General features: G+C 47.4%; 2 protein-coding genes across 2 annotated transcripts in view; one reads left to right on the top strand and one right to left on the bottom strand.

Moving 5' to 3' along the window:
* Positions 1-2,989, bottom strand: part of NDUFB8 (NADH:ubiquinone oxidoreductase subunit B8) — a 5,130-nt gene extending 2,141 nt beyond the window's left edge. Inside the window, exons 1-3 of the mRNA XM_032778259.2 lie at positions 2,877-2,989; positions 2,027-2,153; positions 613-712 (exon numbers count right to left, since the gene is read on the bottom strand). Of these exons, the coding sequence (XP_032634150.1) occupies positions 613-712; positions 2,027-2,153; positions 2,877-2,973 (324 nt within the window). The 5' untranslated portion in view covers positions 2,974-2,989. The remainder of the gene's footprint in view (positions 1-612; positions 713-2,026; positions 2,154-2,876) is intronic.
* A 30,219-nt stretch (positions 2,990-33,208) lies between these two features.
* On the top strand, positions 33,209-51,995 carry HIF1AN (hypoxia inducible factor 1 subunit alpha inhibitor). The gene is made up of 8 exons (XM_032778251.2): positions 33,209-33,447; positions 36,895-37,145; positions 39,823-39,971; positions 41,031-41,176; positions 45,901-46,007; positions 46,452-46,515; positions 48,064-48,174; positions 49,553-51,995. Exons 1-8 carry the CDS (start codon positions 33,268-33,270, stop codon positions 49,595-49,597), a joined length of 1,053 nt encoding a protein of 350 aa, XP_032634142.1. The 5' UTR covers positions 33,209-33,267; the 3' UTR covers positions 49,598-51,995.
* The last annotated feature ends 19,648 nt before the right edge of the window (positions 51,996-71,643 follow it).

The following is a 71,643-nucleotide window of genomic DNA, read 5'->3' as shown; positions in this document are numbered from 1 at the left end:
CTCATGTCATCAACCAAGTGAAATAATTATGGTTCAGTTTCAATCACCTACAGAAACCCCACATTCTCTTACCAGCAAGGAGTTACTAATCATTGGGAGTTGGCTCTTCTTAAGTCTCCTTTTCTAGTGTCAGAAAGGAAGTTTCAAGCAGTTTCTAGGGAAAAGGCCACCCAGCACCTATTCCATTGAAAAGCAACCCCAGAACCAGTGATAGAAGTGGCAGGACCCACTCGGCTGAAGGGGCATGAACTTCTGTGATCTAGCAGAAAGGATGGTTTAGTAATGCAGACATCAAATCTGAAGCAGTTAAGACTCTTCGATACATCCCAGTATGGTTGACTCAGCCCTTCATCATGCTAAGATACAGAGGCCCTCTCTCATCTGCATGGACACTGAAAATCCTTTGACCTTGTTTGGGATTGATTGGGGGGCGGGGGAAACGGGATGGCAGAATAGGGATTTACCCTGACTTTCTTAGCCTAAGATTTCTTTTTTAAACATCAGTGTGAGATGGTAAAGTATTACATAAATATTATTCTAGTTGAACATTAAAGCTCAGTATGAACAGCACTAATGTAGCAAGTTAGAGGCAAAAAGATCCACCATCCCTACCGGCTCTCCCCAGTTTTGTCTCAGACTGGGGTAGTCCCACTGATACCAGGGGTCTCTCTCATGCTGAGATCGGTCAGGAAGTTTGGGATAATCACCATACCTATTGGAAACATACAAATAAAATACAAATAAAAAAGAAATTATTTATATCCATTGTATGGTACAGCTCATTAGGAAAATCTATTAAAATAGAATAGCAGAGCAAGAAAATTATTAGCTGTAGTAGCTCTTGAACCTACAGTATTTTGTAAATACATTTTAAAAACATGTTAACTAACATGGCATTGCTTGCCTTCATACTGATGACTTTGCTTATATGGTGTATCCTCTTCCTCTGGTTTATGTATTTTGTCTTTATACAAATTGCAAGTGCTACTGGAATATGCACAGCTTCTCCCCCTCTCTCCCTGTGACTATCTCAAGCCATCCCTCCCCACAGGATCCCTGAGGGGGCCATTTAGGGATCTGGGGCAAAAATCTGTCAGAGATGGTACTTGGTCCTGCTAGTGAAGGCAGGGGGTTGGACTTGATGACCTTTCAAGGTCCCTTCCAGTTCTACGAGATAGGTATATCTCCATATATTATTTAACTTGAAAGGCATTTTGCAGTTGGATCACCATTAACACCATATTACAGGTATTTGTGTCTCCGTTGTCTCAGGCTACGTCTTCACTACTCACCATATCGGCGGGTAGCAATCGATTTCTCAGGGATCGATATATCGCGTCTCATCTAGATGTGATATATTGATCCCCAAATGAGCTCCTGTCGACTCTGGAACTCCACCAACACGAACGGCGGTAGCAGAGTCGACAGAGGGAGACGCGGACGTCGATCCCACGCCGTGAGGACGGTAGGTAACTCGATCTAAAATACTTCGACTTCAGCTACGCTATTCACGTAGCTGAAGTTGCGTATCTTAGATTGATTCCCCCCCCCCCAGTGTAGACCAGCCCACTGAAACCGAGCACCTCAAAAATGTTAATTTAGCCACATAAGACCCCTGTGAAGAAGGGACATATTATCCCCATTTCACAGCCAGGGAACTAAGGCATGAAGAATGACTTGCTCAAGGTCATACAGTCTCTGGCAAAGCCGGATACTGAACCCAGATCTTTTGGATCCCAGTCCAGTGCCTATACGACCATCCTCCATCCCAACATTACTTTCTCCACCCCCCATAATGTGTTGCTCCAGTGACTTGTTTTTATTTAACGTTTTAGATAACATTGCCTTTTTGGAATGTTGACGAGTTCATGAAGTGTTTTAATAATGCAGCAGGGTACCTCGAGCACTTTAGTTGTAAGTGTTTTATATACTATTAAATAGATCCTCCCTGAAGCCTGGTACCAGCTGATACCTGCTCTTGCCTTTCTTCAAGGATCTAATGAGCTCAGTGCTTTACGTAGCTCACCCCATGCCATCATCCGGATGTGGCTCATAGTCCTCCACCCTCATGTTGTATTTCTTAGCAGCAGCTGCCCTTTCCTCTGGGGTCTTGGGGTAAGGTCCAGGCATCAAGTGCTTGGGCAAGCCCGAAGCTGAAGGCAGAAAACATAAGTCAAAGCTGTTTGGGAGTCTCAACACAACAGGGTATTTTAATGGAGCATGGGTACATCAATGGCTATTAGCCAAGACTGGCAGGGATGGTGTTCCTAGCCTGTCTGCCAGAAGCTCGGAATGGGCAACAGGGAATGGATCACTTGGTGATTACCTGTTCAGTTCATTCCCGCTGAAGCACCTGGCATTGGCCACTGTTGGAAGACAGGACACTGGGCTAGATGGACCTTTGGTCTGACCCAGTATGGCCGTTCTTCTGTTCAGGGCAGAGGCACAGCCAGTAGCAGCCAATGATGGTTGCACCCCAATACACAGTAGACAGTGAAAGGAGGGACTGCTTCACAGGATCACCCCCACCCCCAGGTTAGGGGGCAAATTACTTGCACTGGTGGCATCAGACACAAGAATCCAAGTCTCTGTGCAGGGGCCGAGGGAGGGCAGCTCCTCCTCCTCACCTGATTTTGCCATTACTGAATCACCGATAAGTATCCAGGAATACACAAGAGACTGTTCCCACTAAAGGGCGCCCAGCCACCTCCCCACCACGCCCTCTCCGCCAATTACCGATCACCCCCTCCCCCGGGGCACCCAAGAGCCCCAAGCCGCCCCCGCTCCACTGAGCCCGGCGCCGCAGACACCCAAGGACACGTTTCCCCCAGGCCTGCCCCGTCACCCGCGGCGCAGGACGCCGCTCGCTCGCTGACCTGCTCGGGCCCCCAGCGGGACTGCCGGGCCCCCCGCCGCCCGTAACAGGGTCACCACCCGCAGCCAGCGGGCACCGCGCACCCCCACCACCGCCATCAGCTCCCCTCCGCCCGCACTGCGCAGGCGCTAAAATGACGGCGGCTGGGCAGGGTCAGTAGAGCGGAGGGCGGACTCGGAGTTACGAGACGAGACGAGACGGGCCGGAGGGGCGGGGAGCGAAGTGTGGGAGGGGGAGGAGAGAGGTTTGGGGAGGGGGCTGAGAGGCATTTGGAGAGGCCGGAGGGTTAGAGGGTTTTACAAGGATTGGGGAGGTGGGGGGCTCAGGGAGGTTAGAGGGGTTTGGGGAGGGGGGCTGAGAGGCATTTGGAGAGGCTGGAGGGTTAGAGGGGTTTACAAGGGTTGGGGAGGTGGGGGGCTCAGGGAGGATAGAGGGGTTTGGGGAGGGGGGCTTAGGAGGTGAGGGATTTACAAGAGTTGGGGAGCTGGGAGGCTCAGGGAGGTTAGAGGGGTTTGGGGAGGGGGGCTGAGAGGCATTTGGAGAGGCTGGAGGGTTAGAGGGGTTTACAAGGGTTGGGGAGGTGGGGGGCTCAGGGAGGATAGAGGGGTTTGGGGAGGGGGGCTTAGGAGGTGAGGGATTTACAAGATTTGGGGAGCTGGGGGGTTCAGGGAGGTTAGAGGGGTTTGGGGAGGGGGATCAGAGGCAGGTGATGGGTTTGGAGAGATGGGGGAGTTAGATGGTTTGGGAAGATGGGGGGCTCAGAGAGGTTTGGGGAGGGAAGTTGGAGGGGGTGGGCGGGGTAGGTGCGTTAGGATAGTGGGGCTAGTGGGGTTTGGGAGACAGGATAGGTTAGGCATGTGGGAGGTCAGGCGCCCAATGGAAGGGACTGGTTAGGTTAGAGAGGCTATGGGGTGCAATGGGGCAGGAAACTCTGGTGATTTGAGGCAAGATGGGGATTTAGGTGAGGGGTTAAAGAGGTGGGGGCCTCAGAGAGGGGATTAAAGAGGCTTGGGTGAACTGATGGCTTTTGGGATGCTGGCTGCACTGCAGCCCTTTCCTGCCCTGGGCTGTTCCTGGTTGGCAGGCATCTTGCAGCTCTGTCCCCCTAGCCTGGCAGTGATGCCTTTCCCTCTCCTTTTGCCCTTCTCCGGGAGCTGGAGCACTTCATTGTCCAGTTGCTCACCCAAATGGCACTCTACAAACCTAATCCTGTGTGGTATAGGGGATGGGCTATTTTATTGGCAGCTCTACAGAGCCAGAGAGAGAATCTGTTTCCAGGCAGGTCATATGGAAAACTAGACCAGCCCTAACCAGTGTGGTTACCTGGATTACTGCCAGTTTTGGGATAACTCTTCCTTGATGCAAACTGCAAAAATCTTCCCTGCTTTCCTGGTACAGCCGTGTCCTGCAGCATTACAGGAGCGGCCATACTTTCTTACCTCTCTTCTGTGTTCTCATTCCCTGTCTCACATCCATGTTGCAATATTGTAAGATGCGTTCTCATTCCTCTAGTTGCACCAGCTCCCCACCATAGCATTACAGGAGCTTTCCTGTTTTCCCATTTCCCCTTTGCCATGCTCTCCAGCTCATACTTTTCCAGCTACTTTACAGGACTTCCCTTCCTTTCTCTTTCTTCCATCCCCTTGGCTCAGAGCTGCAACTTGTCATTACAAGAGCTCACCCACCATTATCTTGTTAGGGAAGGGAAGCCAAGTACGTAGACAAAAACATAGTAATGTTATCAGTCTGATTTGGTAGCACTCCACACTCGCTTTGCCCAGAGGTGACTATGTCAGGTACAATGCAGCCATGGATTGGGCCTGTGGTACTGATAAGAGCTTAGGCTTCAATCCACAATGCATTGTGCATTGGTCAGCACCCACTGATTCTGCTCACATGCTGTTGTTGGTCAGACCAGGCTTCTGGTTCAGTTGGAATGGTTCACATGTGTAGGTCTTTGCAGGATCAGAGCCTTAGTCTGAAATGGGTTTGGGCAACACTGTCTTTTGGTTTTGATTTGTTCATAAGCTTCTCCCAAAAGTTCATAATTGTCTGTATCTGTTAGCAGCAGAGAATCCTGTGGCACCTTATAGACTAATGGACGTTTTGGAGCATGAGCTTTCGTGGGTGAATACCCACTTCGTCAGATGCATGTAGTGGAAATTTCCAGGGGCAGGTATATATATGCTAGCAAGCGTTATCAGTTTATGCCAAAATTGCTTTCCTTTAATAGTGAATCTCACAAATGGGCAAAAATGCCTTAGACCCTAGTCTACACTACAAAGTTTTTCTGGAATAGCCCGTATCGATTTGGTGAGTGAAATAAGCTGTCCCAGCAAGAGCCCTTTTATGCCTGTATAAGTGCACATACACTAGGGCTTTTGCTGCATAGAAATATCACACACACACAAATCACACATCTAACTGACATTGCAATGCTGGCAAAGTGACTAGTATAAACCTGGCCTTAGAGTCTCATTTGACAAGTATAGCAAAGGGAAAGAAATTAGGTGTCAACCCTTTTGTTTCTCAGGGGAAACCTGCCCATTCTGTCACTCAAGGACACAACATACACACTTGCAACTTGAGAGAATTTCATTTTCAGCTTCATCAAAAACTTACTCTCAAGAAGCAAAATCTCACATCTAAAAATATTATTTAATCAACTATTGTTATTATAATATTGACTTAAAAGCTGATACATGAAAAGGGCATGGATGTGATATTCCTCTCTGGACGTCATCATCTGAAATGTGTTAATGAGAATTTATTACAGATATTATCTTTCGAATACAGGGCAGCATCTTATGAAAAAATAAGATCAATACTAAATAAGATCAATTCTGCAGTTGGCTCCGTTATGCAAATTGCCTTTTCTGTAACAGTATCAATATTATTAAAGTTAATACAGGAATGTAATTGTCTTATCTTGGTAGAGCCAGGAAAATATGAACAGCTGAAACAGTATGTTAATTTACTGATGTTATTTTTCAAATGTAGGCCATATATTATTGTAGATAAGATCGATATTAACATTAACGGATTCTACAGTTTACTTCATTATGTAAACTCGGTGGTAGTTGAACTCGTTTTCCTTCAGTTATTCACATCAGCCATAACGGGTAAATGTCTCTATAACCATCTACATTATAAACCTTTGGAGATCAAAACTTATCACAGATAATTTGTCATTAAACTCATTTGTTCTAATAACAACATTAATTATAAACCTACTAATTTAATGAAGACAGTGATAAACTGTATAGATGTATCTGAAATACAGTGCAAGTGCGTGGATGGGGGTGAGGAGGTTGAAATTTGAACCTAGGTACATTTTTTTCAAAGTGTATTGTCTTGTTTAGCTGTTGGTAGCTGAGCCCTGCCAAGTCCTTTGTAGTTAATAAACAAACATGCAGTGAAGTTACTAAGCCCTGGTCTACACTACAGGGTTAGGTCGAATTTAGCCGCTTTAGGTCGATTTTACAATGAATGCGTCTACGCAAGCAACTGTGTTCTGTCGACCTAAAGGTGAGGGGAGTAGTGCTAAAATTGACCTTGCTGGGTCGATTTTGGGGTAGTGCGGACGCAAATTGACGTTATTGGCTTCCAGGAACTATCCCAGAGTGCTCTAATGTGACCATTCTGGACAGTGCTTTCAACTCTGATGCACTAGCCAGGTACACAGGCAAAGCCCCAGGAACTTTTGAATTTCATTTCCTGTTTGGTCAGCGTGATGAGCACAGCAGCACAAGTGATCATGCAGTCCCCTCAGAATCACAAACAAGCTCCAGCAAGACACTGGATGTAATTACTGTATGGGGAGAAGAATCTGTGCAGGCAGAATTCTGATAAAAAAAAAAGAAATGCTAATATATATGTCAAAATCGCACAGGGCATGATGGACAGAGGCTACAACTGGGACACACAGCAGAACCATGTGAAAATCAAGTAGCTCAGGCAAGGCTAACAAAAGACAAAGGAGGCAAATGGTCGCTCTGGGTCAGAGCCCCATACATGCCGCTTCTGTGATCAGCTGCATGGCATTCTAGAGGGGAACCCTACCACTACCCCACCATTGTCTGTGGACACTTGCAAGGGTAGAGTCTCATGCAACACAGAGGAGGATATTATGGATGAGGAAGAGGAGGAGGAGAATGCACAGCAGGCAAGTGGTGAATCCCTTCTCCCCGGCAGCCAGGACCTTTTCATCACCCTGGAACCAATACCCTCCCAAGCTTGGATCCTCGACTCTGAATGCAGAGAAGGCCCCTCTGATGAGTGCATATTTGTAGCTACAGTACAGGGTTTAAAAGCAATAGTGTTTAATGTTTGGTTTGCCCTGGAGACTTGGGATGCATTCGTGGCCAATACAGCTACTGGAAAAGTCTGTTAACATGTCTGGGGCTGGAGCAGGAATCCTCCAGGAACATCTCCATGAAGCTCTTCTGGAAGTACCCTAAAAGCCTTTGCAGAAGGTTTCTTGGGAGGGCTGCCTTGTTTTGTCCTCCACGGTAGGACACTTTACCACGCCAAGCCAGTAGCAAGTAGTCTGGAATCACTGTAGCACAAAGCATGGCAGCGAATGGTCCTGGGTTTTGGTCACATTCAAACAACATTCAGTCTATATCTTTCTGTGTTAGCCTCAGGAGAGGGATATCATTCATGGTCAACAAAGGGAGCGGGTTTGCATCAAGGAGAAACACACACAACTGTCACACTGTAGCCTGGCCAGTCATGAAACTGATTTTCAAAGCCTCTCTGATGTGCAGCATGCTTACCTGTGCTTTTCTAATCTACCTGGTGTCTGGCTGTTCAAAATTTGCCTCAATCTCCCACCCTGCCATAAATGTCTCCCCTTTATTCTCACAGATATTATAAAGCACACATCAAGCAGTAATAACAATGGGCATATTGGTTGCACTGAGGTCTAACCTAGTCAGCAAACAGCTCCAGCAAGCTTTTAAACGTCCAAAGGCACATTCTACCACCATTCTGCACTTGCTCAGCCTATAGTTGAACTGCTCCTTACTACTGTCCAGGCTGCCTGTGTATGGCATCATGAGCCATGGGAGCAAGGGGTAGGCTGGGTCTCCAAGGATAACTGTTGGCATTTCAACATCCCCAACAGTAATTTTCTGGTCTGGGAAGTAAATCCCTTCTTGCAGCTGCTCAAACAGCCAGGGGAGTTCCTAAAAATGTGAGCGTCCTGCACCTTTCCCAGCCATCCCACACTGATGTCAGTGAAACGTCCCTTGTGATCCACGAGTGTTTGCAACACCACTGAGAATTACCCTTGTGGTTTATGTACTGGTTGGCAAGGTGGTCTGGTGCCAAGATAGGGATATGTGTTCCATCTATTGCCCCACCACAGTTAAGGAAACCCATTGTAGCAAAGCCATCCACTCTGGCCTCAGTTTCCCAGAGTCACTAGCCTTGATAGCAGAATGTCAGTGATTGCATTGTCTACTTGAATCACAGTAATCCAAATTGATTCCTGACTGACCGGTAGCAGCCAGGCATTGCATGCTTCCACAGTGCTATCGCCACTCGCTTCTCAACAGTCAGGGCAGCTCTCATTTTGGTATTCCTGCGCTTCAGGGAGGGAGAAAGCAACTCACAGAGTTCCAGGAAAGTGGCCTTATGCATGTGAAAGTTTTGCAGCAACTGGGAATCATCCCATACCTGCAGCACTATGCAGTCCCACCAGTCTGTGCTTGTTTGCCGGGCCCAGAATCGGCATTCCCCTGTATCAACGAGCCCCACTGCTGCTGTGATGTCCCAATTGCCACAGCCCGTGCTTTCAGGAACATCTGTGTCCATGTCCTCATCACAATCGTTCTCATGCTGCCATCACTTAGCTGGGTTCTGCACATGCTGCAGTATAATGCATGAGGTGTTTACAATGCTCGCAACAGCAGCAGTGAGCTGAGTGGGTTCCGTGCTTGCCATGCTATGGCGTCTGAATGGGTAACCCAGGTAAAAAGACACAAAATGATTGTCTGCAGTTGCTTTCACGGAGGGAGGGAGGGGAGAGTGACGACATGTACCCAAAACCATCTGTGATAATGTTTTTGCCCCATCAGGCGTTGGGAGCTTAACCCATAATTCCAATGGGCAGCAGAGACTGCAGGAACTGTGGGATAGCTTCCCACAGTGCACCGCTCTGTGAGTCGATGTTAGCCATGATAGTGAGGACGCACTCTGCCAACTTAATGCATTTAATGGGGACATACACAATCAAATCGATTTTTAAAAATTGACTTCTATAAAATTGACCTAATTTCGTAGTGTAGACATACCCTAAGTCATTTTGGCACAGATTCAGAAAGGTATTTAGGCTCCTAGCTTCCGTTTATCTCAATGGAGGTTAGGAGTCTAAATATCTTTGGATTCTGGACCTAAGTTATTTAATACAGTTGTTATTTTAGGGTCCAATTCTGCACCGCTGAAGTCAGCTGAAGTTTTGTCATTGACTTCAGCGTGAGCAGGATCAAACCCTATGTCTCAGTTCTGAAAACACTAAGGCCCAGATCCTCGGAGATAAATGCCTTACTCCCACTAAAATCCTTGGGAGCTAGGCACCTAAATACCTTTGAGACACCTGATTACCTTAAAGGATACTTTACTTTAAATATATATGAGTAGTTGCAGTGATTTAAGAGGAACTATGACAGACTGACAATATCCTGCATAAACCTTATGGAATTAAGAAAAATTCTGTTGAATGAAGTTAAACCTCATTGAATTAGGTTTAATACCTTTGGGGTCCATTGTATTAAAATTGAAATTGTGTATGAATAACTCCTCTAGGATGAGGGGGATGCTAATGTAATTCTCCAGTTATCCTCTTTTGAAGCTAGAGAGGTTTGCATAAACTAGTTCAAACTGGATTGTCCAGGGACCAACACACAAAGAAAGAATTTTTAGATAAATAGCCTGGTTTTAAACGAGCTCAGGGCCTTCTTTCAGGTCCAGCAAATGGACATGAACCCTGGTCCGCACAAGGCCCCAGTCCTGAGAGAAGGGTTGGAAGGACTGGTCTTATTGAGGCCTCATAAGACTGTATGATTGTTCTGAGCTGAAGCTATGATGAACTTGAAACCATAAGAAAAATGCTTAACTGGAGTATCAAAGGCCTGCTCATGCCAGACTCCGTGTTAGGACTGGGGTGATCTTTGGTAAGCTTGCATGTAGGTTCTTTTATTGTTTGAATATGTTTTCTCAGTAGTGCTTTTATCTTAAGAACAGAGTAGGCTTACATAGAAAGAACTGTGGTAATTTATAACAAGGCAGTCACACTGTTATCAGTCTCTGAAGAGAAAGCAAGCAGGTCTGTTCAGGCAGACTCTTTTTGCTGAGAATAATACCATTAAGGCAGGGAACTGTTCGGCCTTAAAATACCCTGGTGTCACCAGGTCTCAGTGGGTCACAGTTGAGGAAGCCAAATTCAGGACAGACTGCTGAGAAATAGGGCAAATTACAAGATGGTGTATTTCCAGGAGCGCCACCAGCTTTTTTGCCACCCTAGGCAGTGGAAGGTCCAGCCGCCAACAGAGGCGGCGGAAGGTCCGGCCACCGCAGTTGCTGCCCCCCAAATGTTAGTGTCCTAGGCGACCGCCTAGGTCACCTAATGGGTTGCGCTGGCCCTGTGTATTCCTGGGGAACAAGGCTGGAAGCTGGGGTGATTTGGCTGATGCCTTTCGCTGTGTAATTCATGAGCGATTCTGGGAGCATTTATGCAATCTAGCTGGGTGTGGGGCTCCACAGTGCGATTGGTGGCATGATTGCAGCCCATGCAGAGATGTTCCCCAGCCAACTCCTGTAACTATAGCTGTGAAGCTGCAGCTCGAGTAGGCACCCAAGGTCCCATGTTAGCGTTATGGGCTACATGTGCTGCCATCCCACCTCCTGGTTGCGGGGTAGAGAGATAAAGACGACCCCCAATGTCAGTTCTGGGCGGGCTCAGAGTCAGCACAAGGCCAAGGAAGTTCTGAAATGCCCATGTGGTTGTACTGAGTGATAGCAGCACCTGGAAGAGTTTGCTGCTTGTCACTAGCAACGCATTGTGAGAGACAGGCCAGGCTGGAGATCTAAGGGGGCACAGTTGTCCCACAGTCCAAGGCTGCACCCCAGGGATCCCATCACAAGATCATATACATACAATTGATTTTCAGTGTTCATAGATCAGGATCACAGCAGTGATAGAATAAATTGCTAGCTCACAAACAGATTGGGATTCATCAGTCCTTGTTCAAAACAGTCTTCTTAGAAATCCAGTCCAGAGAAATGAAGCAGGAAATGAAGACAAAATGGAGATCTCTCAGGGGTCCTTCTACATCCTCTGCGATGTACATGGAATTTTACTGTCCCAAACAAAGCCTACAGCATGGAAAATTACTGGCCCAAGATGGAATCCAGGATCACATGAGCATATCACATGCCCTTACATGCTTTGATGACCCACAGGACTAGCTGTTACCCATATTCTTTCTGAGGTATCCACAGGAAAGGCTTACTGGGCACGATGAACTTCTTCTATGGCCCATTGTGAGCTGAGTGTCCTTAATGCGCCATCAACACATAGCTGTCTGACCCTAATATAAATTCTATGGGAGGCGGGGAGGGTTGTTACCCAGGAATACAACATATGTGTAAGATACCAGTACATGGCCAATATTCATAACTTCAGAAACAAAAATGATACATGCTTATAAACAGGATAATCATACATAGCTACTCATAATTTTTCCATTGATGCCTGACATGATATACTTTGTACAAGATATGTTGACGGAGACCGTGCTGCCTCAACTCCCGGCACTGCCGGTGCAGGTTATACAATCCATAGGCAAACTTGCCTTACTGAGGCCACCCTCTATGGGAGTTGCTGAGAGGCACCAATCCCACTCTTGGTCCCATAAATGATCTCGGTCCTGGCGCCGCTCACAGTCCCGGCACCGCTCTCCATCGCGGTACCGGTCGCACTCGCGACACCACTCAGCCTCCTGTTCGCCTGCCTGGTACACCCGGTACCGATCCGGCTCCCAGCACCATTCACGGCACCGCTCATCTCACAGCCATTCTAGGAGAAGGCGATCGAGATCCCGGTTGACCTCCCGACACTGCCACGGTCGTAGGTCCTGGTCTCGCTCATAGCACTGTTACAGCTCCTGGTACCACTCCCCGGTGCCATCCCAAGAAAGACCAGCTCAAGATGTGGCTCCTCCTCAGGGTCTCTCAGCACCCTCTTGGCCATCGAGACACACCTTGGTGTTGTCTCATGCTGGGAGTGCTTATGCACAGGACCGCGACTCGGACATGCCCACCCACACATTCCCAAAGAGGCAAGGCCATGAGCAAGGTCCCCATTAGTGGTATTTCTGGACACCTTGGGCATACCACCAAGCTGCACCACAGTCTGCCCCATCGGAACATCATGTGCCAGAGGCAACTGTAAACTTCCCCACCCCCGTGGGTACGGATGAGGCTTCTATACCACCGGCAGACACACAGGCCCTACCTGAGCCTGATGCTGCCCCTCAAGAACAGGAGTCCCCACAGGACCCTCTTGTCCCTGGCCTCTCCTCTTCCTCCTCACCAGATGAGGCGATGGCAGGGACATCCTCCTCCGTCCCTCCCCCAATTGACCTGAGGGCTCATCAAGACCTTCTGCGATGGTTGGCGCAGAATATGAATCTGCAGGTGGAGGAGATCCCTGAAATAGAGGACCCAGTGGTAGATATCTTATCAGCAGACACCCCTACAAGAGTGGCCTTGCCTTTTATTTGCACTATACAGGCGAACGCTGATATCATCTGGCAATCCCGAGCCTCTATTACTCCCACAGCCAAGGGAGTAGAGAGGAAGTACATGGTGCCTTCCAAAGGGTACAAATATCTGTACGTGCACCCTCTTCCTTGCTCCCTAGTGGTGCAATCGGTCAACGAAAGGGAACGTCATGGCCAGCAAGCTCCTGCTCCCAAGTCTAAGGAGGCTAGGTGCATGGACTTGTTGAGCTGTAAAATATATTCTGCAGGGGGCCTCCAACTTAGGGTGGCAAACCAGCAAGCTCTCTTCAGTCGCTACAATTACAATACATTGGCTTCTATGGGGAAATTCACAGAGCTGGTTCCCCAAGGCTCCCGCCAGGAGTTTGCAGCCCTATTGGAAGAGGGAAAGAAGGTAGCGAGAACCTTCCTCCAAGCTTCCTTGGACGCAGCTGACTCTGCGGCCAGAACTCTGGCTTCAGGAGTAGCGATGCGACGAATCTCCTGGCTCCAGGTGTCAGGCCTTCCACCTTAATTACAGCAGACTATACAAGACTTGCCCTTTGAAGGCCAGGGGCTATTTTCTGAAAAAACTGATCCTAGGCTGCAAAGCCTAAAGGACAATTATGCACTTGCTGGGGATGCACACACCAGTGACTCAATGCAGGTCCTTCCGCCCCCAACCTCACCGCACTTACCACCCACCTAGGCCACGACAGGACTTCGCCAAAAGACGTGGCCGGGGGAATCACAGGAGGCAGTCTGGCCCGCAAGAGGGTCAAACTCAGGGCCCCCCTAAACCACCTGTGGGGCCCAAATAGAACTTTTGAAGGGGTGCCCGAGGACGGCGCACTAGTTGTTTTCCCGGATCCTTCTCCGCCCTTTTACAACCGCTTCTCCCATTTCCTCCCTGCTAACATCGGATCATTGGGTTCTGCGCACAGTGGAATTGGGATACCACCTTCAGTTTGTTTCACCCCTGCCTTCCCACCATCCCTCCTCATCCCTCTTCAGGAACCCCTCTCACGAGCAATTCCTCTTACAAGAGGTCTAGACACTCCTAACCTCAGGAGCTATAGAGGAGGTACCGAAAGATTTGAGGGGCAAGGGGTTTTATTCCCGCTAGTTCCTAATCCCCAAGGCAAAGGGAGGTCTAAGACCGATCCTAGACCTGCGAGCACTCAACAAATTTATGATTAAGTTGAAGTTCCGCATGGTATCTCTGGGGACCATTATCCCGTCATTGGATCCCGGAGACTGGTATGCCACCCTCGATATGAAGGACGCGTATTTCCAAATCCAATTACCCACCACAAAGACAGTACCTCCATTTTGTGGTCAACCAACACCATTTTCAATTTACGATCCTTTCATTCAGCCTTTCTACGGCCCCACGAGTATTCACAAAATGCATGGCTGTAGTCGCCACCACCCTCCGTTGTCGTTGGGTACACATCTTCCCATATCTCAACGATTGGCGCATTCAAGGGACCTCCGAGACACAAGTGAGATGTCATGTGGGCATCGTCAAAGATGTCTTCAGGCGATTAGGACGGATGATCAATATAGAGAAGTCCACTCTGGTTCCCACACAGAGAATAGACTTCATTGGGGCAATCCTGGACTCCAATCTTGCCAGAGCCTGCCTACCACAGCCTTAGTTTCAGGTGATGGTAACAATTATTCAAGGCCTCCAAAACTTCCTGACAACATCGGCTCGCACTTGTCTCGGTCTCCTAGGCCACATGGCTGCCTGCACCTTCGTGACCAAACACGCCAGACTACGCCTCTGTCCACTCCAAACTTGGCTCTCCTCAGTATACCAGCCAGGACGAGACAGCCTGGACACTATCCTCACTATTCCCACGAACATCTTAGGCTCCTTGACCTGGTGGCTGACTCCCACCCTAATCTGTGCAGGGATACTATTCCACCCACTGCAACCTTCGATAGCCCTAACCAAGGACGCATCATCTCTGGGTTGAGGTGCCCACCTCGAGGGTCTCCGCACTCAAGGCCTCTGGTCAGCTCAAGAACTAACCTTACACATCAATGTGCGGGAGCTGAGGGCAGTTCGTCTAGTGTGCCAGGTGTCAAGAGCATCTCCAAGGCCGTTGTGTATCAGTGTTCACGGACAACACAATGGTCATGTTTTACATAAACAAGCAGGGCGGAGCACGCTCCTCTCTCCTTTGTCAGGAAGCCATTCAGCTCTGGGACTTTTGCATAGCCCACTCGATCGATCTGGTAGCGTCCTTTCTCCCAGGAGTTCAGAACACCCTGACGGATCATCTCAGCAGATTCTTCCTTCTCATGAGTGGTCGATTCATCCGGATGTCATTCATTCTGCTTTCTGGAAGTGGGGCTTTCCCCACATAGACCTCTTCGCCTCTCGCGAGAATCGGAAGTGCCACGTGTTCTGCTCTTTCCAGGGACATTCCCCGGGCTCCCTCTCGGACGCATTCCTGATAATGTGGAAAGACCATCTCGTCTATGCCTTTCCACCGTTCCCGCTGATCCACAGGGTCCTGTTCAAGGTCCACAGAGACAAGGGCCATCTGATTCTGATTGCTCCGGCATGGCCGAGACAACAGTGGTACACCGCATTGTTCGACCTGTCAGTGACCCAACCCCTTTGGCTGGACCTCATTACTCAAGACCACAGCAGACTTTGCCATTCAGACCTACAGTCCCTTCACCTCACAGCATGGATGCTGCGTGGTTAAACCAGTCCGAGTTACGTTGCTCCGCCTCGGTCCAGCAGGTTCTCCTGGGTAGTAGGAAGCCTTCCACTAGGTTGACATACCTGGCCAAGTGGAAGCGTTTCTCCTGTTGGTGTGCTCAGCATAATACTGTCCCCACACAGGCACCAGTTCCTACTGTCCTGAAGTATCTCTGGTCCCTAAAACAGCATGGCCTAGTGGTCTCATCCATAAAGGTTCACTTGGTGGCCATCTCTGCCTTCCATCCAGGGGAGAACGGGTGCTCTGTCTTTTTGGACCCCATGATTTCCAGGTTCCTCAAGGGCCTGGAACATTTGTACCCACATGTCATAGTATAATTCCCCACCCTGAACCTTAGCGTCCAAAAGATGGGGTACCAGCATGAATTCCTCTAAGCTTAATTACCAGCTTAGAACCTGTAGCGCTAGAACCACCAACCAGAATTCCAGTGCCTGATACCTCTGGTCCCCCCAAAACCTTGCCCGAGGACCCCCAAGACCCAGACCCTCTGGATCTTAGCACAGAAAGTAAACCCTTTCCCCACCGTTGCCTTCTCCAGGTTCCTCTCCCTGGTTACTTTGGAAGATACTGTGATTCAAACTCCTTGAATCACAAAACAGAGAAGAAAATTCACCTTCCCTCCTCCTTCTCTTTCCTCTCCCAGACTCTCCCTGAGAGAGAAAGAGTAATCCTGACACAAAGAGAAAATTAACCTTTCTCTCCCCTTCCCTCCTTTTTCCCCACCAAGTCCCTGGTGGATCCAGACCCAGATCCCCTGGGTCTCACCAGAATAAAAAAAAAAACAATCAGGTCTTAAACAAGAAAGCTTCTAATTAAAGAAGGAAAAAGAGTAAAAATTATCTTGTAGATTTAAGGTGGAATATGTTACAGGGTCTTTCAGCTATAGACACTGGGAATACCCTCCCAGCCTAAGTATACAAGTACAAATTAAAAATCCTTTCAGCAAAATTCAAATTTGACCTTCTTCCAGCCAAATACACACTGAACTTTTTCAGCCATGCACATTTGCAAACAAAGAAAACAAACATAACCTAACTCGCCTTATCTCCTAGTACTTACTATTCGGAACTTATAAGAGCCTGTACTGGAGAGATTGGAGGAAACCTGGTTGCACATCTGGTCACTCTCCGACCCAGAAGACAAAACCAAATTCTAAACAGCACACACAGAAACTTCCCTCCCTCAAAATTTGAAAGTATCCTGTCCCCTGATTGGTCATCTGGTCAGGTGACAGCCAGGCTTACTGAACTTGTTAACCCTTTACAGTCAAAAGAGATATAAAGTACTTCTGTTGTACTAACGCCTACTATCTGTTTATGACATCACAGATTTGACACCCATCCCTGATGTGGGACCTCAATCTGGTTCTATCCAGGCTCATGGGTGCCCCCTTCGAGCCGTTAGCCACCTGCTCGCTGCTGTACCTCTCCTGGAAGACCGCCTTTCTCATTGCCATTACATCAGCAAGGCGGGTATCCGAGCTTCGGGCCCTCACAGCGGACCCCCCGTATACAGTGTTTCACAAGGACAAAGTACAGCTGTGTCCTCACCCCACCTTCCTCCCTAAGGTGGTGTCTGCCTTCCACGTTAATTAGTACATCTTCCTCCTGGTCTCTTTCCTGAAACCGCATTCATAACGTCGGGAGCAGCAGTTGAATTCCCTGGACATTTGTAGGGCTCTCACCTTTTACATCGAAAGAACAAAGCCCTTTTGAAAGTCTCCCCAACTCTTCGTAGTGGTGGCAGACCGGATGAAGGGCCTTCCAGTCTCTTCGCAGTGAATTTCATCTTGGATGACATCTTGCATCTGTGCCTGCTCTGACTTGGCTCATGTCCCAGCTAGCCAACACACCGCCCATTCTACTCGGGCTCAAGCTTCATCTGCTGTCATCCTGGCCCATGTACCCATCCAGGAGATATGTCAGGCAGCTACTTGGTCATCTGTGCATACCTTCGCGTCACACTACGCATTGGTACAACAGTGCAGAGATGACACGGCATTTGGTTCAGCAGTGTTACATTCTGCGACATCTCACTCCGACCCCACTGCCTAGGTAAGGCTTGGGAGTCACCTAATTAGAATTGATATTAGCAGGCACTTGAAGAAGAAAAGACGGTTACTCACCTTTGTAACTGTTGTTCTTCGAGATGTGTTGCTCATATCCATTCCAAACCTGCCCTCCTTCCCCTCTGTGGAGTAGCTGGCAAAAAGGAACTGAAAGGCCGTTGGGTCGGCAGGGGTATATATCCGGCGCCATAACAGCGCCACTCCAGGGGGCAACCCAGCCGACCCACCAAGTGTTGCTAGAGTAAAAATCTTCCGACGATCATGCACACGGCGCACGCACATCTAATTGGAATGGATATGAGCAACACATCTCAAAGAACAACAGTTACAAAGGTGAGTAACCATCTTTTCTTAGGGCTTGTCTATACTGGCACTTTACAGCACTGCAACTTTCTTGCTCAGGGGTGTGAAAAAACACACGCCTGAGCACTGCAAGTTTCAGCGCTGTAAAGTGTCAGTGTAGACAGTGCATCAGCGCCTCTTGCAAGGTGGGTTCTTTTAGAACACTAGGAGAGCTCTCTCCTAGCACTATGCCATGACTACACAAGCCATGTTAAAGCGCACTTTCACGATAAAGATATTGCACTGCAGTACTTGTATGAGGTGAATTGAAAAATACTATTTCTTTTGTTTATCATTTTTACAGCGCAAAAATTTATAACTGTTACCATATTCTTTCTGAGGTATCCACAGGAAAGGCTTACTGGGCACGATGAACTTCTTCTATGGCCCATTGTGAGCTGAGTGTCCTTAATGCGCCAATCAACACATAGCTGTCTGACCCTATATAAATTCTATGGGAGGCGGGGAGGGTTGTTACCCAGGAATACAACATATGTGTAAGAATACCAGTACATGGCCAATATTCATAACTTCAGAAACAAAATGATACATGCTTATAAACAGGATAATCATACATAGCTACATCATATTTTTCCTTGATGCCTGACATGATATCTTTGTACAAGATATGTTTGACGGAGACCGTGCTGGCTCAACTCCCGGCACTGCGGTGCGGTTATACAATCCATTAGGCAAACTGCCTTACTGAGGCCACCCTCTATGGGAGTTGCTGAGAGGCACCAATCCCACTCTTGGTCCCATAAATGATCTCGGTCCTGGCGCCGCTCACAGTCCCGGCACCGCTCTCCATCGCGGACCGGTCGCACTCGCGACACCACTCAGCCTCCTGTTCGCCTGCCTGGTACACCCGGTACCGATCCGGCTCCCAGGCACCATTCACGGCCACGCTATCTCACAGCCATTCTAGGAGAAGGCGATCGAGATCCCGGTTGACCCCCGACACTGCCACGGTCGTAGGTCCTGGTCTCGCTCATAGCACTGTTACAGCTCCTGGTACCACTCCCGGTGCCATCCCCAAGAAGACCAGCTCAAGATGTGGCTTCCTCCTCAGGGTCTCTCAGCACCCTCTTGGCCATCGAGACACACCTTGGTGTTGTTCATGCTGGGATGCTTATGCACAGGACCGCGACTCGACATGCCCACCCACATTCCCAAAGAGGCAAGGCCATGAGCAAGGTCCCATTAGTGGTATTTCTGGACACCTTGGGCATACCACCAAGCTGCACCACAGTTTGCCCCATCGGAACATCAGTGCCAGAGGCAACTGTAAACTTCCCCACCCCCGTGGGTACGGATGAGGCTTCTATACCACGGCAGACACACTGGCCTACCTGAGCTGATGCTGCCCCTCAGAACAGGAGTCCACAGGACCCTCTTGTCCTGGCCTCTCCTCTTCCTCCTCACCAGATGAGGCGATGGCAGGGACATCCTCCTCCGTCCCTCCCCAATTGACTGAGGGCTCATCAAGACCTTCTGCGATGGTTGGCGCAGAATATGAATCTGCAGGTGGAGGAGATCCCTGAAATAGAGGACCCAGTGGTAGATCTCTTATCAGCGACACCCCTACAAGAGTGGCCTTGCCTTTTATTTGCACTATACAGGGGAACGCTGATATCATTCTGCAATCCCGAGCCTCTATACTCCCACAGCCAAGGGAGTAGAGAGGAAGTACATGGTGCCTCCAAAGGGTACAAATATCTGTACGTGCTCCCTCTCCTTGCTCCCTAGTGGTGCAATCGGTCAACGAAAGGGAACGTCATGGCCAGCAAGCTCCTGCTCCCAAGTCTAAGGAGGCTAGGTGCATGGACTTGGTTGAGCTGTAAAATATATTTCTGCAGGGGGCCTCCAACTTAGGGTGGCAAACCAGCAAAGCTCTCTTCAGTCGCTACAATTACAATACATTGGCTTCTATGGGGAAATTTCACAGAGCTGGTTCCCAAGGCTCCCGCCAGGAGTTTGCAGCCCTATTGGAAGAGGGAAAAGAAGGTAGCGAGAACCTTCCTCCAAGCTTCCTTGGACGCAGCTGACTCTGCGGCCAGAACTCTGGCTTTCAGGAGTAAGCGATGCGACGAATCTCCTGGCTCCAGGTGTCAGGCCTTCCACCTTATTACAGCAGACTATACAAGACTTGCCCTTTGAAGGGCCAGGGGCTATTTTCTGAAAAAACTTGATCCTAGGCTGCAAGCCTAAAGGACAATTATGCACTTGCTGGGTGGACACCCAGTGACTCAATGCAGGTCCTTCCGCCCCCAACCTCACCGCACTTACCACCCACTAGGCCACGACAGGACTTCGCCAAAAGACGTGGCCGGGGAATCACAGGAGGCAGTCTGGCCCGCAAGAGGTCAAACTCAGGGCCCCCTAAACCACCTGTGGGGCCCAAATAGGAACTTTTGAAGGGGTGCCCGAGGACGGCGCACTAGTTGTTTTCCCGGATCCTTCTCCGCCCTTTACAACGCTTCTCCCATTTCCTCCCTGCTAACATCGGATCATTGGGTTCTGCGCACAGTGGAATTGGGATACCACCTTCAGTTTGTTTCACCCCTGCCTTCCCACCATCCCTCCTCATCCCTCTTCAGGAACCCCTCTCACGAGCAATCTCTCTTACAAGCGGTCTAGACCACTCCTAACCCAGGAGCTATAGAGGAGTACCGAAAGATTTGAGGGGCAAGGGGTTTTATTCCCGCTAGTTCCTAATCCCCAAGGCAAAGGGAGGGTCTAAGACGATCCTAGACCTGCGAGCACTCAACAAATTTATGATTAGTTGAAGTTCCGCATGGTATCTCTGGGACCATTATCCCGTCATTGGATCCCGGAGACTGGTATGCCACCCTCGATATGAAGGACGCGTTATCCAAATCCAATTACCCACCACCAAAGACAGTACCTCCATTTTGTGGTCAACCAACACCATTTTCAATTTACGATCCTTTCATTCAGCCTTTCTACGGCCCCCACGAGTATTCACAAAATGCATGGCTGTAGTCGCCACCACCTCCGTTGTCGTTGGGTTCACGTCTTCCCATATCTCAACGATTGCGCATTCAAGGACCTCCGAGACACAAGTGAGATGTCATGTGGGCATCGTCAAAGATGTCTTCAGGCGATTAGGACGGATGATCAATAAGGAAGTCCACTCTGGTTCCCACACAGAGAATAGACTTCATTGGTTGGCAATGGCAATCTGGACTCCAATCTTGCCAGCAGCCTGCCTACCACAGCCTTAGTTTCAGGTGATGGTAACAATTATTCAAGGCCTCCAAACTTTCCTGACAACATCGGCTCGCACTTGTCTCGGTCTCCTAGGCCACATGGCTGCCTGCACCTTCGTGACCAAACACGCCAGACTACGCCTCTGTTCCACTCCAAACTTGGCTCTCCTCAGTATACCAGCCAGGACGAGACAGCCTGGACACTATCTCTCACTATTCCCACGAACATCTTAGGCTCCTTGAACTGGTGGCTGACTCCCACCCTAATTTGTGCAGGGATACTATTCCACCCACTGCAACCTTCGATAGCCCTAACCACGACGCATCATCTCTGGGTTGAGGTGCCCACCTCGAGGGTCTCCCGCACTCCAATGCCTCTGGTCAGCTCAAGAACTAACCTTACACATCAATGTGCGGGAGCTGAGGGCAGTTCGTCTAGTGTGCCAGGTTTCAAGAGCATCTCCAAGGCCGTTGTGTATCAGTGTTCACGGACAACACAATGGTCATGTTTTACATAAACAAGCAGGGCGGAGCACGCTCCTCTCTCCTTTGTCGGAAGCCATTCAGCTCTTGGGACTTTTGCATAGCCCACTCGATCGATCTGGTAGCGTCCTTTCTCCAGGAGTTCAGAACACCCTGACGGATTCATCTCAGCAGATTCTTCCTTCTCATGAGTGGTCGATTCATCCGGATGTCATTCCTTCTGCTTCTGGAAGTGGGCTTTCCCCACAAGACCTCTTGCCTCTGCCGAGAATCGGAAGGTGCCACGTGTTCTGCTCTTCCAGGGACATTCCCCGGGCTCCCTCTCGGACGCATTCCTGATAATGTGGAAAGACCATCTCGTCTATGCCTTTCCACCGTTCCCGCTGATCCACGGTCCTGTTCAAGGTCCACAGAGACAAGGGCCATCTGATTCTGATTGCTCGCGCAATGGCCGAGACAACCATGGTACACACGCATTGTTCGACCTGTCAGTGACCCAAACCCTTTGGCTGGACCTCATTACTCAAGACCACAGCAGACTTTGCCATTCAGACCTACAGTCCCTTCACCTCACAGCATGGATGCTGCGTGGTTAAACCGTCCGAGTTACGTTGCTCCGCCTCGGTCCAGCAGGTTCCCTGGGTAGTAGGGGAGCCTTCCACTAGGTTGACATACCTGGCCAAGTGGAAGCGTTTCTCCTGTTGGTGTGCTCAGCATAATACTGTCCCCACACAGGCACCAGTTCCTACTGTTCCTGAAGTTATCTCTGGTCCCTAAAACAGCATGGCCTAGTGGTCTCATCCATAAAGTTCACTGGTGGCCATCTCTGCCTTCCATCCAGGGGAGAAACGGGTGCTCTGTCTTTTTGGACCCCATGATTTCCAGGTTCCTCAAGGGCCTGGAACATTTGTACCACATTCATTGATAATCCCACCTGAACCTTAGCGTCCAAAAGATGGGTACCAGCATGAAATTCCTCTAAGCTTAATTACCAGCTTAGAACCTGTAGCGCTGCCACCAACCAAAATTCCAGTGCCTGATACACTCTGGGTCCCCCCAAAACCTTGCCCGAGGACCCCCAAGACCCAGACCCTCTGGATCTTAGCACAGGAAAGTAAACCCTTTCCCCACCGTTGCCCTCTCCCAGGCTTCCTCTCCTGGTTACTTCTGGAAGATACTGTGATTCAAACTCCTTGAATCACAAAACAGAGAAGAAAATTCACCTCCCTCTCCTTCTCTTTCCTCTCCAGACTCTCCCTGAGAGAGGAAAGTAATCCTGACACAAAGAGAAATTAACCTTTCTCTCCCCTCCCTCCTTTTTCCCCACCAAGTCCCTGGTGGATTCCAGACCCAGGTCCCTGGGTCTCACCAGAAAAAAAAAAAACATCAGGTTCTTAAACAAGAAAAGCTTCTAATTAGAAGGAGGAAAAGAGTAAAAATTATCTTGTAGATTTAAGGTGATATGTTACAGGGTCTTTCAGCTATAGACACTGGGAATACCTCCCAGCCTAAGTATACAAGTACAAATTAAAATCCTTCAGCAAAATTCAAATTTGACCTTCTTCCAGCCAAATACACAACTGAACTTTTTCCAGCCAATGCACATTTGCAAACAAAGAAAACAAACATAAGCCTAACTCGCCTTATCTACCTAGTACTTACTATTCGACTTATAAGAGCCTGTTCTGGAGAGATTGGAGAGAAGAACCTGGTTGCACATCTGGTCACTCTCCGAACCCAGAGAACAACAACCAAATTCTAACAGCACACACAGAAACTTCCTCCCTCAAAATTTGAAAGTATCCTGTCCCTGATTGGTACTGTCAGTGACAGCCAGGCTTACTGAACTTGTTAACCCTTTACAGTTCAAAAGAGATATAAAGTACTTTCTGTTGTACTAACGCCTACTATCTGTTTATGACATCACAGATTTGACACCCATCCCTTATGTGGGACCTCAATCTGGTTCTATCCAGGCTCATGGGTGCCCCCTTCGAGCCGTTAGCCACCTGCTCGCTGCTGTACCTCTCCTGGAAGACCGCCTTTCTCATTGCCATCTACATCAGCAAGGCGGGTATCCGAGCTTCGGGCCCTCACAGCGGACCCCCCGTATACAGTGTTTCACAGGACAAAGTACAGCTGTGTCCTCACCCCACCTTCCTCCCTAAGGTGTGTCTGCCTTCCACGTTAAATAGTACATCTTCCTCCTGGTCTCTTTCCTGAAACCGCATTCATAACGTTCGGGAGCAGCAGTTGAATTCCCTGGACATTTGTAGGGCTCTCACCTTTTACATCGAAAGAACAAAGCCCTTTTGAAAGTCTCCCCATCTTCGTAGTGGTGGCAGACCGATGAAGGGCCTTCCAGTCCCTTCGCAGTGAATTTCATCTTGGATGACATCTTGCATCTGTGCCTGCTCTGACTTGGCTCATGTCCCAGCTAGCCAACACCACCGCCCATTCTACTCGGGCTCAAGCTTCATCTGCTGTCATCCTGGCCATGTACCCGTCCAGGAGATTATGTCAGCAGCTACTTGGTCATCTGTGGATACCTTCGCGTCACACTACGCATTGGTTACAACAGTGCAGAGATGACACGGCATTTGGTTCAGCAGTGTTACATTCTGGCGAACATCTCACTCGACTCCACTGCCTAGGTAAGGCTTGGGAGTCACCTAATTAGAATTGATATTAGGCAGGCAACTTGAAGAGAAAAGGACGGTTACTCACTCTTTGTAACTGTTGTCTTCGAGAATGTGTGCTCATTATCCATTCAACCTGCCCTCGCTTCCCGCTCTGTGGAGTAGCTGGCAAAAGGAACTGAAAAGGCGTTGGGTTCGGCAGGGGTATATATCCGGCGCCAAATAACAGCGCCAACTCCAGGGGGCAACCCAAGCCGACCCACCAAGTGTTGCTAAGTAAATCTCCGACGAATCATGCACACGGCGCAACGCACATCTAATTGGAAATGGATATATCAACAACATCTCAAAGAACACAGTTTACAAAGGTTGAGTACCATCTTTTCTTAGGGCTTGTCTATAACTGGCACTTTAAAGCACTTGCAACTTTCTGCCCAGGGGTGTGAAAAAACACACCGCCTGACACTGCAAGTTTCCAGCGCTGTAAAGTGTCAGTGTACGACAGTGCATCAGCGCCTCTTGCAAGGTGGGTTCTTTTAGAAACACTAGGAGAGCTCTCTCCTAGCACTATGCCATGACTACAACAAGCCATGTTAAAGCGCACTTTCAGATAAAGAATATTGCACTGAGTACTGTATGAGGTGAATTGAAAAATACTATTTCTTTTGGTTTATCATTTTACAGCGCAAAAAATTACATTACACTTTGTTTTCAAATACAACACAGAATACAATATATATGGAAATGTTAGAAAAAATCCAAAATATTTAATAAATTTCAATTGGTATTCTATTAACAGTGCCGTTAAAACTGCGATTAATCACGATTAATTTTCTGAGTTTAATCATGTGAGTTAACTGCGATTAATTGAAGCCCTAATATGCATAGATCCTTGCAGAACTGGGGCATAAAGGTCTGCCTCACCCTCCATGACCATAAAGCTACATTCCACTGAAACAACAGAAGAATCAGCTATAGAGTAAGACTAGTGTGTGATAGAGACTGAGTTTTCTGAAGCAGGTCCACAACTGTCGAACTCGCTCCTGGACACAACATAGTGACCACAAACCTCACTGTCTTCAAACTGCAAGCACTCCCTTGACCTAACATAGTCAACATAGACTAGAGAAAGATTTCAATGGGGGTGCTTGGGTCCTGCTTTGAGCCGGGGGTTGGAGTAGATGACCTTCGTGAGGTCTTTTCCAACCCTAATCTGCTAGGATTCTTATGAAGTACTGTAATGCAATCTCTTTATGTGAAAGTGCAACTTACAAATGTAGCTTTTTTTGTTTGTGACATAAATGCACTCAAAAACAAAACAATGTAAAACTGTAGAGCCTCCAAGTCCCATTAGTTCTACTCTTGTTCAGCCATTGTTAAGACAAACAAGCTTGTTTACATTTAGGGGAGATACTGCTGCTTCTTTCTATTTACAATGTCACCTGAAATGAAAGTGAGAACACGTGTTCACATGGTACTTTTGTAGCCGGCATCACAAGATATTTACATGCAGATGCGCTAAACGTTTGTATGCCCCTTCATCTTCGGTCACCATTTCCAGAGGAACATGGTTCCATGCTGATCAAGCTTGTTTTAAAAATGTTATTGAGTTTGACTGAACTCTTGGGGGAGAACAGTACGTCTCACTTCATCTAAGAATTATCTCCTGCAAATGTAAACAACTTGTTTGTCTGAGTGAATGGACTGACAGGACTTTGTAGGCTCTAAAGTTTACCTTTGTTTTTATTTTGAATGCAGTTATTTTTTTACATAATTCTACATTTTAATTCAACTTTCATGATAAAAAAGAGATTGCTCTACAGTACTTGTACGAAGTGAATTTGAAAAATACTATGTCTTTTTTTTACAGCACAAATATTTGTTATAAAAATAATATAAAAGTGAGCACTGCACATTTGTATTCTGTGTTTTAATTGAAATCAATATATTTGAAAATGAGAAAACATCCAAAAATATTTAAAGAAATGGTATTGTATTATTTTAACAGTGTGATTAATCACGATTAATTTTTTAATCGCTTGACAGCTCCTACTAAAAAATATTAACTCATGTTAATGGTTCTGAATCCGCTTCATTTGGGAAGAGATTTCCAAACATGCAAGGATGAGATGAACTTCAATGCAGTGACTCCAGAATGTCTTGTATTACTGGTGTTAAAAAAAAGGGCGAGGGGGAAAAAAAGCCCGTAGAAAATGTTCTATATCTGTAGCTCCACTGATCATTAATATAATAATAATAATAATAATATAAATCCCAGTGCGTTTTCTACGAGGCGAGGGAAGTGCCAGCCTTTGATTTTATTCACAAGATCTTGTGATATTATCTGGTATTTTTCATAAAGCCTCAGCTCCTGAAGTCCGTGATTATGTGAGAATCTTGGCTTTCATTCTTATTTTAAAAAAGCAATTTCTAAGCATTTATAGTGTCGAGAAGATTGAAAACATGACCTCTAAAATTCTTCAAAACACAGAGGCAAATCAAACGAAGCTGAAAGCTAACTATGTTTAAACTCCAAGGTTTTTTAATCAGCTGTGCTTTTGGGCTTAACTCAGGATTTTAACACCTGGGTTGGCCAAACTGCAAAGTAACATGCAACATTTTAATATTTAAACCTGTGCATGAGCCATCTATTCCAGCCTATCATAGCTTTCATCTCTCTCTTGAAGAAGAAAAGACGGTTACTCACCTTTGTAACTGTTGTTCTTCGAGATGTGTTGCTCATATCCATTCCAAACCTGCCCTCCTTCCCCTCTGTGGAGTAGCTGGCAAAAAGGAACTGAAAGGCCGTTGGGTCGGCAGGGGTATATATCCGGCGCCATAACAGCGCCACTCCAGGGGGCAACCCAGCCGACCCACCAAGTGTTGCTAGAGTAAAAATCTTCCGACGATCATGCACACGGCGCACGCACATCTAATTGGAATGGATATGAGCAACACATCTCAAAGAACAACAGTTACAAAGGTGAGTAACCATCTTTTCTTAGGGCTTGTCTATACTGGCACTTTACAGCACTGCAACTTTCTTGCTCAGGGGTGTGAAAAAACACACGCCTGAGCACTGCAAGTTTCAGCGCTGTAAAGTGTCAGTGTAGACAGTGCATCAGCGCCTCTTGCAAGGTGGGTTCTTTTAGAACACTAGGAGAGCTCTCTCCTAGCACTATGCCATGACTACACAAGCCATGTTAAAGCGCACTTTCACGATAAAGATATTGCACTGCAGTACTTGTATGAGGTGAATTGAAAAATACTATTTCTTTTGTTTATCATTTTTACAGCGCAAAAATTTATAAATTCAAAATAGAATACACTTTGTTTTCAAATACAACACAGAATACAATATATATGGAAATGTAGAAAAAAATCCAAAATATTTAATAAATTTCAATTGGTATTCTATTAACAGTGCCGTTAAAACTGCGATTAATCACGATTAATTTTCTGAGTTAATCATGTGAGTTAACTGCGATTAATTGACAGCCCTAATATGCATAGATCCTTGCAGAACTGGGGCATAAAGGTCTGCCTCACCCTCCATGACCATAAAGCTACATTCCACTGAAACAACAGAAGAATCAGCTATAAGAGTAAGACTAGTGTGTGATAGAGACTGAAGTTTCTCTGAAGCAGGTCCACAACTGTCGAACTCGCTCCTGGAACACAACATAGTGACCACAAACCTCACTGCTTTCAAACTGCAAGCCATCCCTTGACCTAACATAGTCAACATAGACTAGAGAAAGATTTCAATGGGCTTGGTCCTGCTTTGAGCCGGGGGTTGGAGTAGATGACCTTCTGAGGTCTTTTCCAACCCTAATCTGCTAGGATTCTATGAAGTACTGTAATGCAATCTCTTTATGTGAAAGTGCAACTTACAAATGTAGCTTTTTTTGTTTGTGACATAAATGCACTCAAAAACAAAACAATGTAAAACTGTAGAGCCTCCAAGTCCCATTCAGTTCTACCTCTTGTTCAGCCAATTGTTAAGACAAACAAGCTTGTTTACATTTAGGGGAGATACTGCTGCTTTCTTCTTATTTACAATGTCACCTGAAAGTGAGAACACGTGTTCACATGGTACTTTTGTAGCCGGCATCACAAGATATTTACATGCCAGATGCGCTAAACGTTTGTATGCCCCTTCATGCTTCGGTCACCATTCCAGAGGACATGGTTCCATGCTGATCAAGCTTGTTTAAAAAAAATGTGTTAATTGAGTTTTGACTGAACTCCTTGGGGGAGAACAGTACGTCTCACTTCATCTAAGAATTATCTCCTGCAAATGTAAACAAACTTGTTTGTTCCTGAGGTGAATGGACTGACAGGACTTGTAGGCTCTAAAGTTTACCTTTGTTTTTATTTTTGAATGCAGTATTTTTTGTACAAATTCTACATTTTAAGTTCAACTTTCATGATAAAAAGAGATTGCTCTACAGTACTTGTACGAAGTGAATTGAAAAATACTATGTCTTTTTTTTTTACAGCACAAATATTTGTATAAAAAATAAATATAAAGTGAGCACTGCACACTTGTATTCTGTGTTTTAATTGAAATCAATATATTTGAAAATGTAGAAAACATCCAAAAATATTTAAAAGAAATGGTATTCTATTATTGTTTAACAGTGTGATAATCACGATTAATTTTTTAACGCTGACAGCCCACAAGTATTAACTCATGTTAAATTGGTTCTGAATTCCAGCTTCATTGGGAAGATTACCAAACAGCAAGATAGATGAACTTCAAAATGCAAGTACTCCAGAAGCTTGTATTACTGGTGTTAAAAAAAGGGCAGGGGGAAAAAGAGCCCGTAGAAAATGTTCTATATTGTAGCTCCCTGATATATAATAATATAATAATAATAATAAAATCCCAGTGCTTTTCTAGAGGGCGAGAAGTGCCAGCCCTTATGATTTTATCACAAATCTGTGATATTATCTGGTATTTCAATAAAGCCTCAGCTCCTGAATCCGTGATTATGTGAAATCTGGCTTTCATTCTTATTTAAAAAGCAATTTTAGCATTTATAGTGGTCGGAAAGAAGATTGAAAACATGACCTCTAAATTCTCAAAACACAGAGGCAAATCAAAAAGAAGCTGAAAGCTAACTATGTTTAAACCTCAAGGTTTTTAATCAGCTGTGGCTTTTGGGCTTAACTCATGATTTTAACACCTGGGTTGGCCAAACTGCAAGTAACATGCAACATTTTAATATTGTGAAAACCTGTGCATGGAGCCATCCAATCCAGCCTATCAATAGTTTCCTAACTAGATCGAACCTAGAGTTCAGAAATAAGTGCTAGCAATAAATTTCTCTAAGCTTAATACCAGCTTGGATTGATAGTGCTGCCACCAGCCAGATTTCCAGTCTCTGCGCCCTCTGGTCTCCCAAACCTTCCCTGGGACCCCAAGACTCAGATGCCCTGAGTCTTCAACAAACGGAAATAACTCCCTCCCCCTTGTCTCCTCTTATTTCCTCCCGCTTCCCGCCTGGGTACACTAGGAGATATGTTTCAAGTCCTTGAAATGCAAACACAGAGAGATCCAAGTTCTTTCCACCCTCAGTCAGAATCCTCCAAGGTACGCTTTGCAACTCTGACAAAGAGATTCTCTTCCCCTGTTTCCTTCCCCCCACCAATTCCCTGGTGAGTTCTAACTAGGAAAAAATCCAACATGTCTAAAAGAAGCTTATATAAAAAGAAAGAAAAAGACATAAAACTGTTCTCTGTATCAAGGTTGACAATATACAGGGTCAATTGCTTAAAAAGAAAGATGAATAAACAGCCTTATCCAAAAGATATACAATTTAAAACATTCCAAAACTACACACATGTAAATACAAAAAAACAATAGAAGCTTACTGTCTTTCTACCTTTGTACTTACAACTTGGAAACAGAAGATTAGGAAAAGCTGAAGAGGACAGTCACATCCTCAAGCCGAGAGCAACAGACACAAGACACACACCCAGAAGTTCCCTCACCTTAAGATTTGAAAAATCTTGTTTCCTGATTGGTCCTCTGGTCAGGTGTTTGGTTACCCCTTTGCTGGTGAAATAGACATTAACCCTTAGCTATCTGTTTATGACACAGCCCAAAGAAACCTCAGCCCTAGGCCCTGGTTCTGCTGAAGCACTCAAGTATGTGCTTAACTTGACTTCGGTGGTATTGAAGCATGCACTTTGCAGAACATGCACAGAGTTATGTCCTTGAAGGTTTTGCACCCGTTTCCTGAAGGTATTCCCACCCAATTCCCACAGAAATCAATAGGAGTTTAATACTCGCTGGAATGTGAATTTGGAAGAGACGAGAGAATTTTCTTCATTCTGGACTCATACCCACAATGCTACGAGACAACTGGAGAAGTGTATCAGCTGCCACTGGACGTGGTGCAAGGAACACCAGGAGCTGGGAGTCCTGGTGCCACAGGTGAAGAATACAGATCACACTATCATCACTCTGAGGGCTAGAACCACGCTGGAGAGGACCCTGAAGGATGCCATCCACTGCCAATACATGGGAAAACCTGAAACAGAAGCCAGAACAGGGCAAGGCATTTGAGATTATGTACAAGTGGGATGTCAGCAACCACTTCCTCCCTGGGGGCAGCTTCACCTGATTTGCCAACTGGAGGTTTATCCACAGGGCCCAGCTCAACTGCATACCACTGAATGGAGCTATCAGCCACGGGAATTGGGACAAGCATTGCAGGAAGTGCAGCTATGCCATCGAGACTCTACTCCACATCCTGTGTAGCTGCAAGATCCATTTGAGAGCTTGGCAGGTGCGACACAATGCCATCCAAGATCGCCTGGGCAGAGCCATCCCGCCACCTGTGGGGAAGATTGCCATAAACTCCACCATCCCCAGAACTGACAGCCAACTGCAACCAGACATCATCATCACCAGCGAGGACCGGAAGGTGCAGGGCCGGCGCTTCCATTTAGGTGGCCTAGGCAATCGCCTAGGGCGCCAGGATTATTGGGGGGCGGCAGGCGGCTCCGGTTGACCTGCCACAGTTGTGCCTGCGGAGGGTCCGCTGGTCCCAAGTCTCCAGTGGAGCTGTTGCAGGCATTTCTGCGGACGGTCCGCTGCTCCCGCGGCTCCGGTGGACCTCCCGCAGGCACGACTGCGGCGGCTCCCCTGGAGCCGCGGACCAGGGGACCCTCTGCAGGCACGACTGTGGCAGGTCCACCAGAGCCGCGGGACCAGCGCGCGGGGCGGCGAAATGGCTGTGTGCCTAGGGCGCTAAAAATACTAGCGCCGGTCCTGGGAAGATGATCATCATGGTGGACATCACAGTGCCGTTCGAGAACTGGATCTCGGCCTTCCTCGATGGCTGAGCTTGAAAGGTAGAGAAATATGCCCCTCTGGCCAAAACCTTGAGAGCTAAGAGTTACCAGGTCCAGGCACAGACACTGATCGTCGGAGCCTTAGGCGCATGGGACCCCAGTAACGAGTGTCTACTGAGAGAACGCGGAATCGGTCAGCGCTACACTCGGCTGGTGCGGCAACTCATGGTGTCAGATGCCGTCAAGTGGTCGAGGGACATCTACATAGAACACATGGAGGTTGGCAATACCAGAGGGATGAGTTGGAGTGCGGATGAGAAGTGCAGGAAAGTAACATACTTACCTCCTGGATTGTATTTTCTAAATGGACAACCAACCCAGTGGCAGATTTAGAGTTAGTGGGGCCCTGTGCGCAGCTTCATATTTGGGCCCCTGCTTGGGACCCAGCCAAGAAAAAGAACATTCTCTCTTATCTCCCTCCACCCCATTTTTCATTCTTTTTTTCTTCATCCTCCTTCTAAATGATAAATAATAGGAAGTAAATGAAAATAAAGTGAGGTACCTTGATTGGAGCAGAGGGTTGGGGTGCAGGAGGCGGTGTGGGGGTCAGACCCTGGGAGGGAGTTTGGGTGCTGGGTGTGAGCTCTGGGCTGGAGCAGGGAGTTGGGATGCGAGAGGGGGTGAGGGCTCTGGGAGGAAGTTTGGGTGTGGGCTCTGGGCTAGTCAGGAGGTTGGGGTATGGGAAGGGTCAGGGGGGCAATGTGGCTCCCAAAGCGACTGGTGCACCCCTCTGGCAGTGGCTCCTGGGCAGGGGTTTTCTGTGTGCCGCTGCCCATAGGCACCGCCCGCGCTGCTCCCATTGGCTGCAGTTCCTGGTCAATGGGAGCTGTGGAGTCAGAGCAGGGGGCAATGTGCGGAGACACACACACACACAGACCCTCCCGGTGGGCACAGGGACATGCTAGCTGCTTCTGGGAGCGGCGTGGAGGGAGGGAGGCAACACAGGCAGGGAGCCACCTTAGCTCTGCTGCTGGCATGTCCCTGCATGCCCCTTGTGGGGAGAGGGACAGCGAATCTCCTGATGCACCACCGGCAGGGACTCAGGGGCAGGTTGTCAGATGAGATTTGTCTTGCATTTTGGGGTCCCCCTATCAATGGGGGCCCCATGCCATTCACTGTTTCTTTCATGGTAATTTTGCCTCTGAGCCAACCTAATTCTCAGTTAGTGAGGGATAATCTCTACTCATTGATTATATTTTGCTTTCCACAAACAAATCTCCATACAACTTTTTATGAATGATGTACACGAGTATTCAGATTCTAATATGTAAACTGTATTGTTAAATCTATTCACCTATATTTGGGTTATTGCTGATTATGTACTTTATGTATCATCTGACTTTTAAAAATTAACTTTGTGGATAATCTAAGCACTATACCCAGATGTACAGACACTCTGTCCCCAATCTATGTATTATAGATATTTTTAACATTAGCTTTAATATTTTTTTAAAATATCGTTGGGGATCTGAGCCTTCCTCAATTGGAGCCTTATATTATTGAATACAATTCTGAGGTACCCAACCCTCCCCTTGCTGCCTTCTCATTTTGTACCGCTGGGGGAGCTGTAGCAGCTCCCCAGGGCAATTCTCCCTCCCGTGCTGCTGGGGGCGCCGCTCCCCCTCGTTGTCCCTTCTTTGGAGCCCCTCGGGCCTCTCCTCTCTATGGTTTTCTTCTGTTTCCGGCCTCACTATGGAGGTGAAGGCGGGTGTTTCCGGTTCCGTGTTCCAATCCCGGTGTAGGCGGCGATGGCGGCGGCCTCCTCCTCGTCCGCGGAGGCGGGGGGCTCCGGGGCCCGGGAGGAGGCCGAGGAGACGGCGGGGCCCGGCTGGAGCGAGTCGCAGTTCCGCCGTTACAGCTTCCGGACGCAGCCCATCCCCCGGCTCAGCCACAGCGACCCCCGCGCCGAGGAGCTGATCGAGAACGAGGTGCCCGGGCCGCCAGTCTGACAAGGGGCATTTCGGGGGTGAGGTGGGAAGCGCTGGGTGTGGGGAGGGTCCTGGGGCAGGATGAACCGTGGGGCTGCTGAGCCTCTGTCCCACCAGCCTGGGGCATCGCTCACACTGTGGTGCTGTGTCAAGCTACGCGCCTCTGACGGGTGTGGCACGTACACAAACATCAACAGGCAGGGACACACCCAGCTGAGTTATATGAATGCTTCTCCCAGGCACTCATGAACCCACAACACAGAGGCTCCAGCCAGTTGCCCCCAGCCTAGGACCTCGGAGCTGTACCGTCTTGCCCTGGTCAGAAGCCTGAATGGTATAAGTTCATTACCCAATTTGTCTCTCCCTCGAGGTGGAGAGGGCACACACTAGCCTTTGTAAACTGAGCAGAGATTTACCGAGTACTTCAACCAAAACATACTGTTTTAGGTAAAATATGACACAGATTTATTAATTATTGAAATATAGATTTTAAGTTATTATAAATAGCTAGCACAGAGATCAAAGTTGGTCACCCAAGAAATTAAATGCATTTGCAGTTCTGTAAACTAAACAGGATTTGAATGAAGCAGTGTCTCGCCCTGACAGATGGTGTAATTCCTCAGTTCACAGCCTGGGACTCTCCTCCAGCCAGTTGCAACTTTGTGATTTGCCATTTGCCTGTGTGTATGTGTTTTCAACTCTCACTGTGCCTCAGGCCCTGCTCCCACTCCATCCCAAGCTCCCACCCACACCCCCACCTCTTCCTACCCCTTCTCTACCCCCATTCTGCCCCCCACCCCACGTGCACCCTGCTCCTCCTCCCTTTTCTGCATGCTGCTGAACAGCTGATTGCCATGGACAGGAGGTGCTGCGAGAGAGGGGGAGGAGCTGCTCAGTGGAGTTGCTGGTGCTGAGCTCCCACTGTTTTTTTTCCTGTGGGTGCTCTTGGGCTGAAGCACCCCCAGAGTTGGTGCCTATGCCTCCAGCCCAGGACCCACCCCCCCAGTTCAGTCTTAAGGCTATGGCTACATTAGAAATTTCAAAGCGCTGCCCCGGCAGCGCTGCGAAGTGTGAGTGTAGTCAGAGCCGCAGCGCTGGGAGAGAGCTCTCCCAGCATTGCTTGTAAACCACATCCCTTATGGGTGTAGCGTGCAGCGCTGGGAGCCCCGCTCCCAACGCTGCCGCCCTGATTACACTGACACTTTACAGCGCTGCATCTTGCAGCGCTCAGGGGGGTGTTTTTTCACACCCCTGAGCGCGAAAGTTGCAGCGCTGTAAAGTGCCAGTGTAGCCAAGGCCTTTGTCTTGTAGATGTTTTTTCCAGGTGTTGAGTTGTGGGGGGAGTGAGGCCAAATGATGATGTCACTTCCCCTCTTTTATAGTTTCTTCAGGCTAGCAAAAGATCTTTCCAGCAATGATATGGGTCAAGCAGTCACTGTTGTATATGCAGTTTCTCTGAGATGGTTGTTGAGAAAATGGATTCTCTTCAATAGGCCATCGACGCTTCTGACTACTCCATTGTTGTAACTAAACGGCTGGTTGTGGGTCTTCCCAATCTCACAACATATTTCAGTAACACACACATAGCAAAACTTCATAACCTCACATACAATGATAGTACATATAATCCAACAGAATATTAATGTTCAACAGGTCAAGCCTTTCAGAATACCTCACAAGGCATACTTTGTACAAAACATATCATAATGGCACTGCTGAATATGGGGGTTAAGGGTGCTGCTTTGAGATACAGAGTGTGACGGGGGGGGGCACTACATTTGGGGGGCATGGCACTAGGTGATGCTGGGGGTGTGTGGGGACAAGGCCCTGGGGTGTGATGAGTGGGAGGCTGGGGTGACGAGGGCTGATGTTTATATGCAGAAGATCATGTGCACTGGGGGTTCCTGGTGAGCAGATGTGAGCACCCACTGCCTCACTCTGGATGGGTGTAGCAGCCCCAGGGATCTATGTGCTGTGGTTAAAGGGCTCACGGAGTAAGTCTCCAAAGGCTGTGAGCACCTAGCATGAGAGCGGGATTTCTAAAGATAGTATATGTGATAGAACTAGGAGTAAAGGAGAGAAGATTAGAGAGGAAATGTAGGTTAGGTATGGGGAAAGCTTTCTGAAGGAGAGAGAATTGGACTGTGGGATCACCTCCCAAGAGAAGCCACTTGAGTCATTGCTGTGTACAAGATTATACACTGTAAGCAGTGCTTTAATTTCTTGTGTTGTAAGCAGCAACATTAATATTGAAAGTAACTAATTATCATTTACTTCTCACATTGCCTGTTTCCCTTTTTTCTCAATTTGGACATTGAAAAATTAATGGTGTTTGTTTTCCCATTTGGTTTATAGTCAGCCTTTCTGTCAGTTGCTGCCCTGTTTCAGTTGCGAAAGCTTCAGGGAAAGTTAGATCATTGTTCTGGAATGTAAATCACGAGAACTTTAAGTGCCGGTGTGGACAGAGCTATGTTGATGGAGATGTTTTCTTGCCAACATAGCTATGGCCTCTTGTGGAGGTAGTGTTGTTATGCTGACAGGAGAGTGTCTTCATCTAACGTGTTACAGCGGTGCAGCTGCATCAGTGCAGCTGTGCCGATGTAGCACTTCTAGTGTAGACTAGCCCTTAGAAACATGGCATGGTTCTTAGGAAGTTCGGGGAGTATGTGTGGAAAGAAGTATGGAAAAGTCTGAGGTGTCTTCAGGTAACTGTTTATGGTGTAGGGGAGATAGATGGAATTTTTCTCTAGGGAGGATTCTGACTGCACCTGTGTCCATCTAGGAAATGGGATAATCTCTGCTATCTCTTTGCCTGTGCCTCAGCCTGATCTTTCTGTTGGAGGAGGACGAGACAAGGACTGGTTCCTTTCAGATTTCAGTACTGCTCCTTAACTTACCAAAGGGGCATCTAAGGATCAATACAAATATTTCTACCTACTTTCCTGGAACAGAGCACTCTTCTTCAGCATCTTTCTTAGACCCACCAGTCCAGGAATCAAACCCAAGACCACTATAAGGTGGTGTGAAGTATACATATCCTATCTCATACTCTGTGTATTATGGGAGTGTCTTATCCTTAGTACTAGCTGCTGTCTAAGTCAGAATATTGGACTAGAAAGACCATGTGATATAACCAAATAAAGTAATTTCTGTATCCTTCCCTGACATGCTTCTATTGCTGGTTTATAGAGTTGATTAGTGGCATCTGGCATTCCTTTGTGAGTGTGTCATGAGAAAGTGGTGGCTAGTTCCTAATTTTTCTTGTATTTTTGGCAGTCTGTTTATTTGAGACTTTCTTCCTCCTTCTTCCCAGACCCTGTTGCCTGATTTTCCTCCTCCCCCTTCCTAGTGCTTCGGAAGGGAAATTGTATGGTTGTGATAATGAGTTACTTATCTCCCAGTTTCTCCAGAAATCCTTGAACCAATGTGCTTTCTTTTGCTATCTAGGAGCCAGTGGTCCTGACAGATACAAACTTGGTGTATCCCGCCCTGAAGTGGGACCTGGACTACCTCCAGGAGAACATTGGCAATGGGGATTTCTCAGTGTATAGCGCCAGCACATACAAGTTTTTGTACTATGATGAGAAGAAAATGGCCAATTTCAAGAACTTCAAACCCAAGTCGAACAGGGAAGAGATGAAGTTTAGTGAGTTTGTGGAGAAACTCCAGGAAATACAGCAGAAAGGGAGTGGTGAGAGGTAGGTGATACTTGGAAAGCTCTCCAGTTGTACTGGTTTAATTGGTTGATAGGTTGAGGTTTAGGCACTGTAAATGATTTGAGAGCACATTTGGACCTGCTTTTTTTCATTTTCACTATGATTTCTCCTCCTCAGTTTCAGTGTTGGAGGCAGGTGGTCTTAGGTGTCCTAGGGTTTCAAAGATGTCTGTCTACATTTATCACAGAATTTTTTAGTGTTTGCCTGATTGGACTTTCATGTTCTTTGGTGGGACTACAGTGCTGAGTGAAAGATGCTTTGCTTGGCAGCGCTAAAGGCCATGATGCCTAGAAAAGTCACCCACTGGCAATCCAGCTTTTCCCATGCTGCCCCACCAATGTATGCCAGCTCTGACTTGGCAGATGGGAGTGGTGTTCAGTCTCTGTTGCACAGTGCATGGCCTCTTTTCTGACACTGCTAGCAACGGTGCAAATTAGTGGCAGTCGTGCTGGCAATATTTATGTGGATGCTTATCCACTAGCAACTAGACTTATCCCAGCAGCTGCTTTCAACAGGCCACCAAGCAGTCACTGGATGGTAACAACTTCTGGATGCTATTAACCTTTGCCGAGTTTGAACCAGCTATATACTACCCAATCGGCCTGTATCCCATTACCAGTTTTCAAAGCCATTCAGTTCCCCCTCAGGTTTTTCCCTTTCAGATGGTATGCCAGAACCTATCAGAGAACTTAAGCAGCTTTGCTGGTGAATATGGGTATAGGGTGTCTAATGTTTTTAGTGCTGAGATTGCAGTGACAAAGGCTCTGATAGTTTGGTCCCCTTCAACTAAAGGCATCTTGGTGTCTGACCAGCTGAGATCTGAGGTTGATGTGCTATATTCCCTCACAGACATTCTCCCACAGAAACTCTTAATCAGAGAGGCCGCTCTGATGGTTAGTGACTGAAAGTAAGTGGAATAGTAAATTTGGGGGATATTGATCAATGTTGCTTGACTGTACAGTTGCTTGCTTGATGATAGATTGGGATTTAAGCTTCCTTCTCTTAAGAACATAAGAACGACTGTACTGGGTCAGACCAAAGGTCCATCTAGCCCAGTATCCTATCTACCGACAGTGGCCAATGCCAGGTGTCCCAGAGGGAGTGAACCTAACAGGTAATGATCAAGTGATCTCTCTCCTGCCATCTATCTCCGCCCTCTGACAAACAGAGTCTAGGGACACTATTCGTTACCCATCCTGGCTAATAGTCATTAATGGACTTTACCTCCATGCATTTATCCAGTTTTCTTTTAAACCCTGTTATAGTCCTAGCTTTCACAACTTCCTCAGGCAAGGAGTTCCACAAGTTGACTGTGTGCTGTGTGAAGAACAATTTTCTTTTCTTTTAAACCTGCCTATTAATTTCATTTGGTGGCCCCTAGTTCTTGTATTATGGGAACAGGTAAATAACTTTTCCTTATATACTTTCTCCACATCACTCATGATTTTATATACCTCTTATCGTATCCCCCCTTAGTCTCCTCTTTTCCAAGCTGAAAAGTTCTAGCCTCTTTAATCTCTCCTCATATGGGACCCGTTCCAAACCTCTAATCATTTTAGTTGCCCTTCTCTGAACCTTTTCTAATGCAGTATATCTTTTTTGAGATGAGGAGACCATATCTGAACTCAGTATTTAAGATGTGGGCATTCCTTCAATTTATATAAGGGCAATAAGATACTCTCCGTCTTATTCTCTATCCCCTTTTTAATGTTTCCTAACATCCTGTTTGCTTTTTTGACTGCCACTGCACACTGGGTGGATGTCTGCAGAGAACGATCCACAATGACTCAATTTCCCTTTACAGAAACTATGTTAACTTTTGCCCAACAATTTATGTTCTTCTATGTGTCTGACAATTTTATTCTTTACTATTGTTTCAGCTGATTTGCCTGGTACTGAAATTAGATTTATTGGTCTTTAATTGCCGGGATCACCCCTAGAGCCCTTTATAAATATTGGCGTTTCTTTAGCTATCTTCCAGTCATTGGGTACAGAAGCAGGTTTAACGGACAGGTTGCAAACCATAGTTAATAGTTCCGCAACTTCACATTTGAGTTCTTTCAGAACTCTTGGGTGAACGCCATCTGTCCCGGTGACTTGTTACTGTTAAGTTTATCAGTTAATTCCAAAATCTCCTCTAGTGACACTTCAATCTGTGACAGTTCCTCTCCTGCTGCACTTGCTGGTTAGTGTTTCTTCTAGCCATTCCTCTGAGATCTCAGAATTTGTTTTGGATTGCTCCAAAGCCCCACTCATCCCAAAATCCTTACTCAACCGATTACTATTTGACCTAAATTAGATTTAATTTCCTCCTATGGTGGGAACATTTCCTTTCCACAGACGCCTGCATTTCTTGTAGTTTTCCTTGCCACTGTTGTTGGTGAGAGTGTAGAATTTCTGAAAGAACTAGATCTCCCCCATCTGCACAGAGAGCTGAGTGGGACATTTAATTCTCCAGGCAGTTCCTGAGGTTAACTTGTGATATTGGTCTCCTCTTCACATGTTCCACATACATGAAATCTTCCTGTTGCTGTTAGTGTGGAGGAGGGGTGTGTGTGCGAAGGGAAGACAGGGAAAGACATCTCTCTAAGGGTGGATGAGAAGATGCCTGTGTATCGATATGCATACTTAACACTTATTTTTCCCCTGGGAAATACAGGTTGTATCTGCAGCAGACTCTGAATGACACTGTTGGAAGGAAGATTGTAGTGGATTTCCTGGGCTTTAACTGGAACTGGATTAACAAGCAGCAAGGGAAGCGTGGCTGGGGGCAACTGACTTCCAACTTGCTGCTTATTGGCATGGAAGGTAAGCAACCAGTGTTGATTCTGAATGGCATGAGGGAGACTTGGCTAATTCTGGTGAATTTCAGCTCTGGGGGTCACCTTCAGGTGAACTTACGGTTTGTTTGCAGAGTGTCTCTGAAACCATACAGATAGCTTTAAGGTGGACTCCTTGTACACACAATCTTTAATTTATGTTATGTGGAGAGAGGATCAGGAGAGTATCCCTCTGCTTGTGGTTGCTGGAAGATAAATTTCTAAGTGTCTAATTACTCCCTGAAGTGTCAACTCAGATACAGCCAAGAGTTGTGCAATGTGTTTTGAGCTAATAGTTGACGTAGCCACCCCTGTTTCTTACTTGAGCGCTTTACAGAATCAATAGCTCAGAATGGTGTCCAGGGTTTGTTTTAAGGGCTAGCTGACTCTGAAGTCTAACCGAAAGAATCAATCTTGCTAACTATCTCACTGCTGGTCAAAGTATCAGAGAAAGGGGAGGGACAGTCATGGTATGAAGACCTGCTGTGCGGGAACTGTCATTTGGCATCTCATGGGAGTGGAAAGAAATTTGTGAGCAAAGCAAGCAAATGTACCACTATATTCCCCTCCCATAGAAACAGCCCCTCAAAGCCCTTTTTAGAGAGGGCTGTTTCTATGCCGTATTTTCATCTTACTTCCTCCAGACATCAAGGTTCTTAAGTTATTGGGTTTCCTTAAAACAAGTTCTTTTCCACTCTTGTACTCAAACAGCTGAACAAGTTTTCTTAAAACTTTGCATAAATGTTACCTTCAGGCTGGATGTCAGGCTGAGACCAAGTTGGAAAAACTCATCCTGAAAAGTGAGAGTTGGGAGCAACTGAGAATGGGGGTTAAAACGGAAACCGTTCTGTAACTTTAACTCTAGCAGTTGCTAGCCCTGCTGTAATGCTTGGTTTGTAAGGTGCTTTAGGATCCTTTGCTCCATATAGTTTTACAGACATGTATGGCAGTTTGTTGTTGGTGTTGCTCCCGTGAGGCCTATAACCTGTTCCTTTGCCCCAGCCTTTGAAGTATATGTGAGAGATTATCAGTCTCTTTCTTTGTGCAGGGAATGTGACACCAGCTCACTATGATGAGCAGCAGAACTTCTTCGCTCAGATTAAGGGCTACAAGCGGTGTATCCTGTTCCCGCCAGATCAGTTTGAATGCCTCTATCCTTACCCTGTGCATCATCCATGTGACAGGCAGAGCCAGGTAAGAATAAGATCTATAGTAAGCTGGATCTACAGTAACTCTTCACTTAAGTCATCCTGGTTAATGTTGTTTCATTGTTACATTGCTGATCAATTAGGGAATATGCTCGTTTAAAGTTGTACAATGCTCCCTGCTTTGTCCACTGCTTGCAGGAAGAGCAGCCCGTTCCAGCTAGCTTGTGGGGGCTTGTAACCAGGGTGGACCGGCAGCCTCCCATCAGCTCCCAGCTCCCCTAAGTTCCCTCTGCTGCAGCTGCCCAGCAGGCTATCAATCGGCAGTTCAGCTGTCCCTCCCCACTGTCATGTGCTGCTCCTGCCCTCTGCCTTGGAGCTGCTTCCAGAGACTCCTGCTTGCTGTGAAGGAGGGTGGGGACTAATGTCAGGGTGTCCCCCTCCCCCCTGTACCCCGCTTACCCCTTCTCCATATAGAGCAGGGAGGGGACACAGACGGAGAAAGACAGAGAGAGCTTGGGGCAGCAGCTGCTGTCTCAACTTCCTGATCCACTTAAAAAGACAATGCACTAAAGAGTGGGTCAGGCTTACTTAAAGGGGCAGTGTGCATCTCTCTCTCACACACACAAGGTGCGTGTCTGTCTGCTATTCTGTCTCCCCTCCCTCCTGTTCGTGCTGCCTTGATGAGAGGCTACATTAACCACATGTTATCCCTTGAGGGCTCAGATGAGTGCTAGTTCATCACTTAGCAGTAAGGCATTCCCTGGGAAATATCCGTCCCTCTTACACCCTCTAACTTTACCACCTCAGCCAAGCTTCATAATCATCATAGCTGTGAACAGTATTAAATTGTTTGTTTAAAACGTATACTGTGCGTATATCTATATAATATATAGCTTTTTGTCTGGTGAAAAACATTTCCCTGGAACCTAACCCCTCCTATTTACCCGTATTTTTCACTCCATAAGACGCACCTGACCATAAGACGCACCTACCGGTAGTGTTTAGAGGAGGAAAACAAGAAAAAAAATATTCTGAATCAAATGTTGTACTAAACCATTTAATAAACTACCGGTATATCAGAATAATATTTCAACCGTGTAAAGTGAACAGCAGTCAACAGTGGCATTAAGAACCATCATCACTATCATTAACAAATGAAGAGAGACTTTAAGGTTCGAGTACTCTTCTAGTCTTCTGTGAACCCCAAGAACTCATCAGTGCTAGAGTCAGAAATTTAATGAAAGCTCCATGCTCACAATCACTGACATCACTTTCTTCGCTATCTTCATATAAGATACTTCTTCGTTTCCCCGTCAAAGCATTGCTAATGCCACATTTTTGTGAATGACTGGACAACGATTTCCTCCTTCACGAGTGCATGATGTTTTCACCCATTCACAAACTTGAGTGATAGTGGCCTCTTACTTTCGTCCAGTAGGTACAGATCAATATGGATTACCACAGCCATCCATCTTGTTCCACTTCTTCTGCATAAACCTTAATACTGGTTTGACTGTTGATAACGTCAGAAGGTTCAACTGGCTGGTAAGACTCCAGATTACAGCTAGATGACAGTCCTTCATCTCTTTAAAGCTCAGTTTTTGTAGTTTTCGCAATATGTCCTTAAACTTGTCAGAATGATAAGGCAGGTCTTTTCAGAAATGCCCCCAGGACGTTTGGACCAACACTTGTTTCAATCTCATACACTCTCATTCCATTTTGTCCATCCATTCCCTTCTCATGACATGTTACAACAACTCCCTGAATCACTTCTTTGGAAATGTTTTCCTTTGAAAATTAACATGGGTGGCAATTTGTGCCCTCTGCACAGTCAAGACAACACAACCATGTAATGGTTTTTCTCCATGTCCGAACGTTTTCACGTGATCAGTTTTTTCGGCACCTTTCCTCAATCAACACGTCCTATTATAGCACATAAAAGGTTAGGGAACCGACGCGTGCGCCCAGTGTAAGTGAGGAAAGATGCTCATAGCCCGACTCCAACTAATCGCACCGCTCAGCAACTGTACCCCGAGAATAGACAATTTTTTTACCTGAGAACCGCAGTAAAGGTTAAGGCGAAACGCACTGGCTGTCGCCCAATCCCCGGGAGGGACCTCCCGCCACCACACCAACGGCCGGTCAACCATCCACACACTAGCGGTTCCTAGGCACCAAGATTGGGGGCGCCAAATAATTGTGCGCCTCCTCAAAAAATTTTTGAATGGTTGCAGCCTGCCCACCGCTGGAGGGGCTGAGCTGCCAGCAGCACAGCAGCTGCCTGCAGCCCAAGGTGTCCCCCGGGTCCCATGCCCGCCTGCAGCCGCAGGCGCGCCCCCCCCGCCCGGGGTCAGGGAACCACTGCTGCGACCGCCACCCCCACCCGCACCCCGGGGCCAGGGCAAGCACCACCGCGACCTGAAACAGCACCACGACGCACGCCCCCCGAACCGCGGGGTCAGGACCGCCGCCGCAGCCCAAAGGGCGCCCCCCCCTGCCCTGGGGTCAGGAGCCGCCGCCGCGACCCGCACCCCCCGGGTCAGGACCGCCACCTGCAGCCCAGGGCGCGCCCCCCCGCCCGTCAGGAGCCGCCGCCCACCCGGCACCCCGGGTCATGAGCCGCCGCCACACAGCCCAGTGCCGCGCCTCCCCGCCCCGGGTCAGGAGCCAGAGCCTCGAACCCGGCACTCCTCCCCCCGCCCCGGGTCAGGGAGCAACGCAGCGATCCGGGCAAGCCCAAGCGTCCCCCGCCCCTACCCCAGGGTCAGGGAGCCCCGCGACCCGTCACACCCCCTCCCCCCGCCCCGGGGTCAGGGAGTCCGCCGCGACCCGTCACACCCCCCCCCGCCCAGGTCAAGGACTCCAGTTGCTATGCGACAAGCGGGACCCAGCGCACGTGGGACAGACCTGATAACAGAACCCCCACACCCCTACGCACGCTTCACTTCCTCCGTGCCGCAGTGATCCGCTTCTTCGCCTGCACTGGGGACCACACATTCGTTCCTATAGACCACAGACATTTCACCTTACTTTTGAGGAGAAAAAAAAGTGTGACGTCTATTGATGCGAAAAAATACGGCTACATAATTCTAAGGCGACCCACCACACTCACCATAGGTTTCGCTTAAAGTTGCATTTAATCAGAACATAACTATACATTGTAAGCGAGAAGTTACTGTATTCCCTACTACACACCAAAAAAGCACATCATCAAAAATCACTCGCTCCAATGGGGAATAATGCCATATCTATACAGCTGTTACCATTGCCTGTCCTGTCGGGCATTAGAGCACTCCACCGCACTTTACCTTTGTACATAGTGTTTGTTGGAAAATGGGCCCCTGTTGTGCATCAGATCTTATGAATTAAGACTATCTTTTAAACGTCACTGTGAGCCAAATGATTAGTCCGTTGACCGCCGACCAAAGCCTCTACTCTGATAGGGCACTCATCTCAGTGCCTCAGTTTTCCCGCTTCCATGTCTAGCACACTGGTGTTCCGAAGCATGAATGTTGGCATACCTTATATGCTGTAGAAATGCCAAAGTGTTTGTCAATGCTTGGGTGTTTGAGTGATGCATTTGTCAGCCATAGAAACATAACCTCTTTCTGAATTGTACCAATAATTATTGTTTGCTTTAGTCCAAAGAATTTCTTTGAGTCATAAGCATTTCTACTGAGGAAATAGCAGGGACATTGCTATATCCTCTCTTTACCTATGCTCCTCCCCTCATTTTTCACTTAATGACATTTAACCTCAAGACACATAATTCCAAAGAGATCACATGTACACGTGATTTCCTTATCCACAAATAAACAACAAGGATGGTGGTCTGTGATGGATGTTGGATGGATGGGAACTGAGTTACTTGCAGAGAATTCTTTTCTTCGGTGCTGGTTGGTGAGCTTGCCACAATGTCAGTGGTTTAGCTGATCGCCATATTTTGGGGTCGGGAAGCCAACTTCAGCCTCCAAGGCGGATTGGCAGGCCTGGAGGTGTTCGCCTTCCTCTCAGCTGGGCAATGGGTCGCTTTGCTGTGTGGATTCCCTGCAGCTTGAGGTCTTCAAATCTCAATTTTGAGGATTTCAATAACTCAGTCATGGGTTCGGGGTTGTTATAAATGTGTATGGGCAGGGTTTTGTGGCCTGCCTTGTGCAGGAGGTCAGACTAGATGATCATATTGGTCCCTTCTGACCTATGAGTCTATGAGTCCAGTGGCACCTTAAAGACTAACAGTTATTTGTTAGTCTTTAAGGTGCCTAGGGCTGCCCAGAGGAGGAGTCAAGGGGGGCAATTTGCCCCGGGGGGCCTTGTGATCCCTGGCCTGGCGGCAGTCCGGGTCTTTGGCTGGCATTTTGGTGGAGGGGCGGGCCCTTCAGTGCTGCTGAAGACACAGAGCATCTGAACGCGCCCCCTCCCCCCCACCCGCCACCGAAATGCCTCCGAAGATCCGGACCGCTGCCCGGTGAGTACATGCGCCGGAGCTCCCCCGCTTTGCCCCAGGCCCCCTGAATCCTCTGGGTGGCCCTGAAGGTTCCAGTGGACTCCTTGTTATATTCCAAGAGAGCTACTCAATGCAAATGTGCCTGGGACTGTGCTGAGGAGTTGAAAGTGTGTCAGACTGGTACGCTGTATAGGAATGTAGCTGCTGCACAGGACAGATCTGTAGGGAGAACCTGCAGTAGAGGCTGTTGTCTGAGCAGAATGCGCTCCTGAATTTCCGGCCTCTGGCTGATCAGTGCTGCATCCTTGTCTCTCTTGATCTGCTAGGTGGACTTTGATAATCCTGACTATGAGAAGTTTCCCAATTTCCAGAACGTGGTTGGCTATGAGACAGTGGTTGGTCCGGGTGATGTGCTCTACATCCCTATGTACTGGTAAGGAGGATCCAGTGAGCTGGGCTAAGTGAGGGAGGGATTTAGACAGAAAGGGTGGTCTTTTAGTTAAAGCACTGCACTGGGATTCAGGCGATCTCAGCTCTTATTTCTGGCCAAGCTACAGAATTGTAGTGAGATCTTGGACAAGTCTTAATCACTCCATGCCTCAATTTCCCATCTGTGAAATGGGAGTAATAATATCTGCTACCTCTGAATGTTGAGGATAAATATGTTAATGTGCATGAGGCATTCACATACTACAGTGAGTTGTGCTCTAGCAATACACATTTAAATAACTAAGGGGAGTTGTTCAGGGGATTGTGCTGGTGACTGAGTGACATGCCAAGGTGCCTCTCCTGCACTCTGGCCTGCATCCAACACGTCTGTCTGTGTAGCTCATTTTTTTTTATAGTAACTCTCCCGTTTTGTATGGTTTCCATGCAGGTGGCATCACATTGAGTCTCTGCTGAATGGGGGAACCACCATCACTGTGAACTTCTGGTACAAGGTAAGCACGTGTCTATCTGCACTCCTGTGGTAGCCCATTATTCAGTAGGATTCCCACTGTCTCAGTGGCACCCCAGCATGAAGATAGGATGTCAGACTTTGCTAAGCATGAAGAACTTTACTGCCTGAATCATAGACATGTAGGGCTGGAGGGGACCTCAAAGGGTTGTCTAGTCCAGTGGTCTCCAAACTTTTTTGATCGCGCACCTCATCCGTAAAAATTTTTTGAGCACGTACCCCCAATATATGTATATTTATTTATGTATAAATTGTATACATGTACTACTGTACTAATATATTATGTCCATTATAAAACATACACAAAAAATAGAAATTAAAAAGGGATGAGATAAAGATGAAAAACAATATTTTTAAAATATTTTTTTATTTTTATTAATGGCACAAAACCCCTTTTTGCTCTCTCAAAAAAATTATTAATATTTTTTAGTGAGAGCAATGTGATTGAATATGCTTCATTTCTGAAAATCTTGGTTTAACACTTAGTGATACAGCGATTTGAAGGTCTGGTTAGGTTTAGGGTGCGGGAGGGCGCTCAGGGTGGGGGTGTGGGAGGAGGCTCAGGGCTGGGGTAGGCAGGAGGTGCAGAACACTTACCTGGGGAAACTCCTGTTTGGTGTAAGCGGTGTGCAGGTGGCTCTGCATAGCGTGGCACTGCCCCCATGGCCACGATTGTGGGAGCTAACACCACCTCCTCTCCCCTCCAGGCGGGCCACCTGGAATGCAGGGGCTATAGGGGCTGCAGGGCTCTGGGCTAAGGGGACCCCGGGGCCCTGGCCTGCAGCTCTAAAGCCCCTTTCAGAATGTGGCTCTGCGAGCACGAGCCAGAGGACTCAGGAGGAGCAGGGGCAGCCGTGCAGCCAGCGGCTGGAGAGGAGCGGCGCTTTCCCCTTCAAAGCCAGCTGGAGAGAAGCGGGGTTTTGAAAGGGAAAGCACTGCTTCGTTCCTACCGCTGGCTGCGCAGCTGCCCCTGCTCCTCCAGGGGCCGGAGGACTCAGGGCCACATTCCGAAAGCAGCTTTAGAGCTGCAGGCCAGAACCCCTGGGCTCCCTTAGCCCAAGGCCCTGCAGCCCCTAAAGCCCCTGCATTCCGGGTGACCCGGCCTGGGTCGGAGGTTGGGGACAGCTTCTCTACTTGCTTGCTCCCTCCCTCCCTCCTCTGCCCCCTCCCTTTTTTTCCCTCCAGCGACGCTCCTCCTGCCGCACCCCCCAATGGATCGTCTTGCACACCCCCTGGGGTGCACACATCCCACTTTGGAGACCACTGATCTAGTCCACCCCCCTGTGCTGAGGCAGGATTAAGTATGCCTAGATTGGACTATCCCTGACACGTATTTTTCTAACCTGTTCTTTATCTTGTATATAGGGACTTATCACTAGCAGAAAGCTGGTTTCTTCCCCTGGGAGCATGGGGGTATTGCAGTTGAATAGCCAGGGTGCTTGGTTGTGAGTAGCATTGTTTGCTAAGATTGGAGTAAGGCTGAGGCATTTCAGGAAGGACACAATGAGGTGTTCTTTCTCTTTACTTTCAGGGTGCACCCACCCCAAAGAGAATTGAGTATCCCTTAAAGGCTCATCAGAAAGTGGCGATAATGAGGAACATTGAGAAGATGCTGGGAGAGGCCCTGGGAAACCCACAAGAGGTAAAGTAAAAGCTAGCGATGCTGTCACCGCCATTGAAATGTCCAAGTATGGACTGCAGAGCTCTGGATCTCGGCAAACCATCTGAGGCTGCCTGTCATATTAATGGGGATGGGTGACACAGCACTAGTGGCAATTCTTCATTCTCTACCGTTACAGTCCTTGGGGCCACAAAAGGCTGAGATTCTCAAATTATGTGCTTGGGCTGATGAGTACAACCCGTGGAATAGTGTAAAAGTTGGGAAATAGTCTCTGCTGCCCATAGCTTGTGCTGTTTGGTTGTGGATGTTGGAAGAAAAGCATGCTGGTCAGAGGGACTGATGACAACATTAAGGTGTGATATTTCAGGAGCAGGGGGAGTGATAAATAAATGCTCCATAATCAGCTTTTAGTGAGATACATCTATTTTTTCTCTAGCTCAGCCGGATTGAGAGAGATTTGACCTCTGAACTGACTCATTTTGAATACCACCTTGCTCTCCCCCGCCACCCCTCCACTTAAGTTCCGATATGATTTTTACCAGCTGGTATCTCAGACCCAGTGGATTAAACTGGGAATCAGAATCTGTCTTTGAAGGGCTATTATCTCTTTGGTGGAGGTTGAAATACTGGGTGCTGAATACAAATGTTTTCATGGCCAATAAACCCTTCCAAGCACTGGTCCTGAACCACTGATTAGTGCAAGAACATTTTAATCTGTCTAATGTCAACACATGTTCTTTATCCGATTTGCCTGCTATCTGGATGATTCAAAGAAAAATGCCTTTCATTACTAACACATGAGGGATTCCTTCCCTGGCTCTGCACAGGGAATGCTGAGGAATAGGAGCAGCCTTGACTGCAGGCCAAACCTAAAGATTGAGGGACAAGTATTGTCTTCGCTTTCTATAATGCTTGTGATTTTTAAGTGACCTCTCCAGAGTACCTTACTGGTGATACAGCGGAAATGCTCCTCCACTCCAAAATAAAGCAGTCCCTGTTCAATGTGGCATAAGATTAGACAGGAAATGAAGAAAACTGTATCCAGCTGAAACTGCAGGTGAGATTTTGTGTAGGAAAGTTGTCACTATTGGCCAGGACACTGTGGTCAACTCTTGTGGAAGATGTTAGGGGATCTTTAATAACCATAAGCAATCAAGACTCATTTGACATCTCCTCTGAATCATACCAGGAGATTGATTCGCTGCTAACCTGGCAGAATAATCAGTTCCACTTCTGCCCAATCTGTGTTCCTCTGAGATCCCCTTCTCTGGCCTGGCCTGGCCCAGCTTAGCTTGTGGGAGTTAATGGGTTAACAGCTTGAGGTAGTCAGGCTGCAGGCTGTGCTGTCCTTGTTGCCATGCGCTTGCCATGGCTAACAATATGTTTTTGTCTTGAACAGGTGGGTCCCCTGTTGAACATGATGATTAAGGGTCGATATGACTAGTCCCTGGCCACCTGGGTGACTGACGGTGGAGCTGCTTCGTTCACGAGTAATGGAAGATACTGAGCGCTAGTATTGCACGCAGCACTTAAGACTGATGGGCTCCTGGCCCATCTCTGTCCCGTTCCACAACAATTAAGGGGACTACTGGAACTGCAAAACCATTAGCCCACCTCCTTCCCCCTTCCCTCACTGTCATCCAACTGAATCTCCCAAGAAAGAACCTGCACTTAGTGAGCAAGAATCCAGCTTCCAATAAGTGTGTGTTCCCCTGTCCGCCAAGATGAGGAATGTGGTGTCTGGCACTCGAATGCTTTCCTTCTTTGGATTTTAATGTAAAGTATTGAAAGAACAGTTTGGAAGGGAGCCAGGAGTGGTCTTGTTTCCTCAGGCCCAGTGGCTGGGTTTCTGTGATGGTGCCGGCAGTGGACGCAGTACCCCTGAAATCTGGGACAGTCAGTCGGATAGCAGGAAGCCTTAGGTTCTATGATCCTGTTGTGTTAGAGGTCTTGTCCTTGCTGGGTCCTGGCACCGTCGGACAGCAGGAATGAGCATGTGATGACTTGTTTGAGGAGAAACTGGAAAGATGGTTTGGAAACCGCTCTGCCCCCCGCCAAGATGCAGTGCTCGGGGTATTGGGAGCTTGGTACCTAGCAGGGTGATCAAGTTGAATCCATACAGTGTGTGTGCACACAACGCCACCCTTTGAGTCCTGCCTCTGTCAGATGGGTCACAGGAAACCTCCTCTCTCCCGTTTACAGCATAGCTCTTTGAGGAGTGAAGGTCTCCCTCTTTTCTCTAAAGCTGCAGCGTGGTTAGAAGTATATGTAATATGGTGAGGAAGACCGACATTGAGGGCACTCACCAAGTCTCCCACGATGGAGCCATGTCAAAATTGATCTCCTGGGGTCCTGAGACTGATGAATGCCCAGTTAAAATCAGCTTCCCTTTTCTCCACCAGGGGGTGCCGGCTTCCTGGACAAAACACAGAAAGTGCCCTTTACTGATTAACTCTGTGTGTTATGTTGTGAGGCTGTTGTATTTCTCCCTTCCTTGTTTGGTCACATGGGGAGGCGGGGAACTGTTTCATACCTGTGTTCATTTTGTTTGTATCCTTTGTGTTCTCATACTTGGCCCAGCAGTTTTCAGAATGAGAAGAGAGAAGCTACAGGAGCAGCAGAACTTCCTTTTAGAGTCCTGGCAGTTGCCCTGAAACACCAGCATGCCTTCCTAGTCCTTTTCGTTGCAGAGCCTTCCAAACTCACATGGAGCCTTGCCTTGCCTTGCCTTGCACTGCTCTGCTGTTCCTGGGGGGGAAACTTGTGTACTGAACACAATTGTAATTCTTCATCAAGATTAGAGAAGCTGGCTTGGATTCCATCTAATTCACCCTGCTGACCAGGGAAGGCTGTTCGCTTCACTATGTTTCCTAGTGCTTTGTCTCCTTGCCTGCTTGGGGCTGATTGTGACGTTTGGGTTTCTGTGAAGTGTGTAGCTCAGGGAGGAGATGTTGTTTGGGAAACAGAATGATATCCATGGCTTGCCATGTCCCATCTTGTGCTGGGAAGACTCTTGTACTGTTTACTGTGAACTTCTCTTATGCAGGAATAGAAGAAAGACTTAGCAAAACTGAGTTGTTTGACAGCATCTGGATGGAGCTTCAGTGTCTAGCTGTTGACTATTGCTGTTTGTGGCTCTGATACCAAGAGAGGTGCTATGGGACAAAGCAGGAGTCTTATTACCAAACACCCTTGTGTCCCTGACTTAGCAATATGTAACCAAGGTCAAAGAGAGCAGCAGGAGACAAACTTCCTCTCTGGAGCACTGTTTAGATCAGAATGAAGGTCACTCAGCTGAATGCGTGTCAATGCTCCACCTTGGGGGAGGGAGGAAGGACCCTCTTCTGCCTCTGGCTGAAAGTGAAGCCTTCCCAAGAAGAGTTGCTGTGTGCAGTGTCTCTGCCCTTGGTTGGAAGACACTCAACTGGAATCTCACCTGCGTGCAGGTGTTGGGAGCACAGCAGTCTCAGCCAGTGTTCTGAGCAGCTCGTTGGGCACCGCCAGCTCCTGACGCCCAGGCTGGGAGTTCCAAGGGGCTCATGAAGGGACAGGATGGTAGATCTGGAACCTTGAAATCCTTTTTTCTTTATTTGCCAAAGGTCTAACTTTGAAGTGTCAGAACAGTTTTTGCTGCACTTGACTGGCATGAAAGCTCAGTTTACAATGCACTGATGGACTCTTTTTTTTTTTTTTTTTTTTTTTTTTTCCCCCCTCTCCCTTTTCCACCCTGTGCTTTCAGTGCCCCTGCCATGGTCTTGGGAAGCTGTGTATGTATGTGTGTGAGAGAAATACATGGTACCTTCTGAAATGTAGTTCTTAAATACAACCAATGCTGAACAACAGAAGTGTGTGGCTTTTATTCTGTATGAGTGCTGCTCCCTAAAGGAGAACGCCCCCAGGGAAGCATCTAATCAGGACTCCTGTGGGAAGCAACATGGAGCTGTCCACCCAGGCTGGTTGAAGATGGAGGTTAGAACTCAGGACTCTTTTACTTCAAATTGTTTGAATGAATTCAGCGCAGGTGAAAGCTGCCTGATTGACAGCCCTAGCCTCTGACATCCTTTATCCCTAGAGCAGGTGTAGCAGGAGTAATAGCAGTGCAAGCTGGGAACACTGCCCCTCCAAGCAACTTTCCCTTGATCTGAAGGAACCATGCCTCTAAGAGTGAGAAGGGAGTCTAGTATATGCTGATTTAATCCTTAACCTCTGAGAGCACTGTCAAGTGTAAATTGGTCCTCTGATTTATGGCCTTCAATATGGATTCTTGTCCTTTGGCAACAAGCATGAGAACTTTTCCCAGAGACCACCCAGTCACTGTCAAGTAGTCATGACTGTCAGTCAGCACCAGCACGTGCTGGAGATGCAGGTGCTGCGTAGAGATGAAAAGCTGCATATCCCATTATCAGTCCCCTGAGCCATCTCATCCCCATTGTGCAATCAGCCAATTCCTCACTTTATTTGGTAAGCAGCAGATCTGCACCTGGAGGTCCAGGTTAGTATTTGTCTGTGGGAGCTTGCCTGCACATGCTTCAGGTGTGCATCAGTGCCTGTGGGTGTTGCCTTGTGTGTGTTACACTTCCAGGAAATGAGTACATACAGGCCTGGTAGCTCATTATCAACTGTTGTGTGTATTCAGCCATCAGCGAAACCTCAATGGGTGGGAATTAATTTAGGTAACTACTGAGCAGGTGTAGTAAGCTGGGGAAGGGCTGGGTGGGCAAGATCAGGGCACTTCATGAAGGTGTCTTGGGAACTTCCCTAACCCAATGTTCTGATTGGATTTTTGTGTTTAACCTGTAAAAGAAAACTGCAGAATGGGGGTGGTGAGTGTGATTGCTCTCAGGTATCTCGGTACCTGTGTTTGAATGAGAGAGAATGGCAAATATGAGGTAGTAGGGGGGTGGGGTGGAGAGCTGGGCAGCTGGGTGACAGAGGTACTGGCAGTAGGTTATTTGGTCTGAGGAGCTCTAGCACAGTGCAGTCAGGTTATGGGTATGTGTGAGAGTGCCTGGCTTGACCCTGTCTAGCATCTGTGCTGTGAACATGCTTTTTATGTGAGTAACTTACTTTGGTGACAGGCCACAGTTCAGAAATGTCCACTCGCCCTTTGGTGGCCGCTTCCATCCACTGAACACAAAGCACCTTACAAACAAGCCTCACAACAGACCTGAGAGGGAGGAATTAGTCCATTTTTTCCAGATGTGGAAACAGACACGAAGGTGAAGTGACCTCTGCAGAGTGTGTGTGTGTGTGTGCGTGAAAGCTCTGAGAAAAACACCCCTGATCTGACTCCTGTGTGTTTAATTTACATCTTTTTCTTGTCTCTTCTCTAGTTTGCTCTTTGTCTTCACCCCCTCTCCCGCTCTTTTGAAGACAGATTCTCCTAGGGAAGTGGAAGGCCTCCTTTTGGCCATTGGGTTCCAGGGTGTATGCACTTTCATGGCTGAACAGTGTCCTGTAGAAAGGTGGCAGGTTGCTACTGCCTTCATACAGATGAACTGCCCTGTGGCTGGCTGCTTTAAGAGGCATCAAGGGAGCAGGGATGTCAGGCAGTGGCTTTCAAGACATGGTGTGCAGTCCATGGTCATGCAGCTTTCCCAGCTCCCGTAGCTGCGGCTTTCTGCTTCACAGCTTAGTTTGCTGCCCTGAGCCATTTGTTAAGCCTCACAGCCATCATGTGAGGTAGGAAAACTGTTTTCCTTCCCCAGGGCTTTCCTTTAGTCTTCACCTTTATATTTCTACATCTCTGCTTCCCCCCTCTGCCTCCACCTCCTTGTAAGGAGGTTCCTGGTGCATTTCGATGCTATTGGAACTCGCTTCCCTCCAGTTGAAGAGCTTGGCTTCTGCCACCATGGTGTCTTGGGAAGTTGGAGGTCAGTGGGAAGCTTCCCTCTGAGGAGGCGAGCCGTCACCGCCTCCATCGTGCATTGTGTTGCTCTGCTGCTGCATGGGACGGGCTCTGAGATGAGCAAGGCGAGGAAGAAGGAGGCAAAGCTCTCGCTGTGGTGAACGCATGCAAAGTAAGTTCTAATTACTGCCTTGCAAGTCAAATATTTGTTGCGAGCAGAGGATTAATTGGCGGGGGAGGGAGCGGAAGTGGAGGCTCTCGGAGTGTAAGTGGAACAGATGCCCGGACGCCTTGGGGAAACGCAGCTTTCCTCTACAAATCAGAGCTTTAAATTACAAGGCTTTTACCAACGAGAACAGTTGTGGGAAGTCGTCTGCTCTCATTTGTGTAATGGCTTCTGTCACTGGTGATTAGACACAGGATGAAGGAAAAGAAATTTGACAATTAGGAATGAGTGATCATTAATCAGAATCTTTGTTAGGAGATTGCGAGAAGGGAGGAAAAATATCCCACAAACAATGGAAGCCACCAACTTGGCTACCACAGTGCCAGGCATTCCACAGCAAGGCACCCTTCAGGCATGCAACTGGGCATGTCAGTGTTGCTCTACAGCAACTCCTCTGCCCAGGGGAGGAGTAGCATTGAGGGGCTGTGAAGGGGACCACAGGCCTACTTCTGCTTGGCCAAAAACGTTCAGGGAATCACCATGTGTGAAATCTTTTTCTTTGGTCAGTGCTTCCCAGCCAACTGCTCTGTAAGGAAGAGATCACATCACCAGTCCATCTCCCTGCCACATTCAGCCACCTGGACTCAGTTCTTAGGGCCCTGCTGCAAACCTCCAGCAATAGGTGTGTGGACAGCTTAGCCTTGCAGAAAATTTTTCCTAAAGCCTCACTCAGATCAGTGGCTCACAAGGCAGAGAAGGGCCAGAGGGGTCTTGATTAACACACGTAAGTTTAGGATGGGCAACATGAATGCTGCTCATGCTCCCTTCCTGACGATGTTGCAGCATATGAGAACAAGGAGGCGGTTGATGGATGCATGACAGGCAAATAAAGAAAGCAATTGTACCCACACAGCTTGTAGCCTCTCTCTCATTCACTAGCACAGGACATCATCCGATCACATAGCATCAATGGCTAATTTGACCAGTGCTCACTAAACTGCCCATTTATCTGCATCTCCTGCAACCATCTCCTTGGATGCTGCCCCTTCTTTCATGGAATGTCCTCTCTGAACTAATCCTTTAGGTTGCTGCACTCTCCTTCAGATCTCTCCTCTGGACTCACTTCTGTAATGCCAAGAAGAAAGTAGCTGGCAACTAATGGGTATGTGGAGTAGCATTGGGGGATAGCTAATAGGTGCATATTTTTAAAAGCATATTATATCCTCTTGTATATTGTGATTGTCTTCCTCCTCTTTGTATGCTGTTTGTCTTGGATTGTAATTTCTGCTGTCTTCCTCTCTGTGTAGTGTGGGTGCTACTGGAGTACAAGTAGTAGCTGACGTTCTGGATGCTGAACAATAAAGGCTTTCAAAGCTCATGCTTCAGTATGTCAGCTGACTGCTGCATGGCTCAGGAAGGAATTCTCTCCATCCTGATAGCAGTACACAATTAGCTGTGAGCTTCAGGGGTGATGGGCTCTCTTTCCTTTGAATCACTGGTTATTGGCAGAAGCAAGATACCAGACTGACATGATAGACCCGTTCTGTGATCTGGGGTTCCAAAGAGCAAACACAGTAGAGAGGACCAGTATGTAGGAAGGAATGGCTTAAACCTGTTCACACTCTGGTTTGTAGGATCACCTTTGAGTTGGAGTGTTCACAAGAGGCCAGGAAGCATAGATCCATAATAAAGTTAAAGGGACATCATTAACTGGTAATCTAGCTGGTTTCAAAAAAACAAGTTTTGTGTTTTCCATCTGCCCTCAAGTTCCCCAGCCAATTTTTGTGTCTTTTACCGTCAGATATTCCTGTTCTTAAAGCTTTTCGTTCCCTATTGCTGTGGGCCCGACACTCTAAAACCTGAGAAATGGTAAAATTTACTATGTACAAAGTACTGTCAATAGGGAATAAACTGATTTTTTCCCTTTGAGCTCTAAGTTCTAACAAGCCTAGATAGTACCTGCACCAGCAGTAGATAAACCAGTTTCAGACACAAATATAGTAAATATTGATATGGTAGCATCCAAACATCCCAGAAGGGGTTGTAGTCCCATTTTGCTGAGTGCTGTACAAATGCATGACACGATGTTTGCCCTGAAGGGCTTTGAGGGTGTTGCATTAATCTAGAGGGATCCTTTGAAATGCATAAAAACAAAGAGGAGCCTGGTTGCACCTTAAAGACTAACAGATTTATTTGGGCATAAGCTTTTGTGGGTAAAAAACCCACTTCTTCAGATGCATGAAGAAGTGGGTTTTTTATCCACAAAAGCGTATGCCCAAATAAATCTGTTAGTCTTTAAGGTGCCACCGGACTCCTCGTTGTTTTTGTGGATACAGACTAACATGGTTACCCCTCTGATATTTGAAATGCATGTTTTCCTAATTCTACACAGTGATAAAAATACAGTGGGCTATAGCCCATCTAAACCAGTTTAATCTCCAGAAAACTGACCTTTAACCACCAGCTCCCTGTCCAGAGCCAAGCTGCCACCCAAGCTTCTTGTCTCCCTGTTCCCTGCCAGGATTCTCGCCTCCTGGACTGGGGAGCTGGATGAGGCAGTATGGAGCCCTGAAACTGACAAGACTGCCAACAGCCACTGTAAATAACACAGTGTCTACAAAGACACTAAACCTTGTCCTAACTACACCTACAAGAGGCGTAGGGCTTATGTCAAGGTGGAGTAGTTATGTCTGTGTAGTAGGGCACTTATGTTGGCAGGAACAAGATTGTAGTGTAGACACTGACATAATTAGGTCAACGTAACTGCCTTACATCAACCTAACTGTGTAGTGTAGAGCAGGCCTGTGAGTACAGCACCTTGCACAATGGAGCCCCAATGACTGTTAATACAATTCTCTCTGAAATTGCCCAAGGGGCGTAGCTGTACAGTCCCTCCTACACACTGCTCATTCATCACCCTTTGTGGTAATGGCACATCTAGTTTTCATCAGAACATAGGAATGGCCATACTGGGTCAGACCCATGGCCCATCTAGTCCAGTGTCCTGTCTTCCAACAGTGGCCACTATCAGTTACTTCAAAGGGAACAAACAGGGCAATCATCAAGTGATCCATTCCTGTTGTCCAGTCTCAGCATCTGGCAGTCAGAGGCCTAGGGCCACCGAGAGTATGGGGTTGCATCTCTGACCATCTTGGCTAATGGCCACTGATGGACCTATCCTTCATGAACTTATTCATTATTGAAGCCAGTTATAGTCTTGGCCTTCGCAACAGCCTGTGGGCAAATCAAAATGAAGATAGGTCTTTTTTCATGCTCCAAAGTTAGCACTGTTCTAAGGAGCCTCTGCCCTTCCCTTCTGCCTTTAGAGGATCCAGGCCTAGTCCTGGTTGTGTGATAACTCCTACCACTTACATGGCAACCATCAGCAGCAGATCTCCAAGTTCCAGATAGCTATTTATTAAACATCACAACCACCCTGTGAGGTAGGTAATTTTACACAAAATTGGGCCAGCTAGTAAGCTTAGGGAGGACTAATGACCTACCAGAGTTTGGCAAAAAGCAGCACGTTTATTATACTGAAAGCTAAGCTCAAAAGAAGTAGGGGAGGGGTCACATTCACAGTCGCATACTCACGCTCCCAGGACAGGCACAGCACTGGAGATGTCAGGATTCTGCAAGGTAAGCGTCTCACAGCGCAGTGATGGACGGTGCGATGAAGGTAAGTCTTCCCAAGGCACGATGAAATGCAACACAACAAACCACTGGCCAGTTGGTCTGGGCAAAGGGCCTCCATGGGAGGTAAAATCTTGTGAGTGCACTGCTGAGCACATGTCCCCTTCCCCTTTTAAGGACTTGCTCCTCATGGCCTGCGACTAGAGATGACTTGGCCGTGTCTTGTTGGTCATACTCCACCTCGGGCAGTGTCCATGCATTGGGCATGTGATCACTGCCTAACCAGAGCCCCAGACACCTTGTCTACCTTGGAACGGTTCTGATCAGCTGCTCGAGCAGCCCGTTCATTCCACAAGCATTCCAGTAGGGTGAAGGAGGAGAAAGCCACTTCACAGGTACTTAAAGAGGGAGAGCTGACAAAAAGGGTGGGGGAAGGTGTAACAGACCTTTTTGAATATACAGGTTATACAGAGCATAATTATACAGAGCATGCAGATCACTGCTGCTCCTACAACTGTTAAGTAGAACAGTGGTTGCCTCTTGCCACAGGGAACTCAAGCAACTTGCCAAAGGCATCACAGCAACTCACCAGCAGAGCTGGGACTAGAACACATGCCTGTGAGGTAGGGTGACCAGATAGCAAGTGTGAAAAATTGGGACACTTTTTTTGTGGGGGAGGGGGTTATAATTGCCTATATAAGACAAAGACCCTAATGTTGGGAGGTCTTGTCATCCTAGCCTGAGGTCTCCTGGCCGTTTCCATACCATGGAAATACAAATATATTAGAAGCAAGAGGAAGCTCAAGGACAAAGTAGGCCTGTTATTCAATGAGGGAGGGAAAGACAATAACAGAAAATGTGGAAATAGCAGAGGTGCTTAATAACTTCTTTGTTTCGGTTTTCACCAAGAAGGTTGGTGGCAATTGGATATCTAACATACTGAATGCCAGTGAAAATGAGGTAGGATCAGAGTCTAAAATAGGGAAACAACAAGTCAAAAATTACTTAGGCAAGTTAGATGTCTTCAAATCACCGGGGCCTGATGAAATGCATCCTAGAATATTCAAGGAGCTGACTGAGGAGATATCTGTGCCATTAGCAAATATCTTTGAAAAGTCCTGGAAGATGTGAGACATTCCAGAGGGCTGGAGAAGGGGCAAATATAGTGCTCATCGAGAAAAAGGAAATGATGAGGGCAATTACAGACCAGTCAGAAAAATAATGGAGTAAATAATTAAGCAATCAATTTGCAAACACCTAGAAGATAATGTGATAACAGTCCACATAGATTTGTCAAGAACAAATTATGTCAAACCGACCCAATAGCTTTCTTTGATGGGGTAACAAGCCTTATGGATAGGGGGGAAGTGGTAGATGTGGTATATCTTGACTTTAGTAAGGCTTGGCTTTACACAATGGTCTCATAAATAAACTAAGGAAATACAATCTAGGTGAAGCTAGTACAAGATGGGTGCATAACTGGTTGGAAAATCGTTCCCAGAGAGTAGTTATCAGTGGTTCACAGTCATGCTGGAAAGGAATAATGAGTGGGTTCCCCCAGGGATCAGTTCTGGATCCAGTTCCGTTCAATATCTTCATCAAGGATTTAGATAATGGCATAGAGAATACACTTACAAAGTTTTTGGACAATACCAAGCTGGGAGGGGTTGCAAGTGCTTTGGAAGATAGGATTAAAATTCAAAATGATCTGGACAAACTGGAGAAATGGTCTGAAGTAAATAGGATGAAATTCAATAAGGAACAAATGCAACAGTACTCCACTTAGGAATGAACAATCAGTTGCACACAAAACACAAATGGAAAATGAACTGTTTAGGAAGGAGTACTGCGGAAAGAGATCAAGGGGTCTAGTGGAATCACAAAGCTAATATGAAGAGTCCAACAGTGTATACAACTATTGCAAAGCAAACACATTCTGAGATGTATTACAAGAATATTGGAATATTCTGTCCAGCTTTTGGTTGCACATTTCAGGAAAGAAGTGGACAATTGGAGAGAAAGTCAGAGAAGAGAGAGCAACAAAAATTATTAAAGGTCTAGAAAACATGATCTGTGAGAGAGGATTGAAAATTGGGTTTGTTTAGTCTGGAGGAGAGATGACAGAGGAACATAACGGGTTTCAAGTACATAAAAGGATGTTATGAGGAGGGGAGAAAAATTGTTGTTCTTAATCTCTCAGGAATAGGGGACCAAGAAGCAATGGGCTTAAATTGCAGCAAGAACTGTTTAGGCTGGATATTAAGAAAAACTTCCTAACTGTCAGAGTGGTTAAGCACTGGAATAAATTGCCTAGGGAGGTTGTGGAATGTCCATCATTAGGGGTTTTTAAGAACAGGTTGGACAAACACCTGTCAGGGATGGTCTCGATAATACTTAGTCCTCATAGACTTTAAGGGACCATTATGATCATCTAGTCTGACCTCCTGCACAATGCAGGCCACAGAATCTCACCCATCCACTTCTATAACAAACCCCTAACCTATGTCTGAGTTATTGAAGTCCTCAGATTGTGGTTTGAAGACCTCAAGCTGCAGAGAATCCTCTAACAAGTGACCCGTGCCCCATGCTGCAGAGGCAGGCGAAAAATCTCCAGGGCCTCTACCAGTCTTGAGTGCAGGGGACTGGACTAGTTGACCTCTCAAGGTCCCTTCCAGTTCTATGATTCTATGGCCCCATGGTACAATAGAGAAGTGTCAGGGGTCCCTCCCATCTAGCTGTAAAGAAAGGGGAAAGTGGTCATGTCCCCCTGTACCTGCTTGTGAGCCCCAGCTTGAAGATCAGACAACAGAAATTAAGTCAATCTGAACATGCTAAAAACTGGTCTTACTGATGCTGAGCTGCAGGACTGACGTGCAAGTCTTAATACAAAGGGGAAAAAAAAAAGACAATTCTGAGTTCAGCCATCCTATGTTCCATGAACTTACTTCCACCCCTGTGGTGCAATAAACTGTGACACAAAACAGGATCGGGGTAGAAATCTGGATCTCCAGTTGGAACCACTTGCCAAGGGTCATGATGGAATTCTGAACTGGTGGAAATGTTTAAATTAAGATTGGATGGGTTTTCTGTCCTAAAAGAGATGCTCTAGTTCTGGCAAATTAATTCAGGAAGACCTATGGCCTGTGGTCAGTCTAGAAGAAGATAATGGAAATGCAAAAAAGGAAGGAAGACGTCAGAATTACTTCCTGTTAGCCACTTTTCAGCATTTCCTTTGGTTTTGGGCATTCTCAGATCTTTAGCATGTTGGCTAAGTAATAGAAAGGTTCCACGGTTTCTCTGACTGGCTTTTTAGCTTTGTATGTGGTCTAGTTCTTTAATTAGATCAAACCAGACTTCTACTGCAACTGCGGTAGTAGCAGCATCAACAACCTGTAATCTGTGAAGCCCTTCTGAAACCACATGCAATTGTTTTTGTAAACTTAATTTCTTTACAGCGAGTCCCTTGTTGTGGGAAGCATGTGTCATGTTCTGACTGATGTGTTCAACGGAAACTTAATGTATGGTAGCTGGATAAAAATGTAGAGACAAACGTTAGAAATTGTAGTGGGGTGGTCACCCCGTTCATGCCCTGAAGTTGCTTAAAATAGCCCTGGGAGAGGGCTGGGGTAAAGCTAGGCTGATTGGGGGAAGCAGCCACAAGTGGCCCCAATCAAGCCACGGCTGGTCCTATGAGAGGGCTGTGGGCCAGAGACTGGGGGACACTCTAGCTTCAGGGGGAGAAGGACCTGGCTGCCTGGAAGCTGAGAAGGGTAGCTAGGGTGGAGCAGTGCTGGGGAAGGGCAGAGGGAGCTAGGGAGCTTCAGCCTAGCAAAACCCCAGGCTGCAGGCCGAGTTAAAGGCCTACAAATAGGTACTGAGGCTGCAGAGAGGCAGCCCACAGATAAGCAAAGGCAGCAGGTCCTAACCCCCTTGCTGATGATGAGTGGTTTACAGACTGCAGTCTGCCCCAGGGAGCGGGTGCTAGCTGATGACTGGCAGTAGACACTGAGGCAAGGTGGGGATAGAGGGTTGGGGGTTCCCTGAGAGGGGAGACCCAGAGAAAGTGGGTTGAAGCTGGGGTAAAAACCCTGAAGTAGAAGGGCTCCGGAGTCCAGGAGGAACACGGGGGCCAGCAGCAGGTGAGCCAGCGACCTGCAGAGGGTGCTCTGGGCTGGAAAGAGCTAATTCCCGAGACGACCAGCAGGAGGCACTGCACCGGTGAGATGTCTCCCCACCACAGAGATCTATACATTTTAAGGATCACTCTGATTGTTTTCTGACCTCCTGCATAATATGGAATTTCACCCATGATTCCTGCAGCCAGTCCATATCTTGAGGTTGAGCTGGAGATACATGTTAGAAAAAGATCCCATCTTGATTTAAAGCCTTCAAGTGGGGGAGAATCTACCACATCCCTAGGTGAGTTAGTCTTGTGGATAATTACCCTTGAAGTTAGAAATTTCAACTTATTTGAAGTCTCAAACTATTATTTCTAGTCTTCTGGAGTGTTCCACCAGTGTCAGTGGGAAGCTGGACCATTGGTCCTCTTTCAAATTGATTCAACCAATTATGAGGCCCCCACCCCTTTTCTAAGCCATGTGAGCTCAGGGAAGGAAGAAACCATTACCCAGAAATTCAGTCAGCAGGAACAGAGAAGAGAGGGTGCACAGTGCAAGAGATGCTGATGTTATCGGCGGCCAACTAGTTTTTTCAGTCTGGACATTTCCCTCCATCTCCTGGCTGGATGTTTGTTCCAATTCCCTCCTCACTCCTTCTGCCCTCCATGCTTCCATTCTCCCCCTTTCGCCCTGTTGTCCCCTCCCTTCGTTGGCATCTGTTTTAGCTAACTTCCTCCAAACAAAACCCTGCCCTGTCCCCCCAATTTAAAAAAACTGCCAAAAAATCATGCACTGGGGTGACACTTGCAAATCATCCCACCCTATCACTATACTCTCACGACATCCCTTTCCTCACCTTTTGTCTGGTCTGTTTAGACTGTAAACTCTCCAGGGCAAGGGCTGTCTCTGATTTTGTGTCTGCCCAGCACCTAGCACACTGGGGCCTGGGTCGACACAATCGTAATTCAAATAGTAAATAAATTGGTAGTGGCTGTGAAATAGTCTTGATCTTCTTGTTTTAGTTTACATCTTTCTCAGCCACGGTTCAGTAGTGTGGCAAGCTCAGATTTCAGCCTGGTTGGGTATCTGCACCTGAGAAGTTTGCTAAGAGAGTGAAAATAAGAGGTTGAGAGAGTGGCTAAAACTTCTTTGCCATATATATTTTTTTCTGCATTCTTTGATGGGGATCTGCAGCAGCTTGGATACAATACTCTGCTCTTCCACTTCAACAAGCAAAGTTTCATTCAGTGGCTCAATTGATCTTGAAGAGGCTGGAGACACCGATTTTCTGCTCATTTTGAGGTAAGCAGGAATCTGTTCTGTCTTGCTACTTAACAACTCTTGACAATGTTTATGCCTTACTTCAGAAGAATTATCTGTTTCCATTACCACTTTCCTTCACTTGCTCCTTTCCTATCGCTTCCTTCAACTTTAGGCTCCAGAGAAATTCATGCACGGATGTTTAGTAATCACTAAGCCTTAATTACTCTTTTGCACTATCCATCAGCAGTTTTCACACTTACTGCGGATTTAGAATGAGAAATAATTATTTACAAAACTCCCAAACCATAAGAACTCTCCCTCCCCTTCCCCCCCAAAAGAAAAGGGATATAAACAGGAAATGATCAAAATCCGAGGGAGTGATGAAAGAAGTCAAATTTTATCCCATTTGTTTTACTGAGATTATGAAATCCAAAACAATGTTGATCAGCTTTAATATAAACCCTCCTGCTTCAGAGCAGAAGCCAATTCGGGGTCAGGACACTTTTGTGGGAGGGAGGCTATTCCCATAACACTCTACTGCAGAGTTTCTTGTACCTTCTTCTGAAGCATCTGGTTGGTAGCTATTGTCAAATACAAAAGGAATTATTTTGTGGAAGTTCTCTGGCCTGCGTTACGCAAGAGGTCAGACTAGATGATCACAATGGTTCCTTCTGGCCTTTGAATCTCTGACCATTCTGGCAGCTTGTGTTCCTAAAATGCTAGACTCAAGCTGGCTGATTACGCTTTTTTAGCGTGAATAGCACAAGAAGCATTGCAACAGCTACATCCTAGTGGAGACTCTTGGAAGACACCTAGAAGTTCCAACTATCACAAAGGCGTCTGGTAAAATCAGTACCCAACAACTGGAATCAATTGCATCATTTCTCATGGTGGCAAGGAATTCCCATGCCCACCAGCACCAGAATCTAAACTCGGCTCTAGAGAGGGCTCTCTGTGAGTAGAGCTTCCTCACTGAGCCCGACTCTAGACAGGGCTTGCATGAGTCAAAATCCTGGTCTTCTGGCTTTGGTTTTGTTGTTTTGCTGTTTTTTGAGCATCTCAGTTTATTACCAAGTAGCCTTTAGAATAAGTGCGTGAGTGCTGAACAACTAAACCAAGTTGGAGCTACTATAGCCAGTTCTCAATCCAGTGACTCGCTCTCTTCCAGAATCCCAATGTTGGCTGCTCCCCTAGCTGCCTCAAACAAGTCCTTTCTACTTGAAACTTCTTGTGCATCAGGCAACGTTTGCATGTGGAAAGCTTGAGGTTAATTGGACGATCCATTCTGGAGCATTCAGAAAGTAGGGAAAAGGGTGATTGTTTTTTCTTTCAAAGTCTGTTCTGACTTTTTGGGTAGTGTCTTGTCTGAAGAACAGTTTGGTCTGGAACCACCACAGTTGTTGGGTTCATTTGCCTCAGTGAAGGCTAGAGTTTTTGTTTTTGTTTTGAAAGACTGGATGGCTCAATGGGAGATATTTGTGTAATGACCATTATCTTGTTTGACAGAGGATTGAACTGGGAACCTCCAGAACTAAAAGCATCAGCCTATGTACGTTGAGCCCAAGTGACAAACCTGCATAAAATGCAGACCGCACGAGCTGCATTTCCTGAGGTTTGGCTGTATTCCCCAAAGGAACTCAAAATGAAACAGAAAATCAACCCCAAACCTACTCTCTGAGCTTGGCTGCTCCTAGCATTCCTCCTTGAGAGCTGCTCAGCCCACATACTTGTTCCTCTGTCTCAGACCTGCTTTCACCTCCCTTGTATTCCCATATGGGCAAGAAGCCACTTGCAACAGTGTGTTAGCAAGCAGGATTGCCAGCTGCTCAGGGTGAGAATGTTGGGCAAATGCTGGCAACCTGTTCCAGGGAGTGGAGCTGGGGGTCCTGGAATTTGTCAGCCTGCAGTTTGGCAGCCTCTGCTTGTGAAGCTATGCTTGTAGCCCAGCATTCACAGGGCTGTTCATGCGCATCTGGCACTGTATGGGGCCCCCCTATGAGCCTGCTACTCCCAAGACAGCGTTCACAGGGTTTCGAGGGCCTGGCACTGATGAACCTGCATTCAGATGATGTTGTACACAGAACTGGTAGTCCTGGGGTAGCACTCTGAGGTCTGAGCTTGTGATGGCTCCATAGGCTTGGACCCAAGCCTGGACTTTGTGGTTCTGATTCTGGTCTTGGAGGGTCCTACTTCCTGCCCACTCATCTTCTGGCTTTCTCCTCTCCCCCTGTATCTCTGGGCATGCGACTATGACCCCCTCAAATTGCTTGTTTCCATTTCCTCTCCAAGCACAAAGGTAATATTGTATTTATTTAAGTCCCCTGCTCTTCCCATGTATTTATAGATCTCCCAGTCCCATCTGTCTTCCTCTCCTTCCTCCCATTCTCTTTCCCTCCCTCCCTCCCCCAATACTCTGTAAGCTATTAATCATTTTGACAGGCTCAGCAATGGCCTTTATTTCCTTGAGGCAGCCAAGAAATGTCTGTGAGCACCTTTCTGATACCCTCATGTTCTCTCACCAATCAGCCCAGCTGTTTCTGCTGGAATGACACTGCTGCAAACTGGGGACCCTTGTCACTGCCAGCTGGAAAATGGGCAGCGGGACGCCAGCCAAGCTGGGTGCCATGTGGGCTACTGTTAGCCGTGATGGATCTGTCATTTCCCTTCAACTTGAACATGTCATTTCTTGAATCTTGGTTTTCCTGCAAAGTTGGATGGGAAGAAATTGGGGGAAAATAACAGTGTCCTCCCAAGTGGCTGGAGGGAAGAGATGTGGGAGGAGAGGGGTGGTGAGAGGAAAGGAGCAAAGGGAAAGGATAGATGTTTCTGAGGAGGTTAGGATCGATGGTCATAGCTGTCCCTTCTGGCTTTAAAATCTATTCATCTTTTATGGCTCTCATCTGGCACCCAGCTCTGTGGAATCTCACCCGATCTAGCTATAGATTTTCTAACCTGATCTGCCTATGGACTATCGAGGGCTCCTGTGATCACAGTATCTGCCTGGAGGCCAGCCTGAATCACTACCCCCAGAATTCCTTTTGTCCTGTACAGGAAGAAGGCTGTCTCTGTGTGTCTAGTTCATTTCCCATGGACACACTGTATCATAGCCTGGATGTGCTACATGCTTCCACAGCCAGTAGAGTCTTGGGGAGACTTCAGAGCCTGAGTCAGCCTAGGGCTAGAGAGCTGTGGTCCATCCATTCTCAGCAGGCTATGCAGCATCTCTCCACCTCACGCAGGAGTCAAGGGGTGCTGTGCTGCTGGAGGGGCTCTCTCCTCTATGTAACAGGAATGAACTCCAAATCCCAGTGCTTTAGCATGGAACTGAGGTAGCTCTGCTCGTAGAGGGGCTTCTTAACCTGGCCACTCCCTAGGCCGGTAGCTCCACAGACTTTTAGAGGGACTTGTTCTTCACCAGGTGAACAAACTGCACCTCTCAGCATCACGACTTACCCTCCTCTCAGAGGGGAGTCTGGGAAGGTCAGAAGGCCCAGCGTACAGAGAGAGGTTGAAATGAAAAATCCCAGAAGAGGAGAAATTGGAGAAAGAGAAAAGGAAGTCTGAAATGATCAGAGGTGGCTGACCTGAGCAGAGGGGCCTCATGCTGAGCTTAGACGACAGCAAAAGGGTCCTAGATGAGAGACTACAGTATGGAAATGTAAGTGTGAGCCAGGCATGAGCATGAAGGAGACTGGATGAAGGTACGGATTAATTTCCCCAAGACTGAAATGCAGCCACCGCTGTGGTGGAATGTGGTGGCTACACAGCACAGCTGCACCAAACTTCTGGACACAGTGGAAAAGAAACCTCTAGTCTGATAAAACTCTAGGAGGAGTTTATGCAGGAAGGGTGTAATTACCCAGTTCCACACAGAGGCTGACGTGCCTCGTCTTGTGAAACACACAAGATCACTAGTGACTACATGGATTCAGGAACACACCCCAACTGAAAGATAGTATCTCTAGTAGGTTCAGGGCTCTTTGGCAGTGTGCTGAGGTGTAGATAAGTTCCCAACAGACTCAGAGCGGAGAACATTGCCTACTTTCTGCAGACTGGTGAAATCCCAGGGCGGCATGAGCTGATACAGTCCCAATCCAAAGTGGTGTGGCCACCAGCTACGAAGAAAGGTGAACGGGGACTCCCTCACCATGTCTTTCCTTGCCTGTTGGTGCTGAAGACAAATTGTGTCTCCAGAGGATGAAGCGACACAAAGCCGGGAAGGGAGGTAGCTCTTCAGTGATGTGTCTAAAGGCTGTGCTCCTCTTGGGCATCCTTGTTGAAAGATGGCTGCACATACCTCCCAGCCAGCCCACAGCATGCCCCTGACCTCCAATGGGAGCAGCAGAGAAGGACCCTGGTGAGGGGGTCACCATCTCATTGTTTCACATTGATGTTTCCTTAAAGGGAGTATTGATTTTGTGCCTGAGACTCTGCACAGTAGAGTTTAAAAAGAGGATTGCACGTGCTTGACAGAGCTGTGGTGGTTCCCCATTGGGCCGTGGGCAGGTGAGTGCATGTCGCCCTATCAGGGCCCTTTGTGCGGAAGCACATCATGAACAACCATGCCCATACTGCACATCTTGATGGGGAAGGCAGCTGGCCTTGTGGTTACGGTGTAGGACTAGCAGTCAGGAGACCTGAGCACTACTCCCAGCTCTGAATGTGACTCACTTTGGGTAAGTCCTCTAGCTACTCAGAGGTGGTCCATTGGGACCACAGACCATTGTCTAGTGGGTCTGTATATTCCAGAGGGAGCCTGAGATTGTCTGAGCAACACACTGGTGGTTGAATTGTCAGAGCCAAGAAAACGGAGTAAGTAACCTTTCCTAAATATAAAAATGTAGAAAGAGGTGAAATTGCCCAGTGTCCTTGACAGCGTTTATCCAGTGGTGGTCACCTGCAGAAAGGATCTACATGAATAATGAGACAAGCCAGCTTATGAAATGTTATCAGTGCCTGGACTTTGGTCAGCTTGGCTGGCTAAAAAGTATGGTAAGAAGTCCTAGACAGCTATGGATTTTATGGTGGTCTCTTAACTGCCCACCCTTGCCATTTAGAATGTCATGGCTTTCTTGGGGGGTGTGTGTGTATAAATCTCACTCCCTTCTTCAAAGCCACTTCTAAAGGATGATCCCCATGGACTGTTTGCAGTATAGGGCCTGTGATGCACAGTTGAGCACACCCAGTAGAGGCCAGTGGTGATACATATGCGTTAACCAGTTCAATGCAGTATTTCCTCTCTCCCTCCAAACTCAAAGGAGTTTGTTAACATGGGAAGGGCAGCTCTGAGGACTCCAACAGTTCATTTGGATTCTATCGTTACTTTTGTTTGCAAAGTCAGTTTTATCATTGTTTTTAAAAGAGGAAATTGCTTTTTTTCCTCACCATCTCATACAAATGACAACTAACCATGATGGAAAACATTAATGTGAAATAGTAACATGAGCTACCTAGCCATCCTATGGCTGAGATGTTCAAAAGTTGCTAGTGACTTTGAGAGCCCAACTTGAGACCCTTTAAAGAGGCTGGATTTTTCAGAGGGTGGAGGTGCGGTACTTTCCTAGAGCTGGGTAACCAAAAAGTGAGATGCCTGAAATCACTAGTCACATTTGAAAACTCTCCCTCATGCTGGGAGAAGGAATGTCTGAATGTTGATAAAAGCACAGTGGCTTTAGCCTGACTGTTCTGGCTTTATGCTGGTTTCACACCATGCACCTCCAGTGATGTTAGTGGAGTTATTCCTGGTTTACACCAGCGTGAACGCAAAACTAGGCCTACCACATGCCTGTCCGATGCCATATCATGTTATGCTAGGTGATCCCTGCAGGACCAGGTAGCCAGGGCAAAATCCCTAAAGATCTGTGCTGAGATGAGCTAGATCCAAAACCTATCTGAAAACCTATTTGTGTAATAGAATAATGAGCCTTGGGCATGCAGCCCCCTCTTCCTGGCTATCTCAGATCTGTGCTACAGGGAGAGTAACAAACCCTGCAGCCTGAGTATACAGCTGAATCGTACTGCTTGAAGCTGCGGTCCCCACTTGCAAACTATCTCCCATCCTGCTCTGACATAGTGATAGAAGTGTAGAAGGAGCTCCTCCAGGAAGCTGCTCTGATGTAAGCTCCCCTGAGCTGGATTTGAGAGCTCTTGTTTTTTTTCTCTAACTAAGAACATAGAGTCCATGTAACCTAGAATATACGGAGGGGAAGTACCTAGAGAGATTATTCGACTTGTCTAGTAGAGCTTGGAGAATAACTGATATTTAAATCATTGGCAGCTCTAAAAAGAAAAAAAATTGGTTTGGGTTGAATTGAATGTGAACTCTTTCAGGATTTTAGGTGACTCAAAAAGTCCATTTCAGGTCAAACAAAACACTGTGTTTGCCTCAAAATGTTTTGTGTCCAGGTATTTTTAAAGAGCTAGATTCATGGAGAAGGTGCCTTTCCTATAACTGACAGGGCGCTCACCTAGGATGGGGGAGACCCAGGTTCAAACCCCTGTTCCAGAGTGAGGTGTGGCCTGCCATCTCCCCAGGGCCAGCGCTTCGACCTAGATGGTCGCCTAGGGCACCAGGATTTGGGAGGGTGGCATTTTGTCGCCCTTGGCGGCAATTCGGCGGCGGGGGGTCCTTCCGCGCTCTGGGTCATCGTCGGCAATTCTGCGGCGGGTCCTTCACTCGCTCTGGGACCTGCTGCTGAAGTGCCCCGAAGACCAGGAGCGTGGAAGGACCCCCCCCCGCAGAATTGCTGCCAACGACCGGGAGCACGGAAGGACCCCCGCCTGGGGCACCAAAAACCCTGGCGCCGCTCCTGCATCTCCCCCATTCCAAGTGAGTGCTCCAACTACTTGGCAAAGAGTTATAAGACTGGTACCATCACCTGTTCCTCCGGTTGGGTTGTGAATGATGCAGAAGTCCCCTTGTGAATGTAGCCTGAAATAATTTTTTGGGCCAAACGTGTCAAATTTGCAAATGGTTTCAGATCAACTGAAGCTGCATATTTTGGTGAATAAACTATTCATCGAAAAAATGTCCCCCCAGCTGTAGTGTCTGTGCCGATGTGCCTAGTAGGGGGAAATCCTCTGCTACATCGTCTGTTCTCCAGGAGCAGTGGATGCAAAGATGGGAAGAGAATTCACACTGCATTTCTATAAAGGGGGCCCTGACTGTGGAGCAGGGACAGTTTAGTTAGTCTGGATGTTCCTACATCCAGTACCTCTATTTAGCTGGAGACCTAGATTGTTTCAGAGCAGGACAGACTTGTGGGCCTAAACAGTCACAGTGGGCCTGCTCCAAAGCCCATGGCAGTTTATAGGAGTTTTTCCCATGCAAGCAATTGTAGTTGCTGCCAGGATGTTATATGGTTGTGAATGGGAGAGATGATGGCCCACCCGATTGCAATGGGAAGGACATGTGCTCCATGAGACAACCTGTGCAATGTGAGCCACGCTTTAGAAAAGCTTGACAACCTCTACTCTGGAGGAAAAGTAACACTCAGCCAGATTGCCTAGAGGCCATGCCAGAGCCTAGGCACGCAGAACCCACTGACAGAGACGATCTGGGACCCAGGGACAGAGAGGGGAACAAAATACTCTTGGCATGCTGTGCCGTTACCTTCTCACAGAAGAGCTATGTGCTCAGAAGCGCCAAGGAGAGTCTGTGTCTCATGGATAGCCCGAGGTGTCTCAGGTGTCCCACGCCTGTTACAGGTGTTCTGCTGCCTCTCAGACAGCCAGATGTTCCCGGTGCAAGCTAGGGACGGCAGGATAACTCTGCATGCTCCACCTAGGGGTCTGAGAGTCCTGAGACATCCCTGGTTATGATGTTGGAGGCATCTGGGTATCAGTTCATTCGGTTGTTTGGCTGCTCTGGACACTGGGCGTGCCACTGTCTGAGCTCTGTCGGTCTGGGCTGGTGGTGCTCTCCGGGCTGCTCTGAACCTTATGGATGTGTTGCTGCTGTCTTTGCAGAGTGGATGAAACTGTTTGTGGTAAAATGTAATCAAGTGGAAAATTGCAGTGCATATAAACACATATGGCACTCAATGACTGGGCATTAGGCACAGTGACTGCAGGCAAAAAAAAAAAAAAATCTGTAAATGTTTCCCAGCAAGTTTCAAAATCTTAAAGAACAATAAGATATTAGCAATGTAATGGGGTGATACAGAGAAGCAGCGAGCCTTGCGTTGGGAGAACGAGGATTCATGCAGCTGCGATGACAGGAGCGGCTGGGATCACTCAGCCATGCTCAACAAGCCTTGTCCTCCAGCGCAAGGCAGCTGCCAGGGGTTTCAGTCCCTTGGCCAGGTGTCTGTGCCTAGAGAGGAGGGAGCCAGGAGGTGGCCAGCAAGACCATTCCTCTGCTCCTCAAAGAGCCTGGCCATTCACTGCTACGTTTTGAAAAGGATGTGTAGTCACTGACTCTGAACCATCCTGCTTGGGGGAATGGTCACGGGATCAAATGG

Source organism: Chelonoidis abingdonii, chromosome 16, assembly GCF_003597395.2.
Source record: "Chelonoidis abingdonii isolate Lonesome George chromosome 16, CheloAbing_2.0, whole genome shotgun sequence".
NCBI classification, from domain to species: domain Eukaryota; kingdom Metazoa; phylum Chordata; order Testudines; family Testudinidae; genus Chelonoidis; species Chelonoidis abingdonii.
The sequence above is the reverse complement of the archived record's forward strand: the minus strand, read 5'-3'. Positions and strand labels throughout refer to the sequence as shown.

Coding starts and splice junctions, on each gene's coding strand:
- HIF1AN (XM_032778251.2), top strand. CDS start 33,268: ATGGCGGCGGCCTCCTCCTCGTCCGCGGAGGCGGGGGGCTCCGGGGCC. Junction 37,146..39,822: donor CAGAAAGGGAGTGGTGAGAG/GTAGGTGATACT, acceptor TGGGAAATACAG/GTTGTATCTGCAGCAGACTC. Junction 48,175..49,552: donor CCCTGGGAAACCCACAAGAG/GTAAAGTAAAAG, acceptor TGTCTTGAACAG/GTGGGTCCCCTGTTGAACAT.